Source organism: Xiphophorus hellerii, chromosome 2, assembly GCF_003331165.1.
Source record: "Xiphophorus hellerii strain 12219 chromosome 2, Xiphophorus_hellerii-4.1, whole genome shotgun sequence".
NCBI classification, from domain to species: Eukaryota; Metazoa; Chordata; class Actinopteri; order Cyprinodontiformes; family Poeciliidae; genus Xiphophorus; species Xiphophorus hellerii.
The window spans coordinates 13,129,599-13,200,452 of NC_045673.1; the positions used below are offsets into that span (position 1 = coordinate 13,129,599).

The 70,854-nt window shown below is 37.2% G+C and overlaps 6 protein-coding genes across 8 annotated transcripts; 4 read left to right on the top strand and 2 right to left on the bottom strand.

Annotated features, from left to right (window-relative positions):
* The first annotated feature begins 1,032 nt into the window (after positions 1-1,032).
* LOC116735734 (kelch repeat and BTB domain-containing protein 11) lies at positions 1,033-4,419 on the top strand. The gene is made up of 8 exons (XM_032587800.1): positions 1,033-1,613; positions 1,691-1,880; positions 1,968-2,152; positions 2,221-2,572; positions 2,683-2,828; positions 3,081-3,235; positions 3,386-3,543; positions 3,653-4,419. Exons 4-8 carry the CDS (start codon positions 2,357-2,359, stop codon positions 3,833-3,835), a joined length of 858 nt encoding a protein of 285 aa, XP_032443691.1. The 5' UTR covers positions 1,033-1,613; positions 1,691-1,880; positions 1,968-2,152; positions 2,221-2,356; the 3' UTR covers positions 3,836-4,419.
* An 88-nt stretch (positions 4,420-4,507) lies between these two features.
* On the top strand, positions 4,508-13,864 carry cpt1b (carnitine palmitoyltransferase 1B (muscle)). The gene is given in 20 exon segments (XM_032587766.1): positions 4,508-5,419; positions 6,901-7,053; positions 7,219-7,358; positions 7,523-7,694; positions 8,060-8,161; positions 8,547-8,684; positions 8,777-8,854; positions 9,047-9,154; positions 9,786-9,854; positions 9,856-9,871; positions 10,836-11,031; positions 11,121-11,306; positions 11,413-11,518; positions 11,603-11,719; positions 11,795-11,959; positions 12,052-12,186; positions 12,821-12,973; positions 13,059-13,172; positions 13,257-13,349; positions 13,452-13,864. Coding segments are annotated over 19 exon segments (2,364 nt in total). The 5' UTR covers positions 4,508-5,419; positions 6,901-6,912; the 3' UTR covers positions 13,587-13,864.
* A 1,182-nt stretch (positions 13,865-15,046) lies between these two features.
* Positions 15,047-22,403, bottom strand: sephs1 (selenophosphate synthetase 1). Of its 2 annotated transcripts, none has more exons than XM_032587779.1 (10): positions 22,331-22,403; positions 19,947-20,069; positions 19,753-19,849; positions 19,248-19,351; positions 18,762-18,869; positions 18,256-18,410; positions 18,067-18,157; positions 17,871-17,970; positions 17,262-17,474; positions 15,047-16,313 (listed from the first exon to the last, which is right to left on the bottom strand). In XM_032587779.1, the coding sequence occupies exons 2-10, from the start codon at positions 20,040-20,042 to the stop codon at positions 16,099-16,101; spliced, it is 1,179 nt and encodes a 392-aa protein (XP_032443670.1). In that variant the 5' UTR covers positions 20,043-20,069; positions 22,331-22,403; the 3' UTR covers positions 15,047-16,098. The 2 variants fall into 2 exon arrangements, with proteins under 2 accessions (XP_032443670.1, XP_032443679.1); XM_032587788.1 differs by lacking the exon at positions 22,331-22,403 and adding an exon at positions 21,349-22,107.
* Positions 22,404-24,366: 1,963 nt separating this feature from the next.
* Positions 24,367-31,370, bottom strand: bend7 (BEN domain containing 7). The gene is given in 12 exon segments (XM_032578322.1): positions 24,367-25,025; positions 25,404-25,421; positions 25,424-25,504; positions 26,634-26,695; positions 26,775-26,892; positions 27,585-27,692; positions 27,986-28,320; positions 28,396-28,456; positions 28,458-28,514; positions 29,252-29,610; positions 30,387-30,464; positions 30,929-31,370. Coding segments are annotated over 12 exon segments (1,530 nt in total). The 5' UTR covers positions 30,993-31,370; the 3' UTR covers positions 24,367-24,836.
* Positions 31,371-32,711: 1,341 nt separating this feature from the next.
* Positions 32,712-41,325, top strand: prpf18 (PRP18 pre-mRNA processing factor 18 homolog (yeast)). 2 transcript variants are annotated; one of them, XM_032549267.1, is made up of 11 exons: positions 32,712-32,852; positions 33,705-33,782; positions 34,129-34,155; positions 35,852-35,953; positions 36,042-36,155; positions 36,302-36,448; positions 36,630-36,698; positions 37,416-37,556; positions 37,657-37,728; positions 37,806-37,961; positions 40,728-41,325. In XM_032549267.1, exons 1-11 carry the CDS (start codon positions 32,787-32,789, stop codon positions 40,806-40,808), a joined length of 1,053 nt encoding a protein of 350 aa, XP_032405158.1. In that variant the 5' UTR covers positions 32,712-32,786; the 3' UTR covers positions 40,809-41,325. The 2 variants fall into 2 exon arrangements, with proteins under 2 accessions (XP_032405158.1, XP_032405168.1); XM_032549277.1 differs by lacking the exon at positions 34,129-34,155 and having other exon boundaries at positions 32,713-32,852.
* Positions 41,326-44,538: 3,213 nt separating this feature from the next.
* Positions 44,539-55,769, top strand: LOC116728996 (uncharacterized). Its single transcript, XM_032577373.1, has 5 exons — positions 44,539-46,253; positions 49,878-50,054; positions 51,654-51,864; positions 53,337-53,550; positions 54,276-55,769. The coding sequence occupies exons 1-3, from the start codon at positions 45,768-45,770 to the stop codon at positions 51,693-51,695; spliced, it is 705 nt and encodes a 234-aa protein (XP_032433264.1). The 5' UTR covers positions 44,539-45,767; the 3' UTR covers positions 51,696-51,864; positions 53,337-53,550; positions 54,276-55,769.
* The last annotated feature ends 15,085 nt before the right edge of the window (positions 55,770-70,854 follow it).

Below are 70,854 nucleotides of genomic sequence, written 5' to 3' on the forward strand. Positions count from 1 at the left end.
GCAAGCTCTTAGAAAATTTTAATATTACATAAACAAGATATTTTTTTATTAATGCATAAATGTGGTCCTGGTGAAAAATATGTTAATCTATTTTACAGTATTCACACTCAATTCTTTGTAATGACCCTTTTTGCATGATCAACTCCATTAATATCTGGCACAGAGATGATTAAGATATTGCCGTAGTTAAGAAAGCTCTGGTGGCTCGACTCGCCTGCATTGTCAGCTCTGCTGTTTTTCATCTCCATCTTTACTGTCCTGCTAGAAAATAAAATTCAATCTCTTTTATGAAACACAGTCCTGGATACAAGTGGGACTTTATGAAACACTTGGATCAGCTGCAGTTCACACCATACACCTTCAAAGATCTTAAGTATGCTTTGCTTTACAGATGTGTCAAGGCTGCAGTTAAACCATCACTTCATACTCCTTATGCACCTTTTCCACTAAACGGATTAAATAAAGCTGTCAATTGCTCTACTAATGACCTATTATGGTCATTAGTTTTATGGTCATGATTTTCTTACTGTCTCCTGTAATGTAACTGTCAGCAATTTTCTGCATAGTCTTGTAGCAATAGCATAACATTTTTATATTACATTTTGTTTTGTTCTTATGAAATATTAAAGCATTCAGAAAAAAATAAGTTTTTGGTTTTATTAGTTGCAAGCTATAATTTTTAATATAAATAAACTAATATAAATATTACATGCTGGAATGTACAGTACAGACCAAAAGTTTGGACACAACTGTGTGTCCAAACTTTTGGTCTGTACTCAGTTCAGACCTAAAGTTTGGACACACATTCTCATTGAATTCAATGAGAAAGTGTGTCCAAACTTTTGGTCTGTACTGTATATCAGCTCATATACAAGTTTTACTCTTAAATGAATTTGTAAAATTTTTGATTTATTGAAATGCACCAGTATTTTGAGACCTCAGTGATGACATGAGAGCAGTCTGGGTTCCTCATTTAATCCCACTGAGCTGACAGTTGCTCCACCTACAAGATCTAAGAATAGACCAGCCAAAATGGACCGCTCCGCTCAAAGATCGAGGGACTCTCCGGTAATATTTTGATGCAGTAAAGAATGAAAATATTTGCTCCAGAGGATTTTTTTGTATCTGTGTTTATTCTGTTTGTGTATATGCTCTTGAATACTTTAATGACTTTGGTGTTCTCTTTGGGAGAAATCAAGCTGACGACCACCATACATTGTGTTTTCCCCTCCCATTGGACTGTGGTTTTCTTGGACATGCTAAACTGAGTTAATAGTCCTGGATGCTTGAATTATATATTTTTTTTGCATTTGATCACTGAATCAATTTCCGAAACTTTAGATGAATTGAACACTTTCAGTATGATTAATGCAATCAGAAAGTGTTTCATAATGCTCATCGAATGCTTGATCTTATGGTTGAAACGAGGAATTAAAAGGCTGTTGGGTAATAATTCAGTTGTAAACAACTGGATAACATCCACCAGAATCCCTCCTAGAAGATTATATCAAGCAGACTCAGAGTGGGAAACCAATGAGACCCTCCGCACATATCACCTAGGAGACAAAAATGGAGCCAAGGTTACAATCCAAACTAGCACACATGCCTTTCACGTGAGTATATATAAGTTTATAAGTTTCCAAACTAGCGTAGTTAATACAAATCCAGCTTAATCATTAATTTCACAAAGGTGGACCTCGGAAAGCTTTCAGAGTGCAGCGAGTACTTCAGAGCTTTGTCCCAGTCCAGCATGAGAGAAACCTCAGAGAGCCACATTCATCTGGATCACGTGTCCTCCTCCATTTTCCACAATCTCCTTGAGTTCTGCTTCTAATCATGATTTTAATGTTCCCCAAGAAGAACTGGGAGTACACATTCAGGTATCCAGTCAAATATGAAGCCTTCTTGGTCAATATTAGGTTGTGGAGGCTAAATCCAGTCACTGTCTCGTCTTTTTCGCTCCTCAGGTGGGCAGCTATCTTCTGGCTGAAGCCTTCGTCTCGAGGTGCCTGTTAGCCCTGGCACATGAACTTAGTTCATCTAACTGCTTATCATACTTGAGCCTTGCTCAGGAAATTTTCTGTCTAGAGCTGAAAAACACAGTGTTCACTTATTTGAGCCGGAACCTTCTGGAGCTGCAACATGTGATAAGGTCTGCGAAGTTATAATCCACTGGTTTACTAAAACCTCTGAAATAACTGAGACAGATTCATATATCAGGTGTCTGTGCGATGAGGAGAGGGAGGAAGTCATCAACCTGAGAGCAAAAGGAGAACTGTGCCTGTGCAGCCTCAGGAAAGAAAACCTGACTTCCTGGAACGACCCGGAGACAGAACGTGCCCGGAACATTTTCACCATGAAATTTTCAGAGGACAGTGAGGACTGGCACTCAGTCACAGAGCTTCCTTTCAGGGCTGATAAGTGGTGTTTTACTGTAGTAGTACTGTATAACTACCTGTATGTCATAGGAGGCTACAGGCAGCGGAAGAAGAGAGGCTGGGAGTTCACTATGGCTTCCTTTAGGTATAATCCCTTTAACAATTCCTGGGGGGCTACATCACCTCTGATAAAGGTACAAAAGGTCTTGAGCTCAATAATATAACTGGTTATTTTGTCCAAAGTTACCATTTTTTGCTTTATATTTTAGAATTAACCCAATTATCAACATTTTCTGTTTTACAGCACAGAAGGCACTTCAGTGCAGTGGCCTGTGAAGGCTTTATTTACGCGTTTGGAGGCTGGTATTTGGATTCTCTGGTGACTCCAGACTCCAGGACAGCTCTGTACACAGCAGTGGAGCGATACGATCCATGGGAAGATACATGGAGGTTTGGACACTTATGAAACAGCTAGCAGGGATGTGTGATATTCCAGACACAAGCTCACGTTTCATCATTGCCATCACTGCCACATATGACAGATAATTTCACAAGATTTTTAAGATGGAAATTTAGTGTATAGATTTGAATTTGATGCAGATTTTCTGTCCACACAGGCTGAGAATTACACATACAGAATCAAATACTGACTAAATGTCTTAAAATTATGCCCATGATTCGTGTGCATAATTTCTGCCTTAGGTTTGTATCCCCATTACCACTCACTGACTTCCAGTTCACCGTGTCGTTATCCCATGATGTCCCCCTCACTACCAGCCTTGGAGAGTGTATCTATGTGCTGGGGAGCATCCAGAGGACAGGAGAGAAATTGCTGTTGCAGTACAACACAAAGCAAGGTGCATAAAATAAAAACAAAACTTTTCTACATTATGCTTGTCTTCTTCTAACTGCTCTGTATGTTGCTGTCTGCAAAATCCCATTGTTTAGTGCATGTACACATCCACAGTACAGAGTCGTCTGAAATCTGTACTGCCTTTATCTCCTAGACTCATGGTCTGAACTTCTTCCCACCTTAACAAGAGCTGATGTAGACCTTCCTACTCTGTACTTCCTGGGCGCTGCTGATGAGCTGCTTGTGATTGGTGGGAACAACTCAAGCAATGTGGTGACATCATTCCATGTAAAATCAAAAACATGGGGGAAGGTAAAGATTCTTAGCACTGATCTAATTTCTTGAAGAGAGTCAACTAAGCAGAGATATACTGTACTTCCGTTCAAGATATTTTTGATGTGTTATTCTTCCTTGCCTTCAGATCCACCGCACAGAAAGAGTGTCATACGCTGGACAGGGGACACTTGTAGGTGACCAGCTTCTGATGTCCAGTATTGACCACAACACTGTTGTGAGGCTGGATCTCTCAACCCTAACCATCAGGAGGCTCCCAGCTTTACTTGTCCCCATGCGTTATGAGGCTATCTTTTACCTTTACTTTTAATGTTATAGCTCACTGGTTTACCTAATATATACCTTTGTTTATGGAGGAATGAAAAAGTTATTTTAAATTATTTAAATATTTTACTTTATTTTTTTTTTGTTTCAAAATCACTGTGGCACTCAATGTTTCTTGGTGATTTTTAAAGGTTTTTGTAGTATTAGTGGCCTTTATTTGCGATTTATAGGCAGAAAATTAGCAGAAAGGAGGGGAGAGATACAACAAGGGTCCCAGAACTCAAAATCCTGGCCAGCTGTGCTAAGGAATAATATTCTCAGAATATCAGTTTGAGGATATTATCCACCTGATCTTATAATACTGATACCATTATCCCCTTGGTGCTTTCTTATCTTTGTAAAATATTTAGTTGTTTTCTTTAGGATTTGATGGGATATGTTCTCTTTTAAGATGTTTTTGATGAAACAGAGATTATACTTGTGTTTTTTTCAGAATGCAGTTTGCAATACTAAGGTAACTGTACGCTATTTCTAAAGCATCTCCACTCAGTATCATGATATAGTGTTGGTGAACTGTCCATTAAAGGTAACTAGTACCCAGTTGCTTGCTTTCTGACATATTAAGATCAAGGTATTTTCCTTTTCTTGTATTAATATCAACATATCACAATCTACTAATATCTGTTTTTTATATTTCCCAGTGTTTCAGCTCATATTTGTATTTGGAATGGTAAAAATTCTCTGAATCAAGATAGTGGGCTAAAACTAATTTCAATCACGTTTTTTTTCCCATTTAGTAAAGTTGTAAAAGCCCTGTTAAATATCTTTTAAAGCCTCTGAAATCAGCACAATGTGGTGTCACGGCCAATGTGATCTCTAACCACATTGGCCAAGATTTTATGAAGGACCTCCATTATGGGAGACAGAAAATTAATAAGCGGAGTTATCCAATCAATCAGCTCACTAGAACTCAAATGAAAACATACAGAAATAAGTAAAAAGTGGAGAAAATAGAAATGATACCCAGAATCTTCAAGATTTGAAGACAGTTTGTCCTGAAAAATGGGTAAAAATCACACTTCTTTAGAGATTTCAAAGATGTCATTATCAAAAATGTTCCACTCCTAAGTAATACATTTCACTAAGCATGTTCATTCCACTTCATTACGCATAACCTTATTTATAGACATTTTGTTTTGATTTCCTTAAATGGGTTGGTACCAAAATTCTTGTAAATTTAATGTCAACCACACCACATGCTTGACAATGTCTGTAATATCCAAATTAATAACTTTGCTGTGTCAAATAATCTTTTATTGGTAAATTAGGTGAAATGTCACAAGGATCACATTCAGTTACATAGCAGGGAGCTCAGCGAACACCAGGTCAGGCGCTGTCTATGTTTGGTGTCTGGTTACAAAGAGAGGCATGTTGTGGGTGAGAGAGGACAGGGAGAAGCACAGGAAGCAGTGACTATGTTCACTACCTGAGTAAAGCCACCTCAAGGACACAGAGCGCACAAGCTTCAGTACAGAAGAAACCCACTGGCTCTGTGCTGCAGACCAAAGTCACTGATTACTGGCTTTCCTTTCAGCCGGTGTGTGTGTAACCATCTGCTGGTCTCAGAAAGGTAAAGTATGCTCCTGTTCTTTATGATTCTTTTATTCTGACGACTGGGACACAAATTTCAAGTTTTATGAAAATGACAAAGTGCTGACATGTTTTCTAAGTGAAAAATCTATTACAAACTGGTGGAAAATTGAAATGACAAAGTAAAATACAAACATTTTTACAGTTTGTATTAACCTAATGACTTGTGCAACTTGCTTCAATGAGATGAACTTAAAATTAGCAGGGAATCTGGACATTTTTGCCGTTCCTTGTTGGTTCTACTCCGTGTTTATATTTCCATTCCTATCTGAGTCGTTCTGCACATGCTCTGCTGTTGTACCACTATATCTGGCCATTGAACTTTGTCCCAGTTGGGGACAGTTTGGTCATGTGACATGGAAAAAGCCACAGCAGACCTGCCACTAAAACACAATATGCAGGGATGTTGGAAGTCCAAATATTTCTGTTTAAGATTTCTGAAGCACCTGACATTCAGAAGTCAGTTGTTTTAACTTTACTATGTATTTATTTGCTATATTAATGCAGACATCTGCACTGCACCTCCTCCCACTTTTCAAACTTTAGGCATGAGTGCCAACCCAGTTTTTTTCTATGTTTTATTTGCACAAAACAGAACAGTAAAACAACCATAACTTGTTGCGTAAGTGGAAAATGTGAATTTGAAGAAGCTCAAAAAGGTGGTAAAAAATATACCCTTTATATTCAATACCCTGCACAATTACTAGCACCACAAGTAAAAGGTGGTGCAGTTTAGATACGTTTTACCTTGACCTTTAAAGGTAAAACGTGAATAGGAAAAACAGGAAAAAGTCCATCTTAAATCAAAACAGAAGACATAAAAAATCTACTATAATTTTAATTTAGTTACTGTAATATGAGTGCCAGAGCTTTTCCCAGAAGGGGATAGGTTAGGAGTCTAAAGCTGAAGTGGCGTTGAAGAAAGAACGCTGCTTCAGGAGTAAAAGGTAAATATCTTTACCTTTTACTTAAAAGGTAAAGATATTCTTTATGTTCATTTCATGTATTAATCATGGAAAAAAATCCCACCGTAAAAATTAGTATACCAAAATCAGACAGATTAATCACACTTAGTAATGCTAATATCAATGATTATTAATAAGTTAATTAATTAGAAACCTATTAATTATTATAATTATCAATAATAATTAGCCATTTGTTAATTGCAAAGAAAAATGTATAAAATTGTTTACATCCCCAAAGCTCACTGTTGAAGAACTGCAGCGCAGAATGTTGTCTTTAGCTTGGTCTCCATGACAACGATTTCTTTTCAAATTAGCTGCAACAGTTGCTAAGGCGAATGAAAACATTGTATAGTGTAACATTTAACCTTAGAAAGATAATATGACATTTCAATCAAATGAGATAAGGTTCTTCATTATTTCTAATATGGTGCCTATATAACTGTAAAATATTTGCTTGTATTACAATGCTAATGCTATGCTTACACTACCATGTTAGTGATATAGGGAAATGGCTGAGGCCCATCAGGCAGTGGGCTTCGAGTTCACTGTGCGCCCCGATGGTGTGGACTTGAAGCTGAGTAAGGAGGTCATCAAAAACATCTACCTGTCTTCACTCACTGCCTGGAAGAAGAAAGCCATTCAGTTGAAGGTAGAAACACAATTTCAGCATATGTCTATGTTTAAAACATTTGTAGTCAGTCAAAAATATTGTAATAACTAATTCAGTTTAGTGTTTAAAATCACTAATGGCCATCTTTTTTATTGAATATAGGTAAAAATAGAAAATATATTAAATTATTTGCATTTTATACAGAATGGAATCCTGACTGAAGTTTACCCTGCCAGTCCGTCCAGTTGGTTGATAGTTGTGATTGCCATGATGATGTCCTTGTACACTGGCACAGATCCCCTTCTAGGAATAATAGATACTATCAAGGAAAGCCTGCCTTACAAGTCAGTAACACACACATAAAATATTTAACTCATTCATTGCTGTTTTGAAAATATTCATTTTGTGTGTGTGTAACAGATCATTGTGTCAGTTGCTCCAAACTTGTCAATCTTTACATTTCCTATGTAGCTATTGCCATACTGACAGGTTTGTCTTTTCTGAGCAGAGACTGTTTGTCAGTGCAGGCCAGAGCAGTTCTGAGCGCCATACTGCTTGCCACAGCAGTATGGCTGACCTTCATCCACTTAATACGATTCACTCTAAAGATCCTTCTTTCCTACCACGGATGGATTTTTGAATCCCATGGAAAGATGAGGACATCTACAAAAGTGTGGCTGGTGGGTTTGCTTCAAGTCAAGTCAAGATTATTTGTATAGCACATCAGCAACAAGGAAGTTGGTTTACATCATAAAAACACAAAAAATACAAAGTCATAGGACACACAGTCAACAATTGAAGCACTTGCATCAATAAAAGTCTCTGTTGCTTTTTAGGGGACACCTCCTTATAAGCCTTTGGCGTTCAGGATTTTCGTCAGTGAATTTCACTTACACAATCTGAGTCTTTATTTCACTATTTGTGTCACCTTGACCAATTCGGGGTAAAATTATACCTAAGAAACCTGTCAAAGGAGTATAGGAATAAAGAATATGCATCGGATTAATTAGTTTTCATTCATTCATAATTATCATTTACCACCCAGAGACTTTTAAAGATGCTCTCTGCACGAAGGCCCCTGCTCTACAGCTTTCAGGCTGCCTTACCCCGACTGCCCGTCCCTCGAGTGAATGACACCATTGAGAAGGTTTGTAGAAGACACACATATAACACAAGTGGATTACCATAAAAAATGTCTTTGTCCACCACTGCAAAATCCTTTTATGTAACAATCACCTGTTCACCACTCTGGATCTGGAAGTCCCACAGGACCCTAAACCCTATCGTTTCTCACTGTATGCTTAAGAAAATAAATAATCCTGATTTTCAAACATTTGTTAATTGTCCCCTTCAAACCACAAATGCAAATTTTAGACAAAATATCCCCACTGCCCTGTTTGTGTTGCATCGGTTTAAGTAGTGAGAGGTGGAAATCTGTCTTGCCAGTAGACGTAGCCTGAAACCCCCTCCAGGACTTTTGTGTCGTTAATAATGCTTCATTCTCGACTTCATTCTGTGCATCTTTCCCACAGTATCTTGAGTCAGTGCGCCCTCTGCTGGACGACAAACAATACAAACAAATGGAAATGTTGGCACATAATTTTAAAGCAAATGAGGCATCTCAGCTCCAAAGGTACCTGGTGCTAAAATCCTGGTGGGCAACAAATTATGTGAGTGGTCTTCACATATTTTGAAATTAAATCCCAAGTTCACTGAATTTGTTTATGAATATTTTGTATTGATAATGCTCTAACATCTAAAGGTAAGTGACTGGTGGGAGGAATACATCTACTTAAGGAGCAGAAGTCCTATAATGGTCAACAGCAACTTTTACATCATGGTAAGATGAAATACATTTATGTTTACTTGTTTAGAAGGGACTATTAGCTATGAATGTTTTCAACAAATTCCCGCTTTAAAAAAAACATGATTAAACATCTTGGACATTAATAAAGTTTGAGGTAACAAAGCATCTATTTTGTGATCTGACCTCTGATGTCTCCAACTGTTGGTTTCATGTTTTTGTTTGAAGGACCTTTTGTATATGACCCCAACACACCGTCAGGCTGCCCGGGCAGGAAACATAGTTCATGCCATGCTGCAGTACAGGCGCAAGCTGGAGCGTGGTGAACTTGAACCGGTAATCTGCCCGTTTTACAAGCCATGCCTATTTTTTTTAAAATATACAAATCAAAAAATGTGGAAACACTGCGCCTGGAGAATGTTCTGTCATTCAAACAAACTACAGCCCAATAAAATCTTGTTTTCTTTTGTTTAGCTTTGGTTGGGTGTTTGGCACTTAAATTCCATTTCCTTTTAGCCCATTTTGGCCATAAACATGAAATTCTGTTTAAGTTAATTTGATTTTTATTTTTGCATTTATCTATTAAGTTTTCTGTCCTAACACTTTCATGTTCTTCATTATGTACCTGGATTTCCTTAGTCACAACTTTCACTTTTTTTCTTGTTTAAAGTTTTACACATAACTGACTGGGAACAGTAAACATCTTTTGCACAATTTTTACACTCCACGTCGATTTAGCTTGAGGTCTATATGCGTACACTTGTCCCATGTTTTTATTTTAGAACAATTGAAATATAATTTCATTTTCAAATTATACCAAAGAAAAAGTAAGTGGCATTAATAAAAACCTTGTTTTAAATGTTTTAATTACACAACTGACCGAACATCCTCCTTGAGTATGATTTCTCTATTTTGAACCTTGTGAATTGATGGATGATGATAACATCCTCGTCCCTTCTCTTCTCAGCTAAGGGCTTTAGGGACCGTTCCAATGTGTTCCACTCAGATGGAGAGAATGTTTAACACCACTCGTATTCCCTGGTATGGAAACAGGTAAGAATAATATGTATGGTTTAATCACTCATGCACTGGTTTAAGTAAATCTTTCCAGCATGCTGCACTTGTTGCCCTTTTGGGTTAATTTCTATCAATGTTGTCAACAGACTTCAACTCCAACAAGTTCTCTACTGCTGTCCTCCTCCTGTTGTCCTACTGTAGTTCTCCAATTGTTCTCTGCATTGTTAAGATGAACAATGCATCTTGCATAAATGCATAAATCATGCAAATGGCATGATTTATGCCATTTGCTCTGAAGCAAATGGCATAAATCATATGATATATGTAAAGCAATCAAAGGCACATAAAAAGTTATGTGTGATAGTTTTAGTCATTTAAAGCCAGTAGTGTACTAACTTACTAATAATGCGCTAAAGTTTTTGAGTCAGTAACATCATAACACTTGCACTATTAGCATAGTGTAATGTATTTTTTATTTTTTAACAATATTATGTATTTATGAGTGATACATTCTTTAGAAATGTAACAATAGTGTAACGCATATAGGTCACCTGACTGCTATTTTCTTTCTGAACTTTAATCCAACCCACTTTGTGTTCTAACAGAAATTATGGAAATATTGACCAATGCACAAAATTATGAATTTATATTTATATTATTTTGAAAAACAAGTAATTCTCAATTATCCATTACAACCACAATTAAGAAGACAAATAGCACTGCATAGTATAAACCTTTTAAGAATTAATGTGACTATGATGTCCAATTGTCAAAATGTTTAAAATCAGCAAAAGTTATTTTATTTCCAAAAATGCAGTTCTGTTTATTTATTGGAATATTAGAAACTGCAGAAACTGTCAATTTTAAAGCTTTATTAGCTTTAAAATTGACAAAATTTTCACACTGGCACTAAGCTACAAATTTCCTCATTAATACCACAGCCTTTTCAGCTCCTAGTTCAGTATAATTCAAGCTTATATCCTCCTTACTCTGTCTGCAGATTTTGTACTGCACCTGACGGACCGAAAGCACCTCGTTGTCTTCCACAGAGGACGCTACTTCCAAGTGTGGTTGTATACGGGGGGGCGCCACCTCTTACCAAGCGAACTGGAGAACCAGTTTCAACAGATTCTCAATGATATGTCACAACCCCAGCCAGGAGAACTGAAACTAGCTGCCCTCACTGCCGGAGACAGGCATGCTCAAACACACATTTTCACAGCATACTAAAACCTTCTCACCTGCTAAAGATATGATACTTACTCTTTCTTTCTTTGTTTTCCAGAGTACCTTGGGCACGGACTCGGCTTAAATATTTTAGCCAGGGACCGAACAAGGAATCCCTGGATGCCATTGAGTCTGCCTCATTCTTCCTGACACTCGATGAAGAGCCACAGGGTTATGATCCAGGAAAGGTTTCCTCACTTGATACTTATGCCAAATCCCTAATGCATGGCAAATGTTACGACAGGTAGGCAGAGAAGACAGGGGAAGATACCCGCTCTCAACTTCAATTAAAATTGTCACTTTTATAATGTTTTCTGAAAAAAAACAAACATTCTTGTCATGTCTTACAGGTGGTTCGACAAGTCTTTCAACTTAATTTCATATCCAAATGGAAAGATGGGAGTCAATATTGAGCACTCTTGGGCTGATGCACCCATTGTTGGACATATGTGGGAGGTATAAACAGTATTTTAGTCTTAAAAACTGAGAAAATTAAAGTTTCTTAGCAATTCCTCAGATATTATTTGTGTGTGTTTGTAGTATGTTCTTGCAAAAGACTGCTTTCATCTTGGCTACACAGAGGAGGGACATTGTAAAGGGGATGTAAACAGGGGCCTTCCTTCTCCCACTCGATTAAAGTGGGAGATTCCAGCACAGGTACAGTAAACTTCACTAATTAAATGTAACTGATTATTAATTGCTATTTATTCGCTGTCTTTTCTCCTACGTCAGTGCCAAGATGTCATTCACGCTTCATACCTGTTAGCCAGACACCTAGCTGATGATGTGGACTTCCATGCCCATCTGTTCACTGAGTTTGGCAAAGGCCTGATCAAGAAGTGCAGGACGAGCCCTGATGCCTTCATTCAGCTGGCTCTGCAGCTTGCACAGTTCAGGGTCGGTCAGCCGTCAGTCACTCACATCTTTTTTTCTTGAATATCGGTTTCATCAAACTACATCAAATTTATTTTTTGGTTTCTTTTCCGTAGGATCAAGGTGTGTTCTGTCTGACATACGAGTCATCAATGACCCGTATGTTCAGAGACGGGCGGACTGAGACGGTGCGCTCCTGCACCTCTGAGGCTGTTGCTTTTGTCCGGGCCATGGAGGATCCAGATGCAACAGTAAGGAAAACAAACACACACCCAATGAAAACCCACCAGATTAACCAGATCAAACCATTTAAATCCATATTAATAAACTGTAACATGCTAAAACACCACATTTGTTTCTGTTATTCGGCTCACGTGAAGCCATTAAAATGTAGAGTTAAATGAACAGAGATAAATGTATAAGTGCATATCTAACTACCTGTAATGACTTTATTAAATATATTAATTTTATGAATATTAATTGTATTTTTCCCTTTTTAGTGGCATTAATGATTTTATAAATACAGAGATGCACCTGTCTATTTTTATTTTTTACAGAATAAACAGTTTGGACACAAAGAATATTAAGTTATTCTTATCATCCTGTGTACACGTTTGTCTTTGTCTAAAATGTTACTCTGTGAGGGGATCATGGAGGATCCAGATGCAACAGTAGGGTCAAAGTCACCAAGACTTAGAGGCAATGTGAATAAACTTCGATGCCATGTCAGTGGATTAACCTAACACTTGTGACTTTATGACTTTATTATATGATAAAGTCATAAGGACTTCCAGTTCTTGATATGCACTATGTTTTTGTGTACATGTCAGAATAAGCAAAAATGATGAAGTAATTTCCTGATTACCTGCTAATGTCTGTGAGCAGAATGCCCAGAGACTTGCACTGTTCCGAAAAGCCGCAGACAAGCATCAGAACATGTATCGTCTGGCCATGACTGGTTCCGGTATCGATCGGCATCTCTTCTGCCTTTACATAGTATCTAAATACCTCGGTGTTGAATCACCATTTCTTAAGAAGGTTAGAGATACAGTCAAATCATTTTCACTTTGTTGGATACTTCAACATGACTTATCAGGTCTCTTTTCCATCCCAAAACCTTCAGGTGCTGTCCGAGCCGTGGAAGCTGTCCACCAGCCAGACTCCTCAGCAGCAGCTTAATTTAGTTGATATCAACAAGTTTCCAGAACATGTGGGTGCAGGAGGTGGATTTGGACCTGTGAGTGTTCTCGGTCAAAATCTTAAAACAGTTAAGTATGTTACACAATTATCTTATATAATTGTGTCTCTTTTACACTCTCAGGTGGCGGATGATGGGTATGGTGTTTCTTATATCATTGTTGGGGAAAATCTCATTACATTCCACATCTCCAGCAAATTCTCCAGGCATAACACAGTAAGTACTTGATGTTTTCCATCCACCTGTAGAGTCCTCATTGCGTTTCTCCAAGTCCAATAGTCTTTTCTCTATTTTCTTCCACTCTGTTTAAAACTGCAGGACTCCACTCGGTTTAGTCAGCACATTCAGAAAGCCATGATTGATATCCAGACTCTTTTCAAGCGAGACAATGACAAGAACGTGGTGGAGAATGGAAAGGATGTGCATTTGGAAAATGATAAAAAGAACATGTAGGACTCTGTGGGGAGAAGTTTTGTTGGTGTGCTTCCATCAGCTAAAAGACTTGCACTTTTATTTCTGCTTTTCTGGTGAGCCACACCACAGGAGATGGGCATTCCACTCAAAGACAACGGTTATCACTCCTCTAATTTATTTCTGGTTTACATGCTTGAGTTGCTGTACATTCTAATTTAATGATGGGAATTTTATGGTACCTTCTTTTCTCCTTCTCAGTGTATGCTGACCGCAATCTGATGTAAAAAAATTAAATAAAGTAAATAAATAAAAACAAAGACACAAGTGTGTTTGTTGGGCGTTATTGGTTGTTATAATACTAAATAGGTTGTTTGTTTTTTTCTGGCTAAACCTGCAGGGGGTAAAATACTGAGAAATTACACTTTTTTGAGAATTTGCTATTAAAATAAGCAAGACTGTTAGTTCAATAAAGAAAGTGTTCGGTATATATCTGTCTTTGTAGCTTAATTTTAGGAACCATGGAAAATTAATTTAGATTTAAACATAAAAAATAAGGGATAAGACAAAAGTTGTTTTATTTTTGCCTGCTGTATTCTGGGTTTGAACAATATGCTTTAAAAAAATTCTGGCATCCCATTTTCACATCAGCAAGTAAGAACAATTTGTGAACACTCAAGTTTGAGAAAACTCAAACTGGATTTGATTGAAGAAAATCTATAGGCAAGAAAATATAAAGGAATCATGGAATATCTTTGGTTTTCTATAACCACTGACAATGTACAAGAGACTGAGCTAACCTATAAAAAAACAATATTCATTATCAATCAGGTTTGCAAAAGGAGACTCAACCAAGTGTTGAGTGTTAATGCTTCAGCCTTACTACTTTTCAGTTTGCATACATTTCTCTATCAAAACGACATTTATTGGTCATATTTAAACACATTTTGAAATTACAGAACTTGGTTTTCATTGGCTACAAGTCAGAATCATCTAAATTAACAGGAATAAATGCTTGAGTTACATCAGCCTGTTTAATGAATCTACAGGTATTTAAGTTTTTGAAAGACATCAACATTTTAGTAATATTCTAAGTTATTGAGGTGCACCTTTACCTGCATGATAAGGTAATGAGTTATTGTAAAAAAAACCCCCAAAAAAAAACTAAACTAAAATGTTCACTTATCCCAGTTATAGTCGGCCTCATTAATAATTTGGGGCTAAGACCAAACAAACTGTGGTGGTATGTATTTGTACTGTGTGCTATATGAATGTTGTGGTGTCCTATTGACATTTTTTATGCATTTATCTGTATTAGCTTTTACTGTCTGCAAAGCAAATTGCCCTTTAGGGACAACAAAGTTGATCTAAGCTAATTAAATTAGAAGTGACGTACTAACAGTTTGTTCCCTGTCTCTTCCCAACTGACAGCCATAATACACCCCTTTAAAAACAGCAAATCCTACTTTTTTTTAACATGAAATTTAAAAAACACAGAAGAGCAAAGTTTTATAAAACATTTATTGTAAGGGGTGGGGTAGAGATTACATCTTGTTTCTAACATTTTTCGATGTCATCCAGATTATTTTCATCTATAGGAGAAAGAAAAACTTCAACCAGCGGGAGGCTTCATTGTCAGTTTGCTTTTGTCACATCACCTGGCATCACCAATGTACCATGCAGATGCCAAAAATAAACCGTTCGAGTTCACTAGGTGGATGACATAAGACACTCAGCTTTTGAAAGATCGTTTTTAAATTTACAGTGGAAAACTACGTACATCATATTCCTGTAATTATGATGCTACATTTGGAATGAAGAATTTCTTCTTAATGTCTTAAAAAAATAATCTTTAACATATGAAGAAAGCACAATGGTGCAGCTAAAACTAAAACAACTTGATTTGTTTCAAACGCCTGAGTGCAGCTCCCAAGTAGCAGAAATCAACCATCTTCTATTTGAGTATTTATTAGCATATGTGGGGACGATACAAAAGTAATAATAATAAAAAAAGAAAAGTCATTCTGATCAGGTTGTGTGTTTTGAGGCATCAGGAACAGCAATGAACTAAAACTAGGCTTTTAAACTGTACAAAGCAAAACAAAAACACCAAAACACAGTGTGCTTGTTTGATGAGAGCAGTTTTAAGAGACAAAAGAGGCAACAGACTCCAGACTTTCAAAGATTCAAAATGAATCAAAAGATTATTGTCTTCATTACCACTCTCCCGTCAGAAGCTGCCAGCCAATCAAGCACATTAAACAATACAGCCAAACAGAGCAAATGGATTATGAGTATGTCCTAGTTCTTGCCAATTTCTTTTCAAGGGGAAGCTGCAGCTTGAGTCCACTGGGTGGCGCCATACCCTTGAGAGGCCATTGTGTGGGGCTGTTTCCACGTTGATGCACGCCAACCCAGTCTTTGTTGTGTTTTTTATTTTACTATCTTGTGTAAATTTGTCAACACTCTACGATGGTTTTGTAGTTTATAGGTCTAAAAAAAACTCTCAACAGAGGTTTTGGGGGTTCAGGTCTATGAGGCAACAAGTCGAGGATTAAGAGGTTGCGCCGGGTGTTGGGTTGACATTTTGCGTGGCTGCTTGCGGTGCCACCTCGATGATTCGTGGCTTGTCGATGATGCGGGCGGTGCGGTTTCCTTTCTCTACAATCCCGATGATCCAAGCTTGGTGGCCCTCTCCGTATTTTGGAGATTTGATCTCGGCGCAGAAGCGGGCAGCCTGCTCCCGGGGCAAACAGATGAGCAGGCCTCCTTTGAATGGAAAGAACAAGGAATCGGTCAGTTTGTTTTTGTGCACGTGATGGAACTGGTGGGCATCTCTCAGTACAACTCTGAGAGATGTACTCTGTTGTTTGTGACATATTCTGGCAAACACTTATCATAGGAAAAGTGTTAAAAAACAGAAAAAAAAATGTAGTGACGTGTATCCCAACACGTAAGAACTGCAATAATGTTAGGTTATAGTGAGAGCATAAAGAAGGCTGCAGAAAGTAGCACATCAACGTCCGCTGAAGTTTTTAAAACTATGACAACTACAGTAAATGCAAAATCAGCTTTAAACTCCACCAGACATGGTTCATTAACTGTCATCACGTATATTAAGATTTTTAAAACTTCTAAAAAGGACCGATATAAACTTTTAAAAAACTGCAATATGAAGTTCTTTTAATAATGCCACATTGTTTTTCTGTTCTGTGGAGTATAAGGTAAGACAGAGCTGTCCCTCCCACACCTGTTGCCATCCAAGGGTGGCCAGCAGGCTGAAAGGCTACAATTTCCCTTTCTTACAAGAGACAAATTTGGCTGTTTAAATTTCAGGAATTTAAAGTTTTAACATTTTAGAAAACGGAATACAATGAAGCTTTTTCCCATTTGTGCTTTTCATTTTTAAATAAGACATCAAAGGAAACCTGACGATGACAAGTTAAAAGCGATTTGCTGAAAGTATCGTGTTGATGGAGGCCTGTCTGATTTGCTTATAGATATACAAATAAAACAGTTTTTATTATCCTAGTATCATAGAGTGCAGAGAGATTATTTTATCATGTTTGTTTACTATAGACTCCATCCTGTTTGATCAAAACTCAGGACTTTCTTATCCAAACTTTGCTTACTCCATCCAACTCCATATAAACAAACATTATTGGCAGGATTTTATAGAGCTATGGTTGTTGATATCAGAACCACATCAACACAGACCTGATGTTTCAGGGCAGGTGCCATGCATGAGTCCAAACATGTTCCCGCAGGCTTTAGACACGGCGGCCATCTTGGCGAGCACTGGGAGATTGTGGATGACGAAGGAAACCTCGCTCCGCTGCTGTCGTGCCAGCGTCTGAGCGTGGCCGAGGATGCCGAACCCTGTGATGTCGGTGGCTGCGTGTGCGTTGAAGGTGTGCATGAGGCTAGCAGCTACGAAGGACGACAGAGAGGAAGTTCAGATGAATAATTATTTGTCCCTTTTCCCCTGATTCTGCTTGGCTCATCCTCACTCTACTCCACACAGAACCTGTTGTGTTTCCATTGAAAAGCTGACAGCTGAAGATCTAAAGTGTGTCACTTTACAGGTGGATATTAATTGCAGTGTGCTGCCGGTGTGTAACTCAGAAACTTAAAATGCAAAATTATACTTTAATTTTATCTGATCATTCCATTGTGGTTCTAAATATTATTATATCTAGAGTTTTATTAACCTTTCCTTGCACTCCCTCAGTAAAACCTTCCCATTTTTCCTCTCCCCATGGTCAATCAGTGAGCAGCAATCTGCTCACACATTTCAAATGTATCATGCATGAATGATGGGTTTACCTGTACGGTTGAGCCGGGCCATGTTCAACATAGCTTCGTGGTAGGCCAACTCTACGTCTTCCTGGGTTACCACCAGCTTGATTTTGTTCCACTTCTCAGGCTAAATGTTGAAGAAAGCAAATAGGAAAGTCCGTCATGAAATAGTAGAAGGTATCCCCAGACAAAAAGATAAAAAAATACAATTAGAAAGACTTACAATGTCTAGCCACTGGTGCACTGCAACAGCTACTTGGGTCCCTAACGGTTTGGTCAACACCAACACGTCCCCAGGCACTGCGTTATCAGGCCTAAAAGACATCAAACATGACGTTGTCATGGTGTTTGTTCTTCTAACAAAGATTGAAAAGTTAAAGGGAATGAATATGTAACAGGAAGTTATTCCTACATGATGAACTCATTGGGCTGACACACTGTTGTAGCAACTCCTCCCATTACCACCCAGGGGTTAACCACCGTTTGTCCCCCTGTGACAGACGTGCCGGCCTCCTCGGAAGCATCCTTGAATCCCTGAATGATCAGTGGCATGACTTTGTCTCTTTCCTGCAAACACACACATTTGAGCAAGTGTAAAAGAAACACATGACGAATGGATGCTTCAAATCTCCCTCAAATCCCCTAAAAGAATCAGAGCAATAGCACTGAAATTGTATGCTATACGATCTTTTGCAACTTCCCTGACTCATGGAGTCAGGATATTATTAAATATTTAATGTCTGATGTAAAAAAAAAATGCAACCTCTTGGACTTCAGCAGCTGTTGCCACCATCACATAGCCAGAACTTCTCAGAAGAGCAAAGCGCTTGAACCGATTTACAAAAACGACTAATTGCTTTTTTTTTTGTTTGTTTCTTGAGTAGCTATACTGTCTCACCAAATAAAAACTTATCTTACTTTTTCTGACATCTTGTTGCTGACTCCCAGAAGCATCAACATGTTGTCACACTCTGTCACTCCCATGGCATACAGGTCACTTAGAACATTGGCACAAGCAATTCGTCCCTACAAAGCAGAAACAAATTAACCACAGAAGCTGTTTGTGCCGCACAGAGACAGAAGTGCACAAAAGGATTCACACCTCTTGACCCCTTCCACCCCCCTTTTTGTTTTACATTTTGTAATGTTTCACATTCACAGATTGTTCATATCATACGTTGTTCATATCGCAATTCATAAATACAAATGCTCCGAATGAATTTATGGCACATATTTCTTCATCAATAATCAGAACAGATTTATGCGTGGGCGAACCAATACAACCTTAAAGCAATAAAATAGGGGAGAAAGTCTGGAAATAAGAATGTTTTTAAGTGTAGATAGAAATCTAGTATTAAGAACTGCAGACAAAAGAGAAATTCAAGTAAAAAGGAGAAATGTTACCATCATGTAGGGGTCGTCAACAATAGGATAGATGTAATCTGTTGTCTGAACAAGGGAAAGTCCACCATGTCTGAGAGGGATCACACATGTGTCCATGCCTATTCCTTTAAAACAAACAGAAATCTTAGCAAAGAGTAAAAGTGCAAATAGTCTTTAACAATGACATGTAATTACAAAATAAAACCTACTTTTCTCAGCAGTACTAGCAAATTCATTTCACTTATAAAATTAGGTTTAATGCAGTTTAGCTTTAAATAAGGGTCAGCTGATAAATCACTCTCAGCTGATTGAGCATTTTTTGTATAATAGAAGTTACCCAAGAACCAAAGAACAAGCTGAAGCTATCAGCGTAACTGTAGGAGTGTCGAACATGAGTGTAAGTTAATAACTTAAGTCAGACACATGACAAAGCCTCAGTTTGAACACTCATTCATTCCAGCCGGCAAGTCCAAGCTTTTACTTTACCATGTCTGCTACCACGGCAGTAAAATAAGGTAATTATTACCTAATCGAGGCATGACTGCCCCCAAGAACTGTTCATCCTCTTGATAGTGGTTCTCCTGTAAGGCCTCAAGCAACTTCTGTAAAACCTCTTGAGGGACCTAAGATCAGTGGAAAAACAGCGGCAACATTTTTTTTCAGATACCACAAGTAAATATTTTTAATCAGAAAACGTCAGATTTTGATTGGAAAACCAACCTTGCAGCCTGTCCCCTTCAGCTCAGCGAAGCGCGTGAGCCTGAAGTTCTTGTCCAGCTCATAGCTTTCGGGGTTAAAAGACTCCCTCACAGACATTTCTGATGGCGCTCCGGATCCTCACCACTGAAAAACAGACCAAGAAAAAGAGGGAATGATGTAAAACACCTGTATGTCACAAGAAAAACTAGAAGGGAATCAAAGAGGTTGCATTACAAAAGAGACTTATTTTGCACATATTGCAAATAACACAAGGTTGACCAAAAGCAAATTAATCCTAGACTTTTACATACACTCACCGGCCACTTTATTAGGTACACATGTGGAATTACTTGCTAACATACAAGAATAGGTCAACAGCATGCCAGCTACTCAACACATTACGCTTCTGAATGTGGTGGTGAGAACGTGCTGATGTTCAAATTGAGCATCAGAAAAAGGAAAAAGGGGATCAGACTGGTCTGAGATGATAGAAAGGAAACAGTAGATCACACAACAACTCATTACAACCAAGGCATGCAGAGTATTATCTTCTAACGCATAACGTGTCAAACCTTGAAACAATAGAAGACCAAGCCAGATGTCACCCATGCCAGCTGAGAACAGGAAACTGAGGCATATAGGGGCCCCATAGAAACCTTCCTCAGTATTATTGCTCACCATGTCTATCCATTTATGATCCCAGTGTACCCATCTAATAAAGTTACATCTATCTGTCATAATGTCAAAAAACTCAAATCATTTAAAACTGGCTTCTTGAACATGGTCGTAACTTCACTGTACTCGAGTACTATCTTTCTATGGACCCATTTGTGTCTTTAATAAAGCTGCTGATGATGATGATGATTTGTACAATAGATGATCATTGGCAGTGTTGGAATCAGAGATTTACATTATGGATATGCAGCAGACAAATATGCAGCAACGACTTGATGTTACCAAGTCACTTTGACCCAAAGTCTCTGACAAACATTTAACACCTTTTTGAATATATGCAGTAACAAATTAAGGCAGTTCTGAATGCAAAAGGAGTCCAACCACTTACTAGTAAAGTACCTGATAAAGTGGCCAGCGAGTGCATATTTGACCTTTCTATCTGTCTTTAAAATAAAACGATTAAAACATATAAGCTTACTGTTTGTAATGGGGATTCTTCAAAACAAAATATTAAAACTGCCATTGACTTAGACAAAAACATGCTGTATGACTAGATTGAGAGAGCATGTTTCACTATGATTTATATACTTTTCTACGAGTTAAGGAATTTTCCAGATATTTGTCCAATACATACTGAAAATAATAACAAACCATTAAGTAAATCATTCAGAACAGCACTCATATGTTTAAAAAGGTCAAATTTGTGTCCATTTACATAAACAACAACAAAGGAATGTTATCTTCTCACCTCATGATTCATGTGGTTTCCACTACCTGCTCTCCATTCACCTGCTCTAATTTAACATTGAAAGTCTCTAATGGGCACTTTGAAGACTCTCATTAATACATTAACCTGCATTTTATAGCTGTTTTGTCAGATGGAGTCAATCTATAAAACTTTTTTTAATTTTAAGATTGTAAGCAAGTATTAAAGCCAAACATCACCACATCAATGGGAACTGAATATATAGTTCGCATCCGAGCAAAAGAACTGAAAATAATAAACGTGTATATGTGATGATTACAACTGTGACATCTAGCATATTCACAGTATATTGTGCTAAAAGGAGTTGCTGAAGGGGACCACAATGCATAAAATGATTCCACTTTCATTCAACCCCTGAGGAACTGGCTGACAATATCAGTAATATCCCGTGTAAAACGTCTGTTTACTGTAATGTAAGACACACCGCAGCCTATTTATGAAATCAGACTTTGAGAAAAATCAATCTGCAGAGGCAACTCCACTCCCAACGTTTCTTTAGCTGAAAATGCAGCTTAGATTTTCTGCTAGCTGTGGCTAGCCGATCCATGCATGCGGCAATGAGCTGAAGCTGCAATATGCAACAAAGAGCCCCTGGAGACCAGATATGCTAGCCGTACTGCCACTGAGCGCAAACATTGTGCACATTTCTACTTAACCCTGATTTACAGTGTAGAATCATAACCCCGGCTGCTTGCACTTGCAAGTTAAAAAGTTGCGGCAGGGCGCCTAACAAAAATGTCGGCGGCGGAAAAAATTAACCCTTTCCTCTCCCTCGCCATGCGATGTGTGCAACATCAGAGTTAGTATTAGCACTAAATCGCTAAACGTGCTGCTAATGCAAACACCGTAATGAGACTGTACAATACGAGTGTACAGACTGAGCTTATGAGCAAGTTTAGGAGCTAAACTGGATTAGATTCTTGCAACATTTCCCCTTTAATTGGTCTGAGCAGTTTATCCTTACCAGCTTCGGGTTAGCGGTGGATCCCGACACAAGAGCGGGGACTGCAACAGAACGCACCAGGGCTACATTTAGGCGACCTCTTAGAAAGCCTGACTAGAAATCATAAATTATTGTCTTTTAACTATTGTATAGAGGACAAAATAATTATTATAATTTAAAAGTAAATGCAAAGTAAATATGATTATTTATAAGCAATTTGTGCTGGTGCTATTATGTAAAAACATGCGCCTAATTTAACGTGGAAACTAACCAGATAACAAAGGGTCCTCTGTTTGCACGGTGGCTTCTTCAACATCCCCTTTAATGATTCCAAAAGTCTGCCAACAAAATTGTTACAATGGAGTGTACCTTTAATTTGTGTTTTCCCTCCTTTTACATCCAACAAAACATTTTCCTTATAAACGTGAATTTGAATAACAAAAGAAAGGTTGATAGACAACAAATGTCATATTTCTTTCCGAATATATGAAGAATAGGTTTGATTAAATTTTAACAAACTGTGCCTTTTAATAGTATTAATAACCATTAAATTTCAACACAGTTCAATATATTTATGTTGATTTTATTAAAAATAACAATAGCAAGTATAACTGTCAAAATGAGGAAAATGTATAGTTTTTACGTAATTTTGCAAAAATAAAATCTGAAAAGTATATTCAGCTTCCCCATAGTTAATGCTTTGTAGAACTAGCTTTTTAAAACAATTACATTAGCAAGTCTTTTGCAGTGTGTCGCCACCAGGTTTTGTACATCTAGAGACTGTAATATCTGCCAATTCTTTGCAAATTAGCTCAAGGTCAGTCAGATTGGATGGTGAGTGGCCATGAACATCAACTGTCAAGTCTTACAGCAGAAATCTTAGTTCCAGTTAAGTCTGACCTTTGGTGATTATTTTAACATGAATACACTTTAATATAACTCATTTAGTTGTAGCTATCGCTGTATGTTTAGAGCTGTTGTTGTTAGAGGTGGTCCTAGCCTGTTTGGCGCCCTGGGTGAACAACCTCACCGGCACCCCCAACCCAATCCCAAAAACAAAACAAAACTGTATAGCATTTTGGTGCCAAATGATTCATCATGTGGGTGTGCTGAAGGTTATATGCAGTATTACTTTTCCATAACAGACAACATTTTGAATGTAGGCCAACAAAATTCAATTTTGAACTCTTGTCACTAAAGCAACTATCATGGTTGCTTTGATCTTAATTCACTTGTGGATAACTTTAAACAGCAATAATAATAATAATAATAATAATAATATTATATTTTACGCTTCCATAAAGACCTGATTTTCCCCATTTACAGGTAATAATAGCTCAGTCAACAAATCTCTGCTGTTCCTTCTGATTTAACACTGGCCTCTCAGTTTCTTGCCCAGCCTGTCAGAACGACCATGTTTGCGGTTAAAGGGTATTATAAATGCATGTTTTAAGGAGGGAGCAGTGGTGGCTAAATGTTGTCCTTTTCTGGGGATTTATGTGAGATGTGATATTTATGAATGATTGTCTTTCTAACCTGCAGTATTACAGCTATTATAGTCATTATCCAGACTGATAGATTAAAGTGGAGGGAGATTTGTTCCTGTAGGTGGTGATGTGCTGTAAGCCTCTTCCATGGTCCAACACAGCTTCCTCAGATGAAGTAAACCAGTTATTTGCTTTATGTGCAAAAATCCTTGGTCTGTACACACATTCTCAGAAAGCCTGATGCTTAATATATGATTATTGGTTGTATGCAGTATTTAAATATTTCAATCCTCCTGAAAGTTCTTCATGGAATATGGTGGGGTTCAAGTCTTGACTGAGGAAACTAAAGTTATCTTTCCCATGTGTAATTTGAACCATGCTGATTACCTTAATGATAAGAAAATAAATTAATGTTGGAAAATGTATTTTATTGGTACAGTGATAACCATCTTATGTAGAGTGAAATATATTTAAAGGAAAAATACTTATGTTTTGCACAATATTGAAAAGATCTGCTTTAATAACCATTTGTTAAGGTTTCAGTAATAATAAAAAAAACATAGACAGACCTTGACATATTTATTCATTTATTCAGATAAAACCCCATCAGTCTATTTTTAATTCCAAAAATGTACTAAAAATACATCACATTTAAATACTATACTTTCCAAACAAGGTGGATGATGCACTGCACATTACACCCACTGAAGTATTGGTCACTTAAAAGGCACAATTCACAATATAGAACATCTTAAAAGCTATAGTCTCTGGACAATAAATGTATCATATTTTGTATCATATGTACTTTGTATTTTGCAAGTCTTATCCTTTTTAGTACCATCATAAAAACATTTGAAAGTGTTTTTTTTATTTCTATGGTTTTAACTTCAGGTCATTTTTCAGTTTTCGTTACCTCTTCTATATAATGACTCAGTATCCCAGATCCTGGTGGTTTAGTCTGTGCCCTGATGTAAACTCCAGCAGGCACATATGTACAATGTGTAATTTACTGATAGCAGATAATTAATTTGATCATTCTGTTACCTTTTGTTGTGCAGTTCAAATTGTTTATCACTGATATAAAGGAAAGACAGAGGGTGACAAATGAATAAAGCCAGAGAAATATTAAAGATAAGCTGATCTGCTGCCAGGCAATAGTGGCAGCTGATGAAATCAGTCATGTTTAACAATTTCTGCTCATCACTTTCAAACCTGTTAAAAATGAAACCCTGTAGAAAAAAGACAAAAAAACAAATTAATATGCTTTATAATATTTCTGAAAAAGAAATCTGTGTAACCATGAGCAGCAGTTCTGAAACTAGGAAAGCTATGGGTACAATATAGAGGGAATATTGTGCATATTGGGAATATAATTAGCTGACATTTTAGAAAGCTGCATGAAAATGTCAAACGTCATAGAAAGAACATAGCAAAGACTTGTGAGTTAACGAGGGAGACCAGCCATAGTAATTTGTGGATGTGTTATGACAGTAAATGAGATCAAGTTAAAGCCATTGTTTGCTCATAATGTGTCTGAGCAAACACATTATGTAATTGTAACAACATTTACAGGTACAAAATGGATGAAATCAGTACAGCATCATCACCTGCTGTAAATGTGTGTGAAAGCCATCCAGTTGTGGGCAGACTCATGTGAGGTTAGTACTTGTAGATGGTTCATTTGAGTTTTCCTCAGCATCTGCAGCATCTGTTGAGACAAGAACAAAAGTGATTGGTATACTTTGCCTTCACTTGAATATCAGGGAGTGTACCATAAATATTTTTCTTGAAGTATTACTTAAATATAATATTAAATATTTTTTATGTAGTCTACAATACTATGAAAAAAATATTTTCACTCAGGTTTCTTCTGATTTTTGCTTTTTTTGTCTACTGAAATGTTTCAGATGATCAAGCTTTCCAGAAACATCTTGATGCTCTGTAGATTGCTGAGACACTGGAAAGGATTTGGTTCTGTAAGAGTTGGTGTAAAACTAACAGCATTACAGAAAATAAAATGAAACTGACAAGTCAAAAATTGCAGTGGCCCTATAAAAGTTAAACTATCTGGATGGATCTGGATGACTTGTGATAACTGATAAAACCATGAAGTCTCTGGTCTACCAGAAAATCTTGAATCCGCTGTAGCAGACGCACATTTATGCAGCACTATAGTGATACCAGTCACACAAGCAAGTTCACATCTGAATAGCTCAAAATAACCAAATTGAGGTCTTTGCAGTTTTTTTTTCAAAATTGATGACATGGAATGACCATAAACTGTTGTGATTCATTGGTCTTTGTGTTAGGATTTTAATTTTGATTTTGAGGCATTGTTATTTTGGGATTTTTCTCTCACTAAGTCTTCAGTTATTTATTGGGTAATTAATTCAGTTCCCAAGTCACTAATCACCTCTCCAGCAGATTCAGTCCCATGTGTTTCTTTAATTTTGTACAGGAAATTCTGGCTGTACTCCCATGCTACCAGTTCCTTTCAAATTCTTCTCTCTATGTTTTTCCTCTGCTTTTATAAGTTTTTGGATGTTTTTTCATTAAACACTCTTATTTGCAAATACTCTATCTGTCTACCTGAAAGAAGAAAATGAGGGCAAATACTTTTTTATGATATTATATCGGTGGCAAGCTAAGAGTGTACATGAATGGGTGACTGACTGAATGTAGCGTAAAGCGCTTTGGGGTCCTCTGGACTTGATGCAGTGCTCTACAACTACAGGCCATTTCCCATTTATTTGCATTCAAAAAAACAAGATTTATGACAGAAAACCTCGTTTCAGCCTTCTTCTGGCAAGTTTGATCTGATCTTGAAGGATCTGTACCCAGTCTCGTGGTCCAGGCAACTTCTCTACTCTGTGTTCAGTGCAGTATTTCTCTGTAAACACTGGACACAAATTACACAAACATGTAGAAACAAATTGTGCTTTCTATAGTAACTTCTTTTGTATGTATTTGTCCCTCACCTTTAATAGCACCCACAATGTTCTGGTCCAAGCCCTTACGGTTGTCGTTGAGCCCTCGCTTCCTTTTACCATTTGGCAGAGAATTGGCCAAAGTAGCATCATCAAAGAAGGCACACACCTAACAACACAGTACAGAATTGGGAAAACAAATATTCTATCATAACAGCTTTTTATATTTTTCACATTTCTTTTAGATTATTCTAATTATTTAATGGTCAGCATGGCTATTGATATCACATCTTGTGCATTGGTAGTAAGTTTTCATGTAAGCCACTGCTACGCCTTGTTCTGTGTGAGCTCACAAAAACAAATCTTTAAACTAAATGACCAACTGTCAGCTAGAAATGCAGGGTCCTTATGAAGTAACTTGCCAGTACTTCTCCGATGATTCACCCTTATAGGTAAAACAAATATTTCTAATCATTATGCAGTAATACAATTGTTATTTTTCAAAATTGATTTTATTCTAGGATAAGACTAAAATTGTTCATTTGTTCATTAAATTGGATGTCATCGATCACTGGCTAAAAATGTTACCGTTACTCTAAACATATTGATTTTAAAAATACTTTAGCGGGTAAAGTTTCTGCAGAAAACTATTTTTGCATTTGACAAAGCAGCTTCTGTAACCAAAACATTATTTTTTGCTGAGAAATAAGGCAAGTTATTTTTATGTTTGCAAGTTATTTTTATGATTGAAACACTTAAAGAAATATTGTGTGAGGTTGTCATCAGCCATGACAGGAATAATACTAGCCATTTCCTAACATTAAGGTGTTACTGTTAATCTTAAAAACTATGGATACATACCAGCTTCCGAAACAGCAAGCTGCCAGAGCGTGTATAGTTGACCAAAATGGAGTCCAGCTGGGCCTTTGAGATAAATACATCGTAATCCTCCGCAAGGCGAACGTCAGACTGTGATGGAGTCAACAACAAAATATAAATGCATTAAATATAGTCCGTAACTGAAATATTACAGAAATATCTTAATAATAACATGAGGATGGTATTGCAAAACTTAGGAAATTGACAAGTACCCTCATGGTGTTCCACAAAAGAAAACAGTACAATGAATTTTCTATACCTGTAGCTTATAAACAGCTTTAAAAAAATGAGGCCTTAATGTTAGACTGCATGGAATAAAGGACAGCAACAAATTTAGAACAGTAAACTCAGACGATTACCTGTTTCTAAGCGCAAGTTATTACCTCTAATGCCTGATGTCCACCAACTGCATTCAGAAGTGGACTGTGTGTGCCAGAGTCTGCTATCTGATCATTCCTAGATGGCGGCTCAGAAACATCACAGGAGATCATAGATGAGTCGAGTTTCTCACATTCCTTTTTCTTCGCAGCTTCTGGGGGTGAAGTTTTCAGAGTCGAACCCCCTGGAGAAAAAAGAGCCGTTGTTCCGGTGCCACAGAGATTCAGTGGAGCCACCTTATAAATAGGTCTTCTCTTCTGAGAGGTGCGGAGTGGAGAAGAACTCAGGCTGATGTGAGGCTGGCATGATGATTTAGCGTGTTCCCGCCTTTCAAATGTTCCTAAAACAAAAATAGCACATTATGTTTTCATTGTCTCAGTTTCCTTTTTCAGTGATATCCACATGTTCTGCTGACCTTTCTGAGTCTGCATCAGCCTCCTCATTGCACGAAGCTCGTGCAATATCGCCTGCAAGGTGTCCTTTACAGTTACACATGCAGCAGGGGGTTTCTGGCACAGCAGGACATGAGCTCATCTGTTGGAAAGTCAGGAGTGCTCACATTTGTTATTTTTCACTTACTTACATAGTTTACTTTAAGTATGTTTCCGTTTCCATACATCTGTGAACTACAAACATTTAAAAGGGAATTAGTAACATTTCTACAAGATCTTGAAGTCCCTGTTTCTTTTGCATCAGAAACAGGGACTTCTGTTTCTGTTTTTTAAAAACTCTACATGCCTCTTTAACTTTTCTACTTTTGTCACATCACAATCACAGAATTGGAATTTGAAAGTAGTGTATAATTGTGAGGTGAAAGGTAATAATGTAAACGATTATTTTATTATGGTGTTAGTGCAGACCACTTTCTAATGCCGTGTGTTGTATTCAGGCATAGTCTGGTATACAATTACCTCCAGAAATCCCCTAAATACTACACAGAGTTAATCAGACTGTAATTTATTGCTTTATTGTTATAAAGACTTTTTAAAAATTGCAGCTGCAATTGCAGCAATAGCTAGGTGCTAGAAAAGACTCAGATCAGTTTATAAACTTTTATCTATTAAAAAAAAGAAAAGAAATTCCATTAAAAGTCTATTTTCTTTCCACTTCACAATTATGAGTTACTTAGTATTACTCTGTCACACAAATACCAATATTATGCATTTAAGTTTGAGGTTTTATTGAGATGATGAATGTAAAAAAGTTAAAGGGGTTTGGAAGCATCACATGTTCATTGATTTTTGTTTTCTTCTTTAGAAATCGCCTGACACCAAACCTTTTGTTTCATTGGGTTTTATTAAATCCTTTGTGGTGCTGACAGTCCTGAGCACCCTGGAGCGGGTACTGTACTGGCTGCAGGCTTGACCATTAGGGATTGACGTTGATTCGGATGAGGGTGGAAGCTCTGGGTCTCCTGGAGAGCTCCAGCTTTGGTACTGGTTGTCTTCTGACACAACAGGTAAAATTGGAGGTGTGTGCATACAGTTCAGTTGGCTATCCTGGGGCTCTTTTGTTGATCTGTTCTGCTCGACACCCAAACGCTGATAGACTCTCCCAGTCTTGTCACCCAGGAGCCTCATCATTCCAGTGATTTGTTTCTTGATTTCCATGCTCTCTTCGCCCATCCAAACTACATAAAGATGATATGAGGGTGAATATAGTTTGTGGCACCTGCCACAGCAAGGGTTCACACGAATTATTGACTTCAAAATTCTATACTGCTCCATAATATGTTTTGTCCTGTTTACTTTGATGAGATAATGGTTTCTTCATTGCAAAACATTCTCCAAGTTTGGGTTTAATATTTTCATAAAGTCATGGAACAACAAAACCCTGAGATAAAGGGTAATTTAACTTTTTAACTCGCTGATTGTCATATACTTAATACAGATCCTTCGAAAATGTGATTTTTGATCATATTCTAGAAAGTAAAAATTTCAGTTCTTTGCTTGGCATTTTAACTGAAATATAACTTTTAGTCCAATTTAACTCAGTTAAAGGATCTAAAGGCTAAATATATAAATGTACCAATCAGGATTTTTCTGATGGATGCCAATTTCCTATTTTTTTGTATGTACTGAAAAAAGAAAATAGTATACAACTAAAGCGGAGCCTTATCACAATAGGAAAATAAACGAGTAAGTAAAAATTTAACTGAACATAGGTTGATTCATTGGGACATCTATTGCTAATAAAAGTAACAAAATGGAGCAGTGATGCAAGACAATTTTCAGACTTGATGTGCTATCAAAGAAATATTGTATCTTATTGCATATTGCCTTTTTCTTTATATTTTTTTATTCTCCCTTTGTATTTTTTCATACTTAAATGATGCAATCACATTTCATACTTTTTAGGTTTTCCAAGTGCCGCACAATCTAAAAACATCTTTGAAATGATCCGAACCTTGAGGCACGGCAGCATCTTTACTCTGACCATTGGCATCTCTGCAGCTGGAATTTATCCCATATGAAGAGCCGAAATCTAGATATGACAGAAAAGAGTAGGAAAACATGTGACTGTAGCTTAATTGAGTCGACGAAGCTTTTCAGATTGATGGAGTGTGAGGAGCAGAACACTCCCTCCTCCCATCCCATGCAGGAACCACCTGTGGGTAGCATAAAGTAGTTCTCACAAAAGTGAGCAATTTCGGCTGTAGTTATCAGATTACTAATGCGCAACAGATGATCGCATATTATTTTGCTCTGTCTAGGTAATTACTGATAATTTATTTACAGGAAGACAAATGTCACATTGCCGTCTCCTTTTTTCATTATTTTTGCTTCTGCTTTAATGGTTACATCTTCACGGTCAGGTGTGTAAAAATCGATCGACAGATCTGCTGCAATGTCGTGGCCATCGCTTTTGTCTGCGGATGGTCTGTGCTTGGCACCCGGCGCCAGACAAACAGCCAGACACACAGCGCAGGAGCGCGTCTAGCAGCCTACCTTCATCCGTGACCAGTTTGAAGCTCTGCGACTTCCGTCTCCTCTTCCTTTCCCCAAACTCCATCTTCAAGAGAATGATTCAGAAAGTCGAGCAATGGGAAAATCTCTCACCACAACGCCAAATCAGTGCCTGCAGCCTATAGGACGCACTCAGCGCAACAATCACTGTCCGTCTGCTTTATTAATCAATTATTTTCCTCCTCAGGCTGTGCTTTGGATCTTGGACATCGGATGATTCTCGTCGTTTTGGACTTAATTTACCCCGAAAACGCTGTTGCTGAACGTGATCTCCTTTCCCAGCATGACGCTGCTCTTTCCCTTTCGCCATGTAAATACATTAATGACTTTAATATTAAAAATTCGTCGCATATCCCTTTGCGCCACCTGATGGTATGTTTCATTTAGAAGGTCGAGTAACACATTTCCCAGTGTGCAGAGTGTAGATTGGAATTTAAACTAAAAGAAAGCTCTGACAAATAGATAAATGAATGAATAAATAAATAAATAAACAAATAATACCTATTATTATTATTATTATTATTACATCTGAATATTATCTTTTCACTTTCACTTTCTAAATGTCGATTTATCAATACTTTATTCTGTTCTATATATTAGGAAAACAACATGCTCAAATTAATTAAGTTGTTAAAAGATTATACTCGTAAACAGCCACATGTAAAAAGACTATTAATGTGGCAGTATTCTTTGATTTTTTTTAGTCACCAGAAGTTTGAAAGATTTAAGTGTGATTAGTGTTACTTAATAACCTTTTTAAGTTGTGTCACTATAAGTTACAGGGTTGTTGCTTTTTCCTTGTAATCATCTGGAGAGGATAACACTGTTAAATTGGGTTTTATCTTAAAAGGCTGAATTCTCACATAGGTTACACAGCAGGTATATCGTTCCCCATACTGAGTTTTTTTTTAAATATAGTAATACATCTAGCACAATTTATCTTGTTTTTCAATGCTTTAACAAATTTGTTCTTGCTTTTACTGTAACATGGTTAAAGTCTGTGTAAATAATTATAGTCTTCTGCTTCACAGTGCCTTGTAATAGTACTCTTTACACAATTTGTCAAACTTCAACCTAAAACTTTAATTTAACATTTAAAAATTGCAGCATACCACTCTGCAAGTCTTTTAGGAAAAGTTTAGAAAATAACTCAAAACAGCCAGATTGGATAAATAGAGTCTGTGAACAAGTGACATTTTCGGTTTAAATAATTCAGAATTTAGGAGTAAGGTATTGAGGTTCAGTTATTGTGAATTCCTTGCATAAATTGGAATTAAAGGAAATTACTTAGCCAATTGCAAACAAAGATGCAACAGTCAGATGTAAAATGAAGCAACTGTGAAGTTAAAATTAATAGTCAAGCTATATGTTAAGAAAACCTCTCTATATCCTGAAGAAGTTCAGTCCTGATATTTTTATAGTACTCAACTGAAGGTGAGGCAGCTTAGGAAAAGTCGTATAATCAAGAAAGAATATGAGACCATATCAAGGATGAGATTTGGTTCCCGATATGTAAGTAGCACACACTTAAAACGTTCAACAAACATGTACAGATTATTGTGAGTTTGTAGAGCGTGTATTATTATATATGTGTATATTAGATATACACATAGTAGAGGAATATAAGTCACAAATGTTCTTGAGAATACGAGTAAATGTTAAATTAATGAAAGAAAATGACATTCTTTATTATGATAGAAAATAGTTTCAGCCATACTCCACTTCAGACGGTGGCGGTAATGCACCTAAAAGCTGCTTGCCAACCGCTGCGAAGCAGGAAGAAGAAGAAGACGAAGAAGACGAAGAAGAACATCAAAAAAGAAGCTCTCCGTAAAACAAAATGGATATACTAAAAGCCGAAATAGCAAGAAAGAGGAAACTTCTGGAGGAAAAACAGCTTGTTGATGTGAGTATTAGGAGATATTACTATTTTCTAAGTTTAGTTTAATATTAGCCTAGCTTTTGTTAGCTAGCGCTAATTAAGCTAGCTTCTTTCTAGAAAGGTCGTTTTTTTTAATGTCAGATCTGTCAATACATACCCAACAGTGCTGCAATAGGTATCTTACATGTTTAAAAACATTCAAACGCTATACGCTTTGAAGTAAACCTGTTTCCGAGTATTTACTTATACCAAAATATGATTAGCATTGTTTTGTAACTTTAAAATAGTTTTATCAAAACTACATACGGTGTTGCGACGTTAGCTTAGGCTTTATTTGTGTCATAATTATCAATATTCGCTACACTGCTGCAATTGCAAATAATATTTATGATTATATGTAAAGAAATACAATCATGGGTGTTTTTGAAAGATCTATAGTTATCTTTTGTTAGTGTATGATTCAGTTAAAGATTTAACATGAATCAGGTTTCTTAATCAACTTTTCAATTTTATGTCGTCAAACTGAGTATAACTGTTTCATCTTTAGGCGAAAGAAAAAGTTAGTTTGAGAAGTGTTCTAATAATCTTCAATGAGCCGAAAATGTCACTATTATAATCTCACTCTACTGTCTGTTTTTGTTATTCTAAGCATAAACTGTGATAGTAAAATAAACACATTTTTGTGTTTTTTTTTTTTTGTTAGTTGTAAAGTTCTGCAAAGGCGACATTTTCTATTTATTATCTAATTGCATGCTATGAATGTAAATAAAAAAAGATTAGTTGAGTTGTCTTGACTCTGTAGGGTTACCCTGTGATGAGTGTTTTCATTTACACCTGTATGGATAGTCCTTTAAGTAATAACTGATCTTTTTCCAGGAATCCAGAAAATGCTTTAAAAGGGCTGATCTCGTACGGAAGGAAAAAGAGGAGTACTTTAAGAGATGCGGATACAAGGTAAACATTTTAGCATATTTTTTGACCGTGTTTACTTTCACATGCTGACACATCTGAGTAATTTTATCAATTTTGTCTCGAGCATTGCTGTAAAATTCTACATTACTTACTTAGTGTAAATATTTATACTTGTAAACAGTGCTGCCATCTCACCAGGTCCCTCTTGAAAAAGAGACTGTAGCTCTCAATGAGGTTTTTTATCTGGTTAAATAAAGGTTATTATTATTATTATTATTACATTCTCTAGAAACCAAACTAAGGCCACGAACGTCTGTTCAGGTCTGCATTAGTGTTGTGTTCACTGTGTTGTTTTTCTGCAACCTACCTCTGCTGCCTGCACCTGTAGGTTCAGACAGAGACTCCTAAGAGCCAGGTATGGGATTGCTCAGTGAAAGTAGCAAACAGGATGCATGATGAAAGGATAAAAACACTGTGTCCCAAAAGCTTCATCTTCCTTGGCATCTTCTTTGGTTACTGGGGATTAAAAGAAACTGTAAATTAGTAATTGTTTTCTGGATGTTTTAATTCAAGACAATTTTTGTCTAAAATTGTTAAAGTTACAAAACTATTTGTTAGAAAGTAAGTAGATAAGGGAAGGAAGAAACAAAGCTTAGATGGGACACAGCCTGATTTTGTATTTTAATTTGGAATATTGGTTTAAAACAAACAGTTATCTGGTCAAGCTTTGCTTTTATTATGCAAATTATTTTTAAAAAGATGGAATTTTAGACCAACTACAAGTGGCCTTAAGAATTATTTGTTATTTTTGCAATCCCTTCAAAATTGTTTCCCCAGAATTCAAAACACAAAACTCATTGTTTTCTTGATGTAACAATGGATTATATTTAGTTAGTATTTTCTTGGGAAACGTCTTGTTACCATTTTATAGTTGGTCTTTTAGACTGTGCATCTAAAACCACAATCTGAAAGGCTGCAATGCATGTGTGCATTAATGCATGATTTGATATCTTCTTTTAGTTTTCATTTTCCCACTTTACACTAAATTTGCTTTAGTTTCAATTTGGATTTTGAGTGTGCAAACAATGTCATAGTGAAAGTCTTTAATTTAAATATTTGATAAACAATCCATTGCAAATGTTTTCATATCCCCTGAGGTTTTTCACATCATATAGCCCACAAATTTCAATGTGTTTTTCTTTGATTTTATGTGAAACACCAATAAAATGTAGAGTAAACAGAAAGGAAAATGACCTAAAGTTTCAGAAACATTCATAAATAAAAATCTGAAAAGTTTACCATGCACTTGTTTTCTATGAACATTAATTTTTGCCGGTTTCCACAGACTATTAGTTGGATGTATATTTGTACCATGACTGGTACATTGTGATTCATTCATATGTTTTGATATAAGCTTTATGTTTAGGTTCCTTGCCCTGCAGGTCAAATCTCCTCCATAATCTTAATCTTTTGGGTTTTATTTCTGTTCTGCTTGCCAGTGGAAGAAGAATATTTCCAAAGCATCATGCTGCCATTATCATGTTTCCCCATGGGAACAGCATGTTCTATGGGGTGTGTAGTGCTCTACCATGTTTTGCATGTAGATTAAAAGATACATGTTGCCTCTAGGCTGCTTATTTGATCAGCCTATTATTTATTATATATTTAGGGGGATCACAGCAAAGAGAGCAAAGAAAAAAAAAAACCTAACACAAAATCTTATAAACTGCACATCATTTTCCTTTCTCTTCATAAATATGTATTGTGGTGTTCTGTCACATAAAATATCACTAAATTACATTGAAGTTTGCAAATGTAATGTGGCCAATGTGAAAAGCCCAAGGAAACCTCTGCGATGCGCTCTGTTGAACTGTTGTGGCTGTGTGAGGTTAATATGCCGAAGTGAATTTGAATTAATCTAGGACAGAGTCTTCATTTGAGCCGACATAACAATAACACTTTTTGCACATATTTGTTAATCAATTTTTTAAATTAATTATTTTTTTTGCATTTGTTGGAAGAGAACAAACTTTCCCTATGATGAATTTATCAGTGTTACCCAGCGTCATTCAGTAATCAACACATTTCTGTTCATCCATGCTGTCCTGAAGCTTGATAAAGCAGAAGAAAATGAGCCGTCCACTTCAGCTAATCCAGTGTTGGAGCTTGAATTGACAGAGGAGAAGCTGCCAATGACTCTGTCACGACAGGAGGTCAGTCAGTCAGTCAGTCAGAATAGCATAATTTCCTGCCTTTCAGTACTCTTGTTCTTAAATGTTGTCCGTTGCTCTATTTGTGCAGGTAATTCGACGACTTCGAGAGCGAGGAGAACCAATCCGATTGTTTGGAGAATCTGATTATGACGCTTTTCAGAGACTCCGGAAAATTGAGATCTTAACCCCAGAAGTAAACAAGGTAAAATATTTAGGAAACAGAAGCAGTACCACTATTGTTCTAAAATTCTAGAAAGCTCCAAAATAACCCCACTCTGTGCTGAGTATTGAATTTATTTTAGATTTGGTCACTACTCTGATATGTTTTTGTTTTTTCACCATTTCCAGGGTTTGAGGAATGACCTGAAAGCTGCCATGGACAAGATCGACCAGCAGTACCTGAATGAGATCGTTGGAGGAACAGAGTCAGGGGAACCAGACACACAACACGACCTGAAAGTTCATGAAGAAAACACCACTATAGAAGAGCTTGAGGTATAATACTTATGAAAGTGTAGGAGGAATAAAATAATTCCAGTGACTGTCTTTCATTCAAATTAAATTGTATGAGCTTATGTATTTCTTTTTTATGAATGAATTACTATACAATGTTGTTTTGTTAACCAGAGTAAAAAAAAAAAAAACATATTGTCATATTATTCAAATTCGATCATAGGCTCTTGGGAAAACCTTGGGCACGGGGGATGACAGTGGAGATCAGGACGTCATTGCCAAATTTTTAAAGGTAAGGTAAAAAAAAAGACTCCTATTTTTGTCTAGAGGGAGCTGTTGGATAATATTTCCACAGTTTGATTCACTATATCGTCTTAATCCACCTCCTTAATACATATTCAATTGAAATTCAATTATCAATTTAACTTAATTATAAGACTCAGCTGTAGGACATGTAAAGCTCACCTAATCCCTGTCTAAGATCTCTGCTATAGTCCTGGATCTGGAAAAAGGGGCAAGATTAATGTGCATGAAATTAACACTGTTAATTAATAGACCACATTTTTCTTTTACATAGAAAAGTTATCAAACAGTTTACACATAAAGCAATACATGGTTCTGTGCTCATTTATTCAAAAGTGAAGAACTACTACCTAATTTTTCCAGTTTGAGTCTGTCAACTAAACATGTTTTACTTAGCTTTGCTTGGAGTTATATAATGCTGTGACTTTATTTTGAAGTTTGTCTTGTTCACTCGTTACCACTGTATAAAACACTATTTGTTTTCATAGTCATGTAAGAAATCTTATTTAAATTGTTTGTAACTTAAGCGGTTGTTTTATGTTAGCTATGTTATGTTTTATGCCACATTACTGAGAATATAGCCTTTTTACAGCTTATGTAGTGTTAAAACGTACCTGCTGCTACTGTCTTGATGAGAACTTCAATAAATGTGATAGTCCTAGTGAGTTTAGAGTTGTTTTCAAACAGATTGCATTTGGTGTTGTAGTTTCTTCTTGGTGTTTGGGCCAAAGATCTGAACAGCCGAGAGGACCACGTGAAGCGCAGCGTTCAGGGAAAGCTTGCCAGTGCAACACATTCACAGACCGAGTCTTACCTTGAGCCCCTCTTCAAGAAGCTCAGGAAGAAGGTACTGCTTTTTAAAATAAAATATTAAAATCAGACTACTTCTGAGCTTATATGACAGGTGGAATTATTTTTCTGTCTTTATTTTTTTAAATTTATTTCAGAATTTACCTTCTGACATTAAAGAGTCGATCACAGACATTATTAAGTTCATGCTGGAGAGGGAATATGTTCAGGTAAGTTAGCAGTTCACATTTATTTTGACTACTGTATATGCATGACTGCATGTTTTAACAACCAATTTTCATTGCAGGCTAATGATGCATACCTACAGATGGCTATTGGTAATGCTCCCTGGCCTATTGGTGTGACCATGGTGGGTATCCATGCCCGTACTGGACGAGAAAAGATCTTCTCCAAACATGTTGCCCATGTTCTTAATGATGAAACACAGAGAAAATATATTCAGGTGAGTAAAGTAATTCCCAAAATGAAGGTATAGGTAAAAAAATAAAAGGAATAAGAAAGAAATGCACTCTGAGAATTTTGTTATATACTTTAAGATAACCTGTCTTAGTAATGACAGATTCAAGACACTTGTATGATTTTTGTCAGTACTATATGCTGTAAGACTGCATGCATCACGATGTTCCCACCTTTACTTTTTGCATGGAGTTCTCATATACAACCGAGCATGCTGTATGCAATTACATCCAAGAAGTTTATCTTTGGCTTTATCTAACCTGTCAGTGTTTCCTATTATTTCACTGGCTTTTCAAAATCATCTACAGCACAGTTTAAACATTTGCACCATGTTCTATTTTTTCTTTGCAGTAAGTGTCCATGGAGACCGTTGTTTTTTGATTGGATTATTTTATTGATTTCATGAGGGGAAAAAAATGCCCCTGCTATTTCTACGTCTTTCTAAAGCTCTCTGTGGGTGCTTCTAGGCTCTTGAACAACACTTTTGATTAGACTTTTGACAGAAATCTTATAAAAGGCACTTGGTTGTGATTGATTTATAGTGAAATTAGGTTTTTTTCACCTTTTGTTTTATGGCTTCAAAAGCTATCTGGAACATTTAGCATCATGACTTCTTTGTGAACTTCTCATTGAGTCTACCAATCATATTATTCTGTACAATACCTTGGTAATGACACCTTTATAATTGGTGCCTTGGCTTTCATTGGTTTTTTGCACATACCTCTCCATGTGTTCGATATTTGTTCTGTGTCACTCCAATTTTTCACCCAGAACTTTACCTTTGAACTAATGAGCTTGTGCTACATACATAAAATATTAACTTTAGAGGACATATTGCCTCTGGACAATTGATATTATTTCCCTCTCGTATTGGATATTTCATAAACAGAAAGCATCAGATATCAACCATGAAACGGCTCTTTTTATCGGACATGAAGTAATTTCTCATTTTAAAGCAGTCAATCGACTCCACTCCACCACTTTCCCTTCCCATGTTGTCAAGTTTTCAACACTTCACATTTCAGAGAACAGAGATGTCAGACCAGCGCAGAGCAAACTGATTACTTTACAGACAGTTCTAGTCTCAGGTACATACATGAACACTACTGCAATCTCACCCTGAGGTCTGACTGGCTGTAAGTCAGAGAGATTATGAAACACTCAACATTTTAGACCATTAAAACTCTTCAAGGGCTTCTGTTAACATGCTAAACATTAATAATACTTATGGAGAGAAACAAGGTGACATTCATAAGACAAGGTAAAGGACTGCTGAATCAACGGTTTTCTCACAGCATCTATATTTTGGTTTAGTGTTTTTTTTGTTAAATAAATTATATAATTATTCAGTTCTGAATATGAATAGGAATGTCCTACAGTGATTGGTTCTGAGTGAAACTCAATTCACAAGACCTGTTGTTGTTTACTGTCTTTAAACATTTATAATTTATTTATGTAAGCAGAAGTTGGAAAATTGTATTGTTTTGTTAATTAATTATAGAAATTTAGATTTTATGCTATTAGAATGACACTCAAAGTGGAAATAAAAAGACTTCTTCAGCTTTGTTTGCATGTGACTACCTGGAGAATAATTAAAATAATGTGTGCTATGGGCCAAATGATCAGTAAATCATTTCAAAACTGAGAGGAAAACGTTTAAATCTGCCCTACAAATTTTGCTGCATGGAAACATGGGCAACTGTAGCAAAATGTCAGTTTATAGGAGACTACAGTTACATATTGCTGTCCCTGGTGACGTGTTGTTAATCTCCTTAGTTAGCTTTATTTTGGGGCATAATGTTGTAACTCTTGTTAAGACAATATATCTGTTGCTGATATTTTACTGTGCGTTAAAGCTACAGAGTTTTTGTGCACAAAGCACAGCATTCAGTTTGTTTCTTTTAGTGCAGTACCACAGTGACCTCGTGTTGGTAAATGTCAGTTTTAAAATAACTCTGATGTTTATCACAGCCTAAAAAAAGTCTTGTTTGGGACATGGTTGTTGAAATTCAATAACAGATGACAATCTGCTGTTAACAGTAAACAAAAATACTTGAGCAGACTCATTTTGACTTCCTGGTTTCTCGGTACTCGAATGCATCATGAGTCTAAGCTGAATTTAGGGCTGAATAAAGATAAATAGTTTTGATAATAATTTTGAGCTTCAGCACGTAATTGTTTGGAGCAAGGCTTCAGTACCAAAGTGCTACTGATATAAAAATAAATCAGAATGATGATTTAAGCTCAGAAATTATTTATTTTGAAATATTTCTTGCTTTATAATAAAATGCAATCAGTTGTTCACTGTCTCTGCATTCCAGGTGAGGGATTGCTCGATGCCTTCAGATGGGTTCCCTTAGAAAACTTTTATCATATTGGCTTAATAAGCTGAACGTAACGGTATTGCTCTATTATTTGGATATAATTAGTATATAAGAAATTGAGTTTGATTCTGTCTATCTTAACTGTATAGTTTGTGTTGTAAAGTGTCTTTAGACTGCATTTGTGGTGAATTGGCATAATATAAATAAACTGAATTTAGTTAAAATTGAGTTAAAATTGAGTTAACTATTACTTTTGAGTTATATTTTAGTTTATACGCTAAAAAAATGACTCTTCTTTTAAACATAATAAAGCTTATTCATTCTTAGTAACTATAGCATTGCTCGTTCCTTGTTCTGAAAGATTAACATGGCCCAAAAATAGACATTATACTTTTTTTTTTTCCAATATTTTTGTGTCTTTCTTACAGGGTCTGAAGAGGCTAATGACTATCTGCCAGAAACACTTCTCAACTGTTCCATCAAAGTGTGTGGAGTACAACGCTCTCTAACATGACAATGTACCTGACAAGAAAATATTTGAGAAACTTTCAATTTAACGTAACAATCTTAAGCGTATTTCTTAGGATTGTTACCTTTATTGAAAACGCATCAGTTAAAACATGATTTGGGCAAGTAAAGGTCAACAACACATAGGCAGAATTATGCCAGTTTTAAAATGTACCAAACATAACATGCTTATTTTGTATGCAACTTTTTTTTTTTCCTTTTTACAATGAGAAGATAGTATGTAAATGTTGTGCAACTTATGTTTTCACTTGGACATTTTCATGTGGTGGTATACAAAAGGTAACTTGTAAAGCTAAATGAAAGTGGTGTAAGTTTTATTACACTTTGAGATAATAAACTAATATTAAACGTGATACTTTCTGTTGGTTAATCTCTGTGTACACTTTGAGCAAATATGAAACCCAGTCAGAGTATAACTTCACCTTCTGAGTGAGAGAACAGTTTTGTTTGTATGCACTGCAAATAAAATTCCTTTTTGAGTTATGTTCTGATTTTAAATTGCCAAGATTTTCACTTGTCCTCTGCAGCAGAGCTTCTGAATGGGACTATTTTTAGTCACCAATGTCTGTTTAGTCAATATGAATCATGTGACTATAGGAACAATAAAGGACTCTCTACAGCAAGCTGCTCTACTACCGGGGAATTCATGAGTAACACTTTAACTAGATGTAAATATAATTAAAGAACACTGTTATATTTTTCAGTTTTTAGGAAGATGATGAAAAATGTAATTATTCAAGCAGAAAGTAATTTTTGCTACGACTGAGTGCTTATAAAAGCCCTTTAGTAGTTCAGATGGTAACATCCGACGTCAAATGCTGACCTTATTACTCTACGTAACCATGGCGATGGGATCTGCTTCTTGTGATAGTATGTTCTTGGCTGCCTCAGACCACGTCATTGCAGTTACAGTCTGTCAGTTCTGGACACGTAACCAGAGGCTCATCTGGGCAGGTTGACAGCTGGCATTGCAAATACAAGGAGCTGGTGTTGGATTTTTTTCTGCTCTTGAGTCGACTCCTTTCCTCTTGAAGTCAAACTACGGGCGGAACCACATTTCCTTTAGCAGTCACAGTGGATAAGTATTTGACATAAATAAACTGCCTTATCTGAGGTCAGTGCATTCATCTGTGAAGGTTTTTGCCCACCCGGCCTTGACTTAGAGTAAGCTAAATGTTTTTTATTGTTAGTTTTCTTTTCCCCCTAATCTAATCTGTTGTGTCACTGTTATCCATGTTCTAGGTAAGGCCTTGAAATGTCTAATTCAAAGTGCAGTTCACTGGAAGATAAAGCCTCTCTTTGTTACCTTTCATATATTGGGAAGCTGTGCATTGCACACTTTCTTTGTGTAACAAACAGTGGAACTATGTTATTAAGGTAGGAAACAGAAAAATATTGAATGAAATCCAAATATTGGGATAACTACAAAAAGCAATACACTTTACAGGTATGTTTAAAGATGATATATTGCGATTGCCATATACATATAGTTAATTGTTACATCTGGTTGTCAGAGACTTCCACATATTCATCGTGGGCTTGAATGCCACACATTATTTTTTTTTTTTTCCAGAGTGGACCGATAACAGTGTATAACTTCAATAAATTTTAAAAAAGAAATTGGGTGCCCTATTCAATTTCTTTTTAAAGCCCACGATAGACTAAAAGTATAGATAACAGATTATTCATCTCTTCTAATATTTGGTCAAAAGTCATTTGTCAAACGAGACCGCAATCTATTTTGTAGTTGTCAAGCGAGTTCTGGTGTACTTCTGGATCATCATTTGACTTGTCTAGTTAAACGTATTGTAAAGCTCATTTAAATCTGTTGGTTTTCTGGCACTGACCAGGCTTTAAAGCACAGATAAAGCAAATTACGTTCAGGTCAGGGTTTTCCAAAAGCACTTTCTAACTGTCTTTACCTCTCCAAACGCCACTTTTGATGTGTGTTTGGGGTCATTAACATCCAGTTATGTTTGATTTTAAACCTACTGATGTTGGGAAATAATAAAATTGGTACATATTATTTCTGAATGTGCTTTTGTGTATCATTGAAACTCAGCTCACTGTTTCACCTTACTGTCTTTATATTGCCATTTTCTATTTAATCCAATTTGGTCACATTATTAAGGGATAAAAAAAACCCTCTCCAGAACTAATTGGAGGTCTAGACCTGGTCTTTTGCCTGTGGCCCTCTGGGTGGATGTGAACAAAACGGACAAAGAGGGTTTGTATTCATTATGTTGTGAGAGTTTAGTATTTTTTTGTGTGTGTTTCTGATGACCTCAGGTCTGTACCAAACCCTTCTGGAACTGAGATGGGGGCAGACTGATCCAAACCTGCTCTCTGATCTTTTTTTTGTTCAGGCACAGGAAGCTGTGTTAGGGATCTTCTTGATGCACTTAAATTCAAATCCTCAGGATCCGTGACATTTGTCTCAGTAATTGTCATGCAACCGCATATGTCATGATGGGAAATAAGAGATAAACATGCTGATTTAATTGTTTTCTGTAAGTTCATTCAGATGCTTTACAAATTAACCAACCTTTAGATGAGATTGTGTTAAGCACTCATGTTGTATTTCAAATTAATAAACATCATTTTACTTGTATTAAAAGCACTTTATGTTAGCATGTTGATCATTAGTGGTATTAAATTACCCCTTAACTATATTTCACATCATGTGTATTGATGTGAAATATCAATACACATGTTAACGTTTGTTAACGTTTTCTGTAAAAGCCTCATTAGTCTTCCTGCTAGCAGGGTTTTTTTGTTTTTTTTACAAAAAAACTGCAATTAGAGCTTCACTGCTCTTTTCATGTCAAATGACCAGGCAGTGTGATAGTTGCCAGGCACCTGAGTGGAGGTGAAAACCAATTACTGGTGGAGGTGTAGTGTGTCACACCAGCATGCCTCCCTTCTTTGTCTAGCTCACCCTCGCTTCCTATTCGGATCATTGGCAATGTAAATGGATTTATAAAACCAAGCCCTTTCCAGTCAGAAACAAATACACCTGTGTAAACACTTTGACTTGTATTCAGGTTCATACGCACCTTCGAAATACTGTATAAAATGCATTAACAGAGCTTACAGGTCAAGGAAAGTCACTAGAGAGAGACCAGATTTTTTAAAATAACCATGATTAACATTTTAAAGTGTGAATTTGGATAATATTTTTAATGAGGCCCACACAAGGGTTGTCCACAGAAATGCCCAAGTACCAAAGTGGATAAAGACGGATATAAAAAGTAAAGCAAATATATGATGATGCATTAACCGCAGTGTGTCAATGTTCTTAACAGCCACACCTCATAGGGAAAGAAAAATCTCTTCATACAAATTTGGCCTCGTCTTTTGCTTAGCTATCACCATGGTGACATGTCTTCATTGTCACAGCTTCTTGAAATAAGAGGAGACGAAAGTGAAGGTAAATGAAAAGAGAAAACGGTGCTAAGGCTGCAGGCAGGATTAGATGCTGACAATGATTAACAGGGATGGAATGAAATGGAAATCTATATGACGCAGATGGATCCAGGAGAAATGAAAGAAGGGCGAGATGTTTGTCCAAGCCTGTCACCATAGTTATCAACATATCCTTTTTTTTATTCATTCACCAGTAATTTGAGACAAATTCAGAAATACCAAAAAGCTGAAATATGTTTGAGGACGCTGTCTTTTTGTGTTGTTGCTGCTGTATTAAAGTTACAGTGGAAAAGAATTAGAAACGACAAGTAGATACATCATTTAATAGCTTGACATGAGTTATAGTGCATCATGAAAGTATTCACAGCGCTTCACTTTTTCCCACATTTTCCCCATGTTACTGCCTTATTTCCGATTGTATTAAATTAATCTCTTTTCTCGAAATTCTACACACAAAGTGTAAAACGACTAGACGAAAAAAGAAATCCTTAATATATAAGGCACATGGCGCCCCATCTGGAGTCCGGAGATCATTAGAAACATCATGTTTGGAGGTACTGGCATCACCATGCCAATACCGTTTCTATAATGAAGCATGGTGGTGGAAGCATCATGCTATGGGGATGTTTTGGAGAAGCAGGAACTGGCGGACTAGTCAGAATAGAAGGAAAGATGAATGCAAAGACTGTCCCAACTGTCAAGATATTTTTGGAATAGCCAACACAGAGGTCTGAACTAAAAAAGAAAAAAACTCAAAATCTGATCATTTTTGAGAACTTTCACAAGATAGAATGGGCAAATGTAGCCAGTTCAAGATGTGACATTCTAAAGCAGCTACCACAAAGACAAAATGCTGAAATCATAAAATGACATATTAGCTTATGGGTATACCTATACAGCCAGGTTACAGGAACATATGTTTTATTAGACTTGCCTCAAAGATTTGTATGCGTTTTTGCATAGCTACACAAGATATATGTAACACAAAAGACAGATAAGATTTTGAAGTTTCCCACTATGTAAGTCAAACATTTAAGGCATTTGAACTTTTTTTTTTTTTTTTAGGTTCCCAGTAAGAGCATGTGTCTGTCTTAGAGAAAGAGAGTCCGATCTGGGCTCTCTTGTTTTAGTAAAAAGTAAATCAATAATTTCCCACAGAATAAAGTCAGAGCACACCATTCAGCGTCATGTGCGTGCCCACAGCATGGTTTAAGCTCCCTTTCTAAAGTCCGGGCACCTTCAGGAAAAAAAAAAAGAACATTTCTTTTTCCTGCTGACGCTCCCTGGACGCACACTTTAATGCCTGGGAGAGAGAAAGGGAGCGAGGCAGACGGAGGAAGTCATGCTGCACAGCTGAGAGGAGGTCTGTGTTAGAGCCGCGGCCGCTCGGGTTGAGTGTGCACGGATGCAAAGTCATCTCTTCTCTTACAATGAATGCCTTAATATGGACGGCTGGTTAGTCATCTGAAAACACCTGGAACCCTCCAGTCAACCCGTTTCTCCCTCCCTGCGATATGAACGGGTTGCAGCCAGAAAACGCTGGAGTTGGTGGAATCGGGGAAACCGCCGAGGAAAAGTACGGAGCTCTCGCCTTCGACACGGCTCTCAGCACTTTGGTGGTAGTGGCCCTGTACGTGGTGGTGAAAGTCAGCCTCGACGGCTTCAGGCAATGGCGTGCACGGATCTCGGTGCTCGTCGTGGGCTCGGGTCCCGTAGGGCTGACGGCGGCGCTGGTCGCTGTCCGCTCCGGGAAGGTGCTGAAGCTGACCGTGCTGGACGAGAGGTACCGGACCGCGCTGCTCTGCCGGCCCCAGCAGATCGCCCTGGATCCTCGCAGTGTGAAGTTTCTACTGGGACTCGGAGTGGACTTTGATAACATGGAGGGCTGCTGGCACAATGAGCACTTCTTCACTAGGATAGGCGTGTTTCAGGAGTATCTGCTGAGCATCCTGGAGCAGAAGAAGCAGAAGGTGGAGATCAAAGTGCAGCTGGGAACTAAGGTTGCTTTTTTAAATTTATTTTTTTTAAGTTAGACACAAGCATACGCAAAAACAATGTGATTTAAGTAAATTAACATTGAGAAAAAATATAAACTCCACTGTAAAATGAATTTGAGTGATTTAAATATCAGACATTCAGTTATAATCACCATCAAAAAGCTTATTAGTTTGCTGATGTAACGTTCACTAAAAGTTACATTATTTAAACATAGTTTGTATTCGTCCAAATTTGAATTAAAGTTTAGGATTCAGAATTATTCTCATAACCATTGAGAATAACCATGGTTCCAGCAGGGAATGGTAGGGCTGCTACTGGGTGTTTAGGTCTAAATATATCACTTGAGGAAATTTAAGTCATAAAACTTGTAGCCAAAAAGAGGGGTTGTCTAAAGCATTAATTTTAATTTGTATCTTTAGCCTGTTTACCTGACACTACAAAATGCTACAGTCAGATTTCCAAGTATAAATAGTTAATTTCAGTGAAGATGTATAATAAATAAGAAACTGATTTGTTTTATTTTTTAATAATACAGAGACATATCAGATTAACAATAAAATTAGAACTTATGTAAATTAATTAGCTTCATTTTGAAAACTGATTGGAATTTGACCAATTGTGCCTCAAGCTGTGGAACATGTATAAATAATACTCATATATATTGACTAAAATGTAAAAAAAAAAATTAAACAAATGGCTACATAAGCTTCATTGCCTAAATTCAGTTTTCTTTCCCATCCTTGTGTCAGTTTATGTTAAAACTCACCAATATAGTCCTCCTGGAAATATACACCAAGTCAATTGTGGTTTACTTTGTCAGTAACAAAACTTAAGTGATTCTCCCTCCATAAGGGCTCTCAGTGGAAGCAGCATCCTCAGGCTCTTGATCCAGGCAGAACAAAGCTGATATCGACTTAAATCCCTCTACAACTCTGACATGTTTTCTTCTCCAAAAACTTCTTTTTAGTTGCTTGTAAGTTGTCATGGTAAACGTTGTCTTCCTATTGATCAGTTTCTCAAATTCACACCGAACAAACCAGGCCCTGAGCAAATCTCTTTCTTGCACTCCACTGTAATCCTAAACTGAAAGAATCCACTCAGTTGAAATCACGTTATATAAACTGACCTAAAAACAACCCTTTTCAACATTTAGTGGGTCAGTGAAAAGCAAATGACAGAATTAGCTTAAACAAGTCTCCACCCCGACACTTTACGGCATCAAACAAGTGGATTTCGAATGTAATCCTATTTTGATTCCAAAGGATTTATTTTCCAACAGAAGATTATTTTCTCGTGCATCCAAATCAAATTGCTCAGTGTGTTCTGGCTGCTGAAATTACGGCATTTTTCAGCTCTGCTTCAGCTTTCAATACAGTATAATGATGAAATAACAAGACACTTACAGCTGCAGCTCAGGTAGCCACCTGAGATAAAAACTGTTAGAGAAGCTGTCATTGCTCAGAGACAGCAACAATTATTATGAGTGCAGCGACTATTTTTGGCCTGCCTTAAAATAACCTTCACATGTTACAATTGTTAAAACAGTATTTAGACCCCTACATTTATCACAAGAAAACTTATAACAACTTTAGAGTATTTTTATTGGGATTTTATGTGATGGACAAGCAAAAAGCAAAGCTTAATTGCAAAGTGGAAAGAAAGGGATAAATGATTCTCAGTTATTTACAAATACAAAACAAAATAATGTGGCATTTATTTCTAATCATCCCTTTTTACTCTAATATATTTCAAGTTATCTAAATAGTTGCATGTGTGTGATTCGCACAGTAATTTCAGTATAAAGTCCAATGCTCTGTGAAGGTCTTAAATGTTTGTTACAGAAACGGAAAAAAAACAGCATCATGAAAACGAAGGAACACACCTGCTACCATATTCTAGAACATTATACCACGTTCTGAACATTTCATAAAGTATAATTAAGACAATAAATGTTCTAAGAAATGGCACAGCTGGAGCAGCTGTAGGGAAAAGCAGGAGGTTGGAAGAATTGACAGGACAGCTATGAAATTGGGCCTTTATGAAATGGTGGTAAGAACAAAGTGATTGTTAAAAACCCAGATGTCTCATTGAAAATTTGTCACAAGTTGTGTAAAATATGTGGAACAAAAGGGTCTGGCCAGGCGAGACTAAAACAGAAAAGAATTTGGTACATGTGCTTCTGTGCTTCCTGGAGAACTATTTCTGCACATCATTCTGAATACGTCATCCCCTCCATCCTCATGTGATGTACCCCAAAAAACTGAAGTTTCTGGTTGCAACCTTACACAATGTGAAAAGGTCAAAGGAGTATGAATACTTTTTGAAGGCATTGTACTTGCATAGTACATTTTGAATCTTCCATTTTACATGTTTTCCAGTACACCTTATTTTAACTTGACATTTACTATCGGTCTTATTTTATCGCCCTTTTTAACTTTGAATATGTCCCAAAAAAAAAAAAAGCGTAATCATGCTGAATCTTAGTTTTCTCTCTGGCTTTGGCCTGTAGATTTTCCTTCTTATTTCTGCGTTTGCTCTCATCCCTTTCTTGTGACTCAGTGACCTTTGAAAGATGGAGGACAAGGTCAGCAGGGCTTTCGGTCACAGCAATCTGCGGCTTCTTTCAGAGCTACTGCCAACCCGGCCATTTCGTCTTGATTAGACAAGACAGTGGGCTTGATGACAGATACTTTTACCCTCCCAGCGAATGCTTCAAAGGTCTGAGAATATGTTGGGGGCGGGGGTCTTTTAAATTACCTGTTCAATGTGGTCTAAACAGATTAGACATAGATCTCTTTGGATGTACGCTATTAAAGTCCCTCCACAACCTTTTTATTCTCTCTCCCAGCCTGGCTGGCTGTCCTCCAACTTCATTTGGCTGCCTCTTTTTCCTCCTTAACACAGGAAAGAAGCTGGTGAGAGGTTGCAAACATTCACCAGAGAAAATAAATGAATCTCTCAGTTCAAAGGATGTTCTGTTTTTAGGACAAGCTCAACCAATATGTCTCATATAAATAGCTTTCACTGATATATTAAATTAAAATCCACTTGCTTCCTCCTGCAGATGAACAGATAGCACAACAAGCGAAGTCATATCCGTTAGACAAGCTAAGGGGGAGGAAATGTAAACAAACCACCAGACACAGTATAAATATCACCTATAATGCATAGAAAAGGAAAATACATTTTCAGTAAGTAAAATATTGATTTATGTGTGTAATTTTAACATGCTACATTTTATTTAACTATAATTTTTCAATGTCATCTAATGGTTTGTTCCCATAAATGGGTGATATTATGTAGCATCTTGGAATTAGTAGGGTTTTTTTTTCTATCATCTAATTGGTTTGTGTCTGGAAAAACATTCACTTTCCTCTTACAATGCTGTGAAAACATTGTTTACAAAATCCTTGTTTTTGCTTTTTTTTCTTGCTACACTACAATGTTATGTATACTATATATATATATATATAAACAATTCCATTACTACATTAATGTAAACTGAGTGAATGTAAAAGACAATTTAATTAATTGTGATTTAATAAATTGTCTTTAAAGAGAGCCCAGTTTGGACTCTTTGTATATCATATATTTGTATATCATCATGGACATATTCTGTGTTTTAGTTTACGGAAGAATACCTGCAGCGGATTCCGCACAATGACTGGCCTCGAGTCATCGTGGTGGCTGACGGATCGTGCGGAGACTCCTGCTCTGTTTTAGGAATCAGCTCTGACTACATTGTGGAGTCCTGCCACGCCTACGGAGCTAATGCCACCATAGAAAGATCAGACCAGAGACAGGTAAGCAGCCACACTCTGGTTTTTGTTTTTCATAGACATCCATCAGTTTGTCCACCCGCTGATTTCAGCTTTTCCAATATCAAGTGGTGGACTGAACTGACCTGTTGTGGAAACAGTGGATCAATGGTGCTAAATAAATCCTGTAGATATGTCAGTGCTTACAAATTGTATAAATGTTCAAACCCAACAACAGTAAAGCATAGGAAGCTATGAAAACATAGGGATTATCTTTGAAATAAAAGTGATGAAAAACACGACGTAAGCAGGAAATTGCCTAATTCCCTCCTCCCCACACAATGTTAATGGAACCAGTTAAATTCTCATAAAATCTTCACACTGAGAAAGAAAATTGTATGTGTGCATTTTACCACATGTACTATGAACCAATAAATATTATGTTCTTGTTTTTGTCAATAATAAACCCTGCTACAAAGAAGGCAGCTTTATTTGCCTTCCTCATGTTAATGATCTGACCAAACAATGTAACTGGAAACTGTGGCATGCATCGGTGCTAATCTGAAATACATCTAGAGAATGACATTTTAGCCCATTTCTTTTTGCAAAATACCTCCAGCTTAGTCATATTAGATTGAGAGCTTCTGTGAACATCAATTTTTGTATCTTATCGATTCTCATTTGGATTTATATCCAGATAAGAATCCTATTGAGAAAGCCATTCTAAAACAGGATCTGAACCAGCAGTGTGCAAACTGTTCTGTCTCATGAGCCAGAAAAATAAATCACAAAACTAAAATCACAAAAAAAGAAAAGCATGTAGTTTGAAATTTTTATTTTTCGGTCAGTTTGGAAAAAATAGAGAAAAACTTTAGTCCATTGCCAGTAATGACAAGAATTGGGTGACTTGCTCTTAAAAAAACACACAACCTGTAAAAGCGCACACAGGAAGAATAAAAGAATAACAATTAGGAGTTCAACAAAAGTTTAACCGTCTGAATCATCAGATGACCGATGTCAATGAAAGCTAATTGTTCAAATTATATTTCAGTTAATGATAGATCATCCACAGTGACAACAGAAGAGTAGGATTATTTTCATTGTGGAAATAAACAGGTTCAGGTCAAACGCTCCAGGCTAAAATGTGACTAACACGCAAACACAAGCAAGTGTTTCTTGTTGTTTTTATGTAACCATAACCATTCATATCACGTCTGCCTTACTGGCTGTGTGGCTGCCTTTTATTGGCTGTTCTCTCTGGCTGCTTCCTGTAGTGATTGAATTGTCCTCCCAGGATATGACCTGGTCCTCCTTACTGTCCATTCCCCCATAGCCACCCAGTTCCCATTCCCCTTCCTCTCTATCTCCAGTGGCTGCTCTAAAAGCTGCTTTATGCCTCTCTTGCTGTTTATGTCACTGAAAAGAAAATGTATCAATTTTCTCTTGAGGGAAAATGAGAAGCTACAAGCTACAAGGTTGAACTGCTGAATAAAAAGTGAGCTATTTTTAATCTCTTCTGAAGAGACAGCAGGCCTGCAGACAGAGGTGATGATTTTCAAATGCGTTTGTTTTGCTCGGACTGCAGTTTATGGGCTTGAATTGATATGAATAAGATGAATCAATTACCTGTTTTACTACGTGTAGGTGCCCACACCTGAGATACGTGCACACAGTCCTCTATTTTGACCTGTCTGCTTATGGAGTGGAGGCTCTCCGAGAGAACAAAAACACGACAGCCAAGTCTGGCTTCCACCTGAAGATCTATGGCACCTTCAGAAACCGCTACATGGCCCTCGCCTGTCCCACTTCTGACACCAAAATGGTTCGCTACCTCAGACAGACTGCAAACTCCTTGGTAAGACTTCTGTTTCTGTATGCTGTTGTGAAGACATAGTACGGCATTTAAGATTCATTCTCAGCCTTTTTTTTTTTTTTTGAAGAAATGTACTTTGATTCACTTGTGTGAATTGAGTCTCTGTATTCTGTTTACATGGGTTACTATTATGTGTATTCATCTAGCAAAAAGAGCCGCATATAGTTGAATAAGTAGAGAAGAATGTTCTTAGTTGGTACACCTACATTACTGTGGGGATTTTTTTTTTTTAAAGCCACTTGATTGTCCAGTCAAGGTCCTTTGATCATGCATAGCCTGCAGCTGCGGCACACAGAGCAGTGGTAGTTCACTCAGGTACATAGCAAGACCGACCATGGAGCTCTTGTTGCTATGTGGGTGGCCATTCAAATGCACTGTTACTTGGTAACAGTTGGCTTCATAAGTATGGGTCGAAGAAGAGCAGAGTTGAACAGAGAAAATAGAGAGAAGAGAGACTTGTCATTCAAAACCCACAGATGCTGTGAAGCTGATTCAAAGGCACAGTCACCAGACGCATTTATTTTTCTTTAATAAAAATGAAGAGGGTGACTAACGGTCAGATCAGCTGCACACTAATAACTGAGCATCAGCAAGTGTTAGAAGCTATGACAGGGCAAAAGGTCTGTCTGTTTGGTGATCTGGAGCAAGAAGAAAACGGCAGTCATCTTCGAGAAGAAATGATTTAACTCCTTGAGCTGAGTAATAGCTGGATGCATGTTTACACAATATACTGAACCTACCATTTAACATTGAAGTAATCAGAGTTTGGTAAGAAAATGCCCAAGTATGGGATATTTGTCTTCCAAAGTTAGTGATGCAACAAGGATATCTCTGATTTTTTTTTGTCTTCTTTTGTCATTTTAAAGTCTCTCAGTATATGTGTACCTAAAATGACTACACAAACATAATAAAAATAAATAAATCTAATACAGTATTTTTTAACTTTTAAGATGCTGTCTTGTGAACATTTTTTAGGAATGCATTTTTTTTTTTATTCATTGCTAAATGAATTCACAATTTAGCAATTTTGACTTTTGGGACTTCCAAGAGGAAGCTTCCAAACTTCTTTTTGTATATTGTTAATTCAAATGTTCCCTGGCATTTTTTGTGTGTGTTTTCCAGATTTATTGAAATTTATTAATAGAACATAAGGACAATGCACGCATTAATGAACAAATTCACAGCAATTATAAATACTTCAGACCCTCTCCTAAGGGTAATTTCAATTATTACAAATTTAAATTCAAATGTTGCATTATTTTTACCTTTTTGTCAGGGATCACATTTGAATAGAGTTTTCAGCTCCAAGTAATCTCCAAATATATCAATATAAAAGACGGATTAGTGGTCCTGTGATGAAATTAAGATTCTACCAAAGGCCCCATACAACTATTTTTAAGTTTTCAAAGAATATGTCTTAACATATTTATTACTGCCTTTGTTTTATTGGTCAGATCATGAAGAACATTTTCCATGAATCCTTCAATGCCTACAAGACAGACATTGAACCTCGTCTCAACGATGTGACGCTTCACCACATGCAGTGCAGCCGCCGACTCTTTGAGATACAGTTGTCACACAGACGCATCAGTGCCGCCTACATAGAAGGAGAAAACGTTGCCGTCATTGTGGAGGGCGAAGCGGCACGCGTCCTCAACTTCGACACAGGTACAAAGACAATATATTAATGTGAACTATTTTGCTTCAATTCATCCTCTCTAGAGGGGATGTTTTTTATTTTCCATTCATACTTCCATGTCTTTTTGATTTACAAAAATATCTATTTATCCACAGATAAACTATAAATAAATAAAATATTTTCCAAGTATAATTATCACATATTTATCGTTTATAGATGCATCTCCGTCATTAAGATTCTGTTTTTTTATCTTGTTAATTTAAAAGTACTTTTATTTGTATGCCTTTTTACAGATCTTGTGTTTGAATCGTACATCCCCGTCACTTCTGCTCTTAATAAATAACAAAAGAGAGAAGGAAAGACAAGTTAAATAGTAGTCTGAACATAACTGTGACAGAATTAGACAAGAAAGGAAATTAACTGAAACTGAATCAATGATTAATGAAAATTGAAGGCTAAATTGGTTGTTTTAAAACAAATGCGTTTTTTAAAATTCAGATAAATGGTTTATTTTATGAGTTTTACTTTTTATAAAAATGTTACATTTTGCTTGGCCATGACAGATGTTTTATTTTTCAGCCCATTACAAATACATTTATTTTTGACAATTGGAGATTTGCTCCTCCACATTGTGTAAAATTGAAGTATTTCTCTGAGAAAAGCATCACTTCTTTACCCAAATATGTGTTGAGATAAATCAGCTGTCTTAATGTCTGCAATTTATATTTTCAAATCTCTCTGATTCATCCTCCAGGGTTCGGGGTTAATCTAGGAATGCGAGGCCTTGAGTCAGTGGGGACCTTCATTTATCGGACAGCCACTGCTGTGGACCAGAATGATATTTTAGAGGCCCTGTCAGCTAAGATGAAGTACTCCAAACAGGTGGCAGAGACCTTCAAGCAGACAGGTCTGACTGAGTCAATGTATGAATGAGGAGGCAGAAGATCCTGCTGTGTACTAAGTGCCACCCAGTGGACAGAAGTGGATCAGAACGTGAAGACGAGGCCTGAAGCCTGCACAGTGTTAATGATTTCATTTCAGACTGAGCTTAAAGAGACTGATCAGAAAAATAATTGAAAAAATTGGTAACCTTTTTCTAATTTACAGGCAACATATGAAGTTGATGAAATTGAGAAATGCTAAAATTATATTCAGGAAACCAAGGACAATCATAAAGCTGCAACAAAATATTTTCTGTGGTCTGTATAGAAAAGATGTTCTGCTCTAAAATAGTTGGAATTAACTGAAGCTACACCACGGTGGATTATTTTCCTCTATTTTCCCTCCTTTAATTAGACAATCCATTGACTTGATTTCCAGTTAATTGACAGTTGTGCACAAGAGCTGCTGGAGAATAACAGGACTGTGTTGAAGCATCTTCAGCACAGAGTGAGAAATGTTAGGGCTATAATTAACAATGATTTAAAAAACAAAAAACATATGCTAGATCAGATGATGCAAGGCAGCAGCTGTTCCACTCGGGGTTTTCATTGCCTCCTTTGTATCTGTGTTTTTGGCTGCTGATAAGGCGACATAATGGTCTTACGCATTTCACACGATATCTTTTTTTACTTGTACATATTTTATATGGACAGAGACAATGTGGCCATATTGTGATTTCTTTTGTGCATATTTTCATCCAGATGATGTGAAATATCTCAAAGATGATGATGTAGTAGAAGTGCCAATAAAACTGATGATGAACTCAGTGGATTAAGTGCTACATCTATTTATCTTTTTTATCCTTAAAATAGAAATCAGATGGGTCCAGTAGGAAACCATGTACGTGTAATTATGATGCATGATGTGAAAAAGTGATTCATAATGCATATTCATTCAACTTTTACCTAAAGATGCTCTAGAATACAAGGGCTCTCTCAAAAACATATTACAATTTATTGTAAAGCATGGAAGTTTTTAGAATAGACATCAAAATAAAAACAAGAATAACTAAGAAAAACATTTCCAAAACTGTTTCAGTTATATATCCATACTCACCATTTTTATGTTTTCTTGAGCTTCCCTTTTTTCTTGTTTGCTATGATTGGACTGTGGGTCAATGGGTTCTGTTCCAGTTCCATCCTGTCACATGTTGATGTTCCCCGGGGAAACACACTTAACTTCTACTGATGTGTGTGTGTGTGAATGTAAAAGTGGCTGAGGTGTAAACTGCTTTAAATTGTCAGCTTGACCAGAAAGGTCTTATATAAAAACATCTGTAATATCTGCAAATGAAATATTAAAATACGAATGCATGTGTTTTATCTTGCACAATACATCCTCGCCTACCTGTACTTAAATTCTTTTAAAATTCAACAGATTAAGATTTAATACTATATGAAAAATTTAAACTTAAGGATAAACAGTGATTAGACATTTACATTCATAGCTAAATTGTAAAATAAAACAAATTTGGTTAATTTATGTCCTTTTACGTTAATGATTCAGATTAAATCATATTTCCATCTTCCATCAAGTTCATGTTTTTCTGTTTGAACATGATCTTTCTTTGTTCTACTCTCTAATATGTTTAGAATATTAAAGCTTTACACAGATGATAAAAGTATTAAGTTGTAATTATTTAAAGTTCCTGTACTTTAATTTATTGAACAGATTATGAGTCTGTTTTCCGTTCCTTGGCAAAAATGTTTACCTAAAGAAGAAGATGATGTAATTTTGGTTTGGGGTAATAATGATGACAACATGGTTTAATAACAAAAGGGAATCTTGCATTACCAACACACACGTGTCTGTAGGTGATTGCAAACCCACAAACTGGTGGAAAAACTGTGATCTAAAGCATTATTTGGTTATTAATGTGATAACAATAATTTTAAATAGAAATTCTTCAAAATTTTGCAAGATTGTAATCTAGTAACTTAATCTGTTGCTCCAGCATTCAGTCCTGAAACAATTGTTTCTGTTAGATTGGAAAGCTGAAAAATGTAAGAGATTTAAAGAATGCTATAAATTTCTTCTTTACAGATGATTTGCGCTGATCACAATGGCACCATACAAATACAACAAATCACTATTAATTAGTAACATTAAAAGTTATCTCTGTCAAATTTTGGCTTTTTAAAACCATTTTACCCCATTTTAAACCTGGAATTTGGTGCAGAAAAAGAGAACCGCTTTTCATGTTGGTATAATTGCAGGAGGGTTTTTCATTTGTTACTTTCTAGAATAATATAAAGCATGTTTGGGTTAAAGTTGATAATGCATAAAATAAGGATTATTCATTTTAATTTTGTTCGGTCATTGTATACTGATGTATACCCAATTATATTTTAAAGCCACTCTGTAAATATTAGAGGTTTAAATACTGAAACCTGCTGAGATCCATTATAACTCTGTGGCAATGTATTTAACCCACAAACCCAACAGACAACTTCAGATCTTCTCCTCAGATCTGTTTCCTCTGACTAATTAAAAACATTCCTCCTCTGGCTTGACCTACTCAAGGTCAATAGTCTGGACCTCTGAACTTGCCCCCGCTGTAGTGTGAGGCCCTTCATTAGATTAAACACAATAATGAGAAAATCTTTTATCTTTGCATAATTAAAGCTAGGATGAAAGACAACTCAATCAATGATGTGGAGCGACAAGTTCGTAAATGAATTAGATCTGCCAATGAGGGACTCGGTTCCGATCAATTACAAATGTTAAGCAGGAAGTGGATGTGCAGAGAAAAAGTGAGATGCATGTAACTGTTCAAAAATTATAATTCATCACAGATATTTATACATAAGTTTGACTAAAACTTATTTTGTGTCTTTGACTTGTTAAAAACACACAAAACAAAATGCAGCATGTCTAAAACAATCGCTACGTTTAAGTTGGAAGTTGTGTGCCAAATAGTCTTAATTTAATAGCATCAAATAACCACAGGGGGGCAGTGTTGCCCTTCAAAAATCCTTAAAGTTCACTGAAAGTCTGGGGAAAAAAGTGGCAAAATGGTAATTCATTTCAAAATGTAATTATCTTTTTAATCAAAACATTTTTTTTCTGATTTCCATTTAGATTTTATGTCACACAGAGAAAAGCTTCCAAACTTTATATTGATATTACAATCACCAGAACAATAACAGTTTTTCACAAGATGCCATAACATAAGTTTTCATCTTCTGTTCTGCGGATTATTCTTGCGTTTCTTGAAGGGGGAAAAAAAAATGAAAGAAGAAAGTTTTCTCTTGGAATGGTGCATCTTCTTTAGAGGCGATGGGAAAGGATGTGAGTACAAGCGAGTATTGATAAGCCTTCAGCTGCTTTCTGACACACCGACAGGAAGTCACTGTCACATTACTCAGATATTGGCATCTTGTCCGATTGCACAGAGAGCTTCTTATGTTTGCTGCCAGCACAAATACATACCAAGTCATGTCCATACACACACACACACACACACACACACCCAGACACACCCCCTCACACACACCCACGCACGCGCACATAAGGAGAATAGACAGTGCATGGATACTGTGGCACTGAGAAGGAAATGTTAAGCAGCACCTCCATAATTTGTTGAAAAATGCACTCTTCTTACTGAATTACAAATCTTCACTTTACTCTATATTTGTACAGGCTCAGCGTTGTGGGCTGAATCCGCAGCTGGATGTCGACCTGACTAAATCGTCTGCTGAACAATTATCAGTTCCCCTATCAGTTCTGCTCCTATCTGTCCCATCACACTCACAGCCAATTTCCCCAAACTGTCAAAGCTAATAATTGGGCCTCTCTGTCAGGAAGGAAATCAGGCCCGCTGTTTTAACTAAAACACACATCCCTCATCCCACTCCTCCCCCCAAGCTCTATTCTTCCGCTTCCCGAGCCCCTTCTTCCCCCTTGCCTTCCCACTCCTTGCTCTCCTAATACAGTGGAAATCTGTTCTCCTGATAGAACACAGCAACCTCCTCTTCCACCTTGTCTTCATCCTTTCCTCATCAGTCAGTGTGTTTGTGTGTGCAAGGGGTGTACGCCGTGTGACAGTGGTTGCCTCAGGGCCAGGTTTCTGTTGACAGGGACGAGGATCTCTGATTTGAGGGGAGCCGTCACACCAGCGAGTGCAGCTGCCTCCCCGAGTGACACCTCCCTGTTAGTGGGGGAGATGTGGACACGTGTGTATGTGTGTGTTTTGGCAGTGTTGATGGCAGGCTTGAAGGACTGACTGGCTGCCTACAGTGTTCGGGACAAACAGGGGAAAGTTTCCCTGATGAGCTGACAGGGTCTCATGTAGAACACCGAGCTGGCTCTCTGGCTGGATGTTTTTTGGGGGGAAAGTGCAGAAAAGGTGAAGGCAAGACAGAAGAGGAATGAAAACATGCGCCAAGCAGGTCTGGAGAATGGGGAAAAAAAATGGAGCAAAATGGCACGCGAGTCCTAATGTGTCTTGCCTGTGTGCTGCATGTCTGCGTGTGGTTTGTGTGTCTCCAGAGTCTGGGCTGTGTAGATCACCATTCCACCTTATCTAATTTCATTAATGTGATCCCCTGTCCATCCGCTGACGGCTTAATAGCCATTATTTGTGGGTCCCTTCAAATAAAGGCCCGGCAGTAAATTGCAGTCTGTGGAAATCGAGATATAAACGCCACCCTGCATTACTGTATAATATCTTTCCCTTTAATTAACTGAAAGCCATGCTGACATTTATTGGATTGCAAGTTACTTGTTAATGGCAATAAATTGCGAAACAAAAAAAAGAATCATTGCTTATTTTACATCAATAATTTGTGGACCTTTTGCTAATGATTATTCATTACTCGCCTATGGGGACTTCTTTGTTTGGTAAGCTAAAGTGAATGAAGAATATAAAGATTTAAGTGGGCAGCGACTGCTTGGTATTATAGCTTTTGATAAGGTGTGCTAAAGGCTTTACTCTGTCCCTTCATGCAGGGTTTTGTGTTGAATGTATTTGATGTGATTCATTGTTCAGATAATCGCTTGGGTCAAAGGAATGGTAATTACACAGTGATGTTCTAAATGTTTTACATAATTAAAGGTTAGAAATGTAAACATGAATTCAAGGTGATGATGCAAGGCTGAGAATTTTTGAATTTTTTTATTGGACTATTGCTCTTGTTTCCAAGCTATCTAAGTATTAGTCAAATCCTATGTTCAGCTCTATCAAAAATCTTCTCATGTAATTATGTTCAAAATGCTTTTTCGATTATAATATATAATTTTTTAGACCATAGCTGTGACATGAAAGAAAAAGAAGAAGAAACATTGTTTTATAAGTGTTTTGAAATGAAAATATGAAACGTGTGATTTGGATTTGATTTCTGCTTTCTTATGTCAATATTTGTATAATCGTCCTCTGCTGCAGTTAAAACTGAAACTCTTTTGGGGCATGTTTCAGCTTTGAGACTGACATATTTTGTCAATTTTTCTTTGCAAAATGATCCAAGCTCAGTCCAACTAGATGGAATGACAACTTTCAATTCTTGCCACAGAATATCAGCTGGAGTTAGGTCCAGAAATTGACCAGGATATTCTCATGCTTAAATATGATTTGATCTGAACCACTTCATTGCATCTCTGGCTGTGTGTTTAGAATATTTTTCCTACTGGAACTTCCAGCCCGGTCTTAAGACTTTTTCTTCAGGATTGCCCTGAACTGAGCTCATCTCACCTTTCATATCAGCTCCAATCAGCTTCCCTGTTTCTGTGTGATGTTGCTTCATCCTCACAGCATGACACTGCCTCTACAAAATGTCACTGTGGGGACGGCGTGTTCCAGATAATGTGCAGTGTTAGTTTTCTGCCACACAAAGCATTTTTCATGTAGGCCAGAAACTGTATTTCTGAAGCAACCAGAGTGGGAGCTGTCAGCAAGATATTTTTAAATGAAAGTTGTTCTTCAATACTAAATGTGTAAGATTTACAGCAAGTTAACATTTTAGGTGTAACTGATTTATCTGAATGGACATCCCCACATAATACAGCTTAGATAACACAAACATCTAACTATTTGCAGGACCCATGCTGATATGGCAACTTGATAAAATTCTTATTTGCAGTGTAAAAGTATCAACCAATCAATCTTTAGCTATACTATTTTTATTCATATTGAGAGCAAAAGAAGCTGTTGTACTTCAGATAAAAACAGGAGAAAGTAAAAAACAGCAGCAATAATAATTTCAAAAAGCACAAATTGTAGAGTTCTGTATAAAAGGTCTCATATCACGGAAATAAAACTAAATAAGGAAAGTTAAAAAAATTCTTCCTGACAAATATGAAGTCAGAACTTAAAGTACAAGTACATTAAGCTAATATTGTATTAAATAATAATCATTCAGAGAAAACCAAAAGTCTCTATACTTCAGTTAAGTTAATGCTACAGAAAAAAAAAAATCCTGGTGGTGAGCTGACCATCTTCCACTGTATGCATCCATCACTCTGCAGCTACCAGCTTGCTCTTTTGGGGAACATATTCCCTGTCATGGCGGGCACCTGTCAGAGGGGACTGGTGGCTCTCATCAGGCGATGCTACATACTTAGTGCTGGCATTGATGTGGCGTGGAGAGAATGGAGATCTGACAGCCCTGCCACAAAAATCAGACCCTTCAGAGGTCGGGTAAAGGGATTTGCTCCACTACCAGCCCCCCTTTACCCCTCTTTACACACACCCACACACGCCCACCCGCACGCACACACAGCTGCACACACAAAGTCAAAAAGAGCAGTCGGTCAGAGTGTATGCATGCAGCTAGGCCCTGTCAGCGCAGATCTAGATGATGAGAGGCCGCATGTAGGGAATGATTTGGGAGAAAGGAAATCAAAAGTGGAATGGTGGGAGGAGGACTTGCTCAGCTTACGTGATGTTACAAGAGCTGAAGAGCTATCTCACGCTCAGCCCAGTGACCCCTCTGACCCTTTGGGGCTCTTGCTCCACGGTAACCCTTCCACATGGCTGTCCTGCCCCTGGGTATTTGCTCTGTGTATCCTTTCTTCTTCATCATCTGTTGTCTCCCAGTTGCTCCTGTGACCAGAGAAAGACTCTCAGAGAGACATCGCTCTCCAGCGATATCACGCCGTGTCCCTCACATTGTTGTCTCAATTGCTTCTTACTCATCCCTTCTGATGCCTCCCATCAACCTGTGAATGAGCAACTTTGACAGGGGGGGAGTGAGAGACGGAGAGGATGAGGGGAGGGAGGAAGAACGAGGGCATTAGAAAGACCTGTTTATTTTGCAAGTCTGACAGAAAACTCCCTGAAATGCTGAGTGGGGATCACATTGAGTAACATAGACTGTGACTTTTTAGGGGAGAAACAACCTGCTTTGGTAAACTTGGAATGACTTTGGAATTATCTGGGCTCTTCTCATATTGTGGAATGTCAGAAGAGAAATGCACTTCAGCAGTTCACAGTTGCAGCATAAAGCAATACAGTGAGCATCTGAAATGACAGGTCCCTCTCCGAATGTCCGCAGTTCAAAATGTCATCTCTGTTTCCCTTTGTCTCATTTCCATCTCTACAGCTCTGTGTTTTATGTAGTTAGGCACTCCTGGGAAAAATAAGCCTTTCAGATGGTTCACAAAATATTTATTGGCAGCCCACTAAAGTATTTGTTAGGCAGAGTCAGAAAACACAAAAAGTGTTTTTAGAATTTGATTTAATTCTGTTTAATTTTAGCTTATTGTGTATTAAATGTAATTTAACAGATTGTATATATTAACTGTGGTGTAAATAATAAATAAACTGTCAAAATGAGGAATAGAATAGAAGTACTTTATTCATCCCAGCAGGGAAATTACTTTGAAGTCACTATGTATTTATTTTCCTATTGTGCAAGTTCTTTCTATAAATATACCTCGATTAAATTAAAGCCTAAAGTATCTCTAAGGCACAAAGTTGTCGTACAGTTTTTTTCTGTTTAATTAAACATGTGTGTATCATTGTTTATGTTTATTTCTCCATAATCTATAGATATGATAGCAAGTACTGTAGTTCACTCATATAAAATGCAAACTTTCTAAGACTGATAATTATTGTTTTTGTTCAGATTTAATTGTTTTTGTTTTTATGTTGTCATTTAAAAAAAAAAAAAACTTAATTTATGGATTGACCGAGACTGACAACTCTGATAACTCCTGATAAATGATAACTGATAACGAATCTCATTGTAATGTCACAATGTGGTTGAAGAATGATGGATAGAAAGACGTCCACATATCGATGTCTGTTACTGTCTAGTTGTCGATGAAAACCATTTAGATTTAGAATAGAATAGAATAGAATAGAATAGAATAGAAGTACTTTATTCATCCCAGCAGGGAAATTACTTCGCAGTTACAGCATAGAGACAAGACACAATAACAACTACCACTGAGTAGTAGTTGTAGATAAAATAAAAAATAAAATATAAAATTGAAGTGTAAAAATATAATTGATCAAATTGGTGACTCATTTTAAACATTTGGAAAGGACAAAAGTCATATTTCAACAAATGTTTCCTGGGTCAATAAAGACGAGGACTGCCTGATTTAAAATAGACAGCTGATATCACGAGGGATTCACAATAGATGTCCTCAAAACAGTTTGAAAAACATGCACGTTTTAAGAAAGGATTTTTGAAGAAAAGAAATTAAATTAGTCTGTGTTTTCATTTGCTTTAACTTCCAAATGTTTGCTAAAGTCCTGCTTGATTCTTTCTATCAGATGGACTTGATTCTCTGATTTTTAATTTTCCAAATTAAAGGTGAAAATTGTGTCTTAGACAAACCACAATTAATAAATAATCAGCAGGACTGCGTTTCATGTGTTAGAGAAAAATATTGCTACAGTCAATTTACTTTACAATCAACTTTTTAAGCACAAAAATTCTCACTCATCAAGATTGTGTATCTTCATATTCTGTAAAAAATCACTTTAAAGATTGTGATATTTTTACAATTAATAAAGCTGGAAAGTGTTTCATAAAAATTACTGCTTCTTACATCTTAACTCTCCTTTAATCCAAAACTAAACAGAATAAAAAGAGCATGCTGTCAGAGTTTTAATAAAATAGATTATTGAATATTTATGTCTTGAATTGTGAATCAATCAATTGCAAGAAAATAGTTATTATGATTTTTCTATACCGTTGTCGATGCAGTCTGTGTCTGACACGTAGCAGCTATGGCAGACATTTGGACTCGTCATTTAGCTTGTAGTACCTTGTATTCCTCCATTTATGGGTGCACAGTGTATAAGAAATATAAAAGATTAAAAGTTTAATTGATTAGTTTAAAAACTGCCTTTATCAGTGGAAAGTGGGCTTAATTCAAACCCTGACAGCTTTCAAGCTGGATCGGCTGCATGAGTCAGGTAGAGCTTTTAAACCAGATTTTTCCTCCATGGATCTTTAATTAATCCAGAGTTATCCACACTTCCTTTACATAACATTAGTTCAACCTTCCCTAACACAATGAAATTAAATCTCATCAGCCATCTGGACAGTGCATTTACAAAATGATCTGGGGAAATTAGAGTAGAGCTTGGTGTGTCCAACAAATTGACCTGCATTATCTCTAACCAGTGTGTGACGCCTTGTCTGAACATAATCTCTGCAGTATTAGAAGAGTTTTCCATTAGCAGAGTTAACTGAAACAACCTAGAAACATGTTGTCAGTGCATCAGGGTGAGGTGTGAGTGGTTTCTGTGTGCAGTGGCTTTTGTGTTTTGTATTATTTGCCTTCTCTACTGTGTGGCTCTGACTGTGAGTCTGACACCCTGTTTTGTCAGCTGTCTGCAAGTAACTCTGCCTTTAATGTCTGTGCAGGTGTTTGAGCTAACAGATGTCTAACATTTAAGGACAGGAAATGTATACAAGTTAATGGATAGCAATAAACAGATGCTCTCCTGAAAAAAAAAAAAAAATTTTCTCCGGTCACAGCTAAAGAATAAAGTGTGCACTCCCTGAAGGGACGAAGCCCCTGGCCGAGTGCCAGTCGCAAGTCGTCAGTGGTGTGTGAGGTGAGTGGTGTCTGCAGTGGTACTTTGTCATCATGGAGTGTGTATGCTTGTCTGAGTGCGTGTACATTTGTGCATGTGTGAATGAGTGTCTTGGACTCCGACTTCAGCAACATCACAGATCCTGCCTAAGCTGAAGTCCCGGGGGCTGTGTCACTGTGTCACTGGACCAGACCCTCTTTGTTTCCTCTTCCAGCAAATATCTATAGCTTCGTGGTCACTTGTTCATAATCAAACCTCGTGGGTCCTTTCCTTGACTGCGCATTCAAAGAAGCACACACATACATGGAGAAGTGTCATACTTTGCTTGTACATATGTGTCAGAGACTTTTTTTTTCTTCTAGGTGAAACCTGGCTGGACAACATCACCTGCAGCTGTTGAAGACAAGCAGAAATATTTTGTAATCATTCAAAAAATGATCCATTGTCTACTTTCAGTTGTCATTAATGTCCAATGCACAGTTTATACTCCATAGACAATCTGAAAGGTGAATGACAGGAGATGTCAGCATCTTAGTTTACAAAATGACTTAAATGCATCCCCCAAAGATCGCATCATTGTGACTCTGGGGACAGAGGGAAGCTGGAAGACCTCAAGAAAACTCACACATACATGTGCACAATACCCAAACTTTGTATAGCAACCCTCCAGAGCCTAAATTTGGTTCTTGTGCAGTTACTGCATAATCTTTGTAAATTTCCTCAGACTGGGGTAGACTGAGGATATTTGTTAATTTAGCTTTTATGCGCTTGAGGGATGGTAATCAAAATACCTTCATATATGCATATATGCTGGAGTAGTAGAAATCTTTTTATGGACAAATGTTTTAAAACAGCAAGAATTAATTTATGTTAAACCTTCAGGTTTGCTATTTACATTTTTAAACTATCAATCTCATTGTCAAGAAATGCAGGACCACTCTGCATGTCCTGACCAAAAAACAGGTTCCCATCGAAACCTCTGGTGTATCTCTGACAGGCACACCACTGAAAGCTACTCAGTAGATTTCCCACAAGATATCAATTAAAAATTGAGTGAAACAGGTGCTAAACTTCCCACCTCTCATTAATTATTGGTGCTTAATTTCATAGTCTTGCATGTGGTTGTACCACACCCTCTTTGTAGAAAGCACACACATGCACACCAACAGTTTGAGCCATAAACCCCTTTCTGCCAGCGGCTGATGCATAGCACCCTGTTGACACACAGTAACAGTGATATATACCAGTGGATGAATCTCTAATTAAGCTTTGGCAGGGACTCCACAGTTACTTAGTGCCACACTTCATTATGTGCACACACCCCTGTTCCAAAGCTGGAGACTAGCGTTGATTTAAGGTAACACAGTCAACCGCCTTGCAGCACTGTGATTGTTTGCTTTCTTTAGAAGCTTTTCTATTGTTTGTGGACTTTAGGTTTCAGTTAGAAAAAGAGAAGTGTGTGAAGCTTTGGAAAAATACCAACAGTATTTAACCTTTATTAATATATAAACATGTTTTTTATTGACATTTTGCATTCAAAACCATCACAGCAGTGCATAAAGTGAAGGGACATGAAAAATTGCCTGTTTTTGTGTGTGTGCATTTCCATTCAGCCCCTCTGAATAAAATTGAATCCATCATCCGAAAACAGAGACAGTATGATTGAACCACAAACTAACCAAGTCACAGCTATATACAGTACAGCTGTGACTTGGGGCGTGCTGTAAAAAGAAAATCGGGGCATGCTGTGGTGGCGCAGGGGGTTAGCACGCCCCACATTTGGAGGCCTTAGACCCATGGACGTCACGGGTTCGACTCCCGGTCCGGACGACCTTTGCCGCATGTCCTCCTTCAAAAATGGCGCCGGCTCAGCTGGCTGCCTACAGATGCAGCTTCCGTTGTGTGTGTGTTAATCTGTGTATAAAAAATTCTTGCTGTAACTGCGAAATAATTTCCCTGCTGGGATAAATAAAGTAATTCTTCTTCTTCTACAGACCAAAAGTTTGGACACACCTTTTAATTCAATGAGTTTCCTTTATTTTCATGACTATTGACATTGTAGATTCACACTGAAGGCATCAAAACTATGAATAACACATGTGGAAATATGCACTAAACAAAAAAGTGTAAAACAACTGAAAATACCCGTTATATTCTAGTTTCTTCAAAGTAGCAACCTTTTGCTGTGATTACTGCTTTGCACACACTCTGCATTTTCTTGATGAGCTTCAAGAGGTCGTCACCTGAAATGGTTTTCACTTCATAGGTGTGCCCTGTCAGGTTAATAAGTGGGATTTCTTGCCTTATAAATAGTCATGAAAATAAAGAAAACCCATTGAATTAGAAAGGTGTGTCCAAACCTTTGGTCTGTACTGTACATAAACTAACATGCAAAGAGAATGTTAGTTTCTCTTTGTTTCCAAGATGCTTCATCCGAGAAGCAACTTGGAGTCTCATGGCAACAGCAGAGATCCATAGATCAGATTAGAGAATCTGTCGACATGAGAACTAGTGTTGGTGTGAGCCACAACTCTGCCAATGGCCAAAGTTTTTTCCTGTTTGCAAGAAACCATATAGGACCTTGCAAATATGTGGAAGAAGGAGTTCTTCCTTCAAACCAAAATTAAATGTTTTGACACATGATCGCAACATGATCAAAACAATGAAACATATCATAACGTTGTGATCTAAATCTGAGAATTTTTTACAATACTTTAAATTTGCTGCTCATAGACGCTGTCGTCCAATCTGACTGCAAACTATTTGAGATGAAGGATGGACAAAATTATCAATTGTAGAGAGTGTAAAAACAAGGAGCTCTAACAGGAGTAAGAGATTCAAAAAGCTCTGCAAAATATTGAATTGATGGGGTCGAATTTAAATGCAGGTCACCCATTTCTGATCATTATCAGATATTTTATGTTAGTCTGTCACCAAAAAATCACATTGCAGTACAATGCGGTTGTGATTGTAACAAGACCAAATGTAAGAGTTATGAATAATTTTTGCAGGGCTCTGTAATAAACCGATGTGAAACAGTGAGTCATTTGTAATTTTTTTTGTGATGTTCAATAAGACAGAGCCAGCAAAAAGTGCAGACCAGGCAGACTGTCATATTTTAGGCTTCCTCTGGAAGGAAAACCTCACCATCCAATTTGCAGCAACTGAGAAAAGGTCTAACTGTCTAACAGAATATACGCAGAGCAGCATTATAAAACAGCTTCTGCTCTTGGGTGCCTCAGCCAATCAACGAGCTGTGTTACATCCGACCGCTACATGCGCTATGACAAGGAGAGGTCAAGAGTCCTGACCTCTGATGATGGCTAAGGTGACAGATGTCATGTCAGGTTTGTAATGGCTTTGTTTTAATGACGAAGTGAATCACTGCTTGTACATACCCAAGCGTGAGTGGTGAGCACGCACGGGATCACTGTCACTCAGTTTTCAATTCTCTCTGACGCAATGTACTGTAACAACTTCTGATCTGTCTGTCCCTCAAAATAACAATGACCCGACGCCCTGCCTGAGATCTAATTGCACAAAGACAGGCGACTTTCTGCCATTAGATAGTAAAATCACATCAGGTGTCTGGGACCACTGCACATTGTAACCATTTACAAAGATTAACAAAGTGTACTATAATACCACTGGTCCGTTGTTATTTATTGTTTTCTGCATAGTGCAACTTTTCCATGATTGTCTGTGTCAAAGTTTTTGCAACCTTCAGCATCCGACAAAGCTGTACTATTTGTACCAATGTGTATGTCCATGCTACTTTTCTTAATTCTCTCTCTCTCTCTTTTTCTTTTGCTTCAGGCCCTTTTCTTCCCCAACCATTATCTGTTTTTACATCATTGTTAGACCAGAGCAGAGGCCTACATGAGTCTACAACACATGGAAAAAAAATGAAACAAGTAGTACAAATGAATCACAGGAGGTGTAAAATTCTTTAAGAAGTGTTAAATGCTGAGTTGTGTTAAATTACAACCAAAGAAAGGGACTCTCCACAGAATTAGTGCTTAATTAGGTCTTAATTAGCATAATTATGCATGCTAACAGAGTCTCGACAGAATAGCAGTTGTCAGGAGGCTTGAACCATCTGTAACAGCTGAGAATTAATACATCATCTTTTATATCCAGCAACACTTTACCTCTTCTATCTCAAAGTGCTTTTCATTAATCAATTTTCCTTTTATTGGACATGAAATTTGGCGTTTTTCATTACGTGCCATTATACCACTCCCCTTCCTGCGATAACAGTTCTAATTAGGCCTCAAGTGTATCCTTAAACACAAATATTCGACTAGAAAGACACATAGAGGGATTCATAATAAACACACATGCCCGATGGCCACAACTGTCAGCAGTTTATGTCGATCACACTTAACATGGGTAACTTGGACAGTTTCTGTTGCAGGTAGACAAGGCAAAGGCATGAAAAAGGGTGGGGAGGACTGGCAATGAGAGGAGATGAGACAGATAGGGAGCTGAAAGAAAGAGAAGGTGGTTGGAAATCAATGAGAAGTCTTGAACTTAGGAGACCCTGTTCATGTTTGGTAATCAGCTAAGAGTATCTGTATAACCTCTTGTAGCCAAAGAGGGAAAAGGACAGAGGAGAGAAACACCAGGCTGAATACAGGCGTGGTTCAGATAGAGTTATGATAACAATTTTAGGGTTTACCAAGTGTTATTTAAAGCTCACTCTCATTAACTTAATTTGCCTTTTTGTACAAGTTATTTCCCTAGTGCAGTCTGTAATAATAGCCTTATATGCATTATCAACTATTGCATTAAACATGCATAGTAAAGTTCAGAATGTTTTCAGTTATTTATTTTTTAATTTTTGTGAAGTACCGTATTTTCCGCACTATAAGGCACACCTAAAAGCCTTCAATTTTCTCAAAAGCCAAGAGTGCACCTTATAATCCGGTGCACCTTATAAATGGACCAATATTGCACCACAACAGGTCTCGCAACTACGGTAAGCAGCCGCCGACTTCATTTTCCCCCGTAGAAGAAGAAGCGCGCGGTGCACGCTGGGTTTTGTGTAAAGACTCCCAAAATGGCTCCTATTAAGAGACACGCTTACGACGCAGAGTTTAAGCTCAAGGCGATCAGTCACGCAGTAGAACACGGGAATAAAGCAGCAGCGAGAGAATTTAACATGAACGAATCAATGGTGCGGAAGTGGATATATATTGTGATTGCACTAACGTTTGATTTACCGTAACAGTATCAGACTGTTTTTTAAGTGTTTATTGAATCGAGGAAAAGTTCCCCTCCACCTATATGTTATACCTTGCTGTTGTTACAAGATAAACTGTGTCACGAAAATACCACGTCACTTACTTTACCTCGGGGAAAATAATAAAAACTGTTGTTTATTCATTTTGGGAATGAACTGTCGTGATCTGTGTTTTCTGTGTGTTACTTTCGAGTTTTCTGTGTCTCTGTCTCTCCGTGTTGTCCTGTTCTCCCCTCGATTACTCCCAGGTGTTTCTCGTTTCCCTAATTACCCCGTGTGTATTTAGTGTCACCTGTGTCTCTGCGTCTCTGTCGGGTCCTTGTCTTGCAGTCGTCTAATGTGCGTTCTGTCCTCCGTGTTATCCAGACGTTTTAACGGTTGCTACCGGCGTCGAGCCCTGGCTTCCGCTCGGCCGTGCTGCCCGTTGTTTGGACTGTGTTGCTGGACATTCCTCATTAAAAATCATTCATTTACTTCAACCTGGGTCTGCTGCGTCTGCCTCACCACTCACCATACCCGCACTTCATGACATGAACGGAGTTTTCAGAACGCTGGTTTGTGATCTATTAATAAAGTTTGACTGACTGTATCTGACTGTTTTGTTGACATTCCCTTTAGCGCAGTTCCATCTAATGGATGCATAACGTAACCCCAGCCTCTATTGTAGCGTCTATTCTATGCGCCTTATAATGCGGTGCGCCTTATATACGAAAAAAGTTTTAAAATAGGCCATTCGTTGAAGGTGCGCCTTATAATGTGGTGCGCCTTATAGTGCAGAAAATACTGTAGTTTGGACCAGTTGTTATACTGTTATAAGTCAGGGATAGACATCTTGAGCTTTAACAGTCAGATATTGTAATCTTGTCAACTAAAATGACAAAGTAATCATATTCAGATAAACAAAAGACAGTTTTTGAATGGCTAGTTACTGGGAACTGGGTTCAGCATGGACTGGTGAGATTTGGTACTCTATTTTTTCTGATTCCATTAAAATTCTGAGTCCTATAAAAACAACCTGATTCGCATCGGTCCTGGACCCGCTTTAGTTGTAGCAGAACCATTTTCATTTCCTTTTTTGCCAAGTTACATGGCTAAGCTACCAGTACTTCTCCACTTTATGCTGCCACTACAATCATGAACCATCACAATCTT

What these genes read in the sequence shown, in the direction of transcription:
- LOC116735734 (XM_032587800.1), top strand. Translation starts at nt 2,357, where the DNA reads ATGAAATTTTCAGAGGACAGTGAGGACTGGCACTCAGTCACAGAGCTT. An exon ending in GCAGTACAACACAAAGCAAG is followed by an intron (nt 3,236 to 3,385) that starts GTGCATAAAATA and finishes TTTATCTCCTAG; the next exon opens with ACTCATGGTCTGAACTTCTT. An exon ending in AATCAAAAACATGGGGGAAG is followed by an intron (nt 3,544 to 3,652) that starts GTAAAGATTCTT and finishes CCTTGCCTTCAG; the next exon opens with ATCCACCGCACAGAAAGAGT.
- sephs1 (XM_032587779.1), bottom strand. Translation starts at nt 20,042, where the DNA reads ATGTCTGTGAGGGAGTCTTTTAACCCCGAAAGCTATGAGCTGGACAAG. An exon ending in TTGACGACCCCTACATGATG is followed by an intron (nt 18,870 to 19,247) that starts GTAACATTTCTC and finishes TCTGCTTTGTAG; the next exon opens with GGACGAATTGCTTGTGCCAA. An exon ending in TGCACCAGTGGCTAGACATT is followed by an intron (nt 17,971 to 18,066) that starts GTAAGTCTTTCT and finishes TTCAACATTTAG; the next exon opens with CCTGAGAAGTGGAACAAAAT.
- prpf18 (XM_032549267.1), top strand. Translation starts at nt 32,787, where the DNA reads ATGGATATACTAAAAGCCGAAATAGCAAGAAAGAGGAAACTTCTGGAG. An exon ending in AGGAAAAACAGCTTGTTGAT is followed by an intron (nt 32,853 to 33,704) that starts GTGAGTATTAGG and finishes ATCTTTTTCCAG; the next exon opens with GAATCCAGAAAATGCTTTAA. An exon ending in TGACTCTGTCACGACAGGAG is followed by an intron (nt 35,954 to 36,041) that starts GTCAGTCAGTCA and finishes CTATTTGTGCAG; the next exon opens with GTAATTCGACGACTTCGAGA.
- LOC116728996 (XM_032577373.1), top strand. Translation starts at nt 45,768, where the DNA reads ATGAACGGGTTGCAGCCAGAAAACGCTGGAGTTGGTGGAATCGGGGAA. An exon ending in AAGTGCAGCTGGGAACTAAG is followed by an intron (nt 46,254 to 49,877) that starts GTTGCTTTTTTA and finishes TCTGTGTTTTAG; the next exon opens with TTTACGGAAGAATACCTGCA. An exon ending in AAAGATCAGACCAGAGACAG is followed by an intron (nt 50,055 to 51,653) that starts GTAAGCAGCCAC and finishes TACTACGTGTAG; the next exon opens with GTGCCCACACCTGAGATACG.